This window comes from Lepidochelys kempii, chromosome 2 (assembly GCF_965140265.1).
Source record: "Lepidochelys kempii isolate rLepKem1 chromosome 2, rLepKem1.hap2, whole genome shotgun sequence".
Classification (NCBI taxonomy): Eukaryota; Metazoa; Chordata; order Testudines; family Cheloniidae; genus Lepidochelys; species Lepidochelys kempii.
Window position 1 is genome coordinate 216236533 of NC_133257.1, and position 72089 is coordinate 216308621.

The window sequence follows — 72089 nt, forward strand, 5'->3', positions numbered from 1 at the left end:
ACCTAGCTCCTATAATGATCACAGGCCAAATCCACAGCTGGTATATATCGGAGTAGCTTCAATAACTTTCAATGACCCCATATTTTGGTCAGGTAATGCTTTGAATTTTGGGTTGTTAATAGGTCCATGTGTGAAGGTTCTATCATTTTACTTTAAGTTACACTTATCAATTATATTGATGGGATGCAAAAAACTTTCCTCCTGGAAATAACAACATATATTAACATTTGATAATCTCTAATTATATAAAGGCAGAAGACTATTTTTATGTGTGCTTAAAATTTTAATGGGGATGGTGTTATGATGCAAGTTTCCTGAATGTGTCAAAGCTTGAGCTGGCTGCCTGCTTCAGGAAGGACAGATCACAACAATGACTTTTGTTTAATTCTTTGCTTTAGAATCAAGCTTGAAATTGCAAAGGAAATTAAATTAAGGCCATTTTTAAAATGCATATTTCACAAAAGAATAAGAACAGCTCAGCATGGTTGTTTTGTGTGACTAGGAAAAACAGCAAGGAGAAGAAGTTAAATAAGGAAATATCTAATGTCTTGGTAGTCAAATGGGCACTTTGTTTTCAAAGGAGACCTACAGAACCTATTTAAGAAGGAATAGTTGTTAGATTTACTATTTAAATTATACAATGTACCTTATGCAACCTCTAGAGGTCAGCTAGTAATTATTTAAAACAACTGTTAATCATCTGCTAATACCCTGAAGAACATTTCAATTGTTAGGAATTCTAGGGATGTAAAGATTACCATTGAGCTGAATTATTAACAGGCTGTATCAAAGCATGAGCTTAAGTTGCTTTGGTCTTGTGTAAAAATTCCTCTGATCTTTGGCAATCATAATTTATTTACAGCTTCCATACGTTCTCCCTTTTGCAAAGAAACAGGGGATTCTTAACTATGGCCAGGAGGCACTGAATTTTTATACTGTAGTACTGTCTCTTGGTTAGAAAGACAGGAAAGAACTGCTGGCTTGAAGGTTGAGGAGCCAGCTTTTCTGTGTGAAAGGCAGGTTATCTAAACATTTTCTTCCCCTGAGAGAGATATTCTTAATATTTATTCTAAAATACAAATATTAGGGCTCTTTGCTCCATGTGAATTATCCTGAGGTATAGTAAATAGAGTTCAGGTTAAAATAAAATCAGGGCATAGTAACAGCTGATGTTTACATTTATGTGAAGATTACAGAGGGAAAATGTTCCGGAATTAAATAAAAGTCCTCCTTTCAGCTGGATGAAGAGCATTTTAGCATTTGGATTTGAACCTAACTTGGCTGTAACCACATATTGTGGCTTACACAGAAAAGGTCTATGTTTAATGTGGATGTCTTCCCAAAAATTGGGATTGGTTCCATTTGCAGAAGACAGATTAATACCAAATGTCCTGATTTATAAATTGCACAGAAGAGGATCTTTTATTCAGCTTAGATCTATCAACTCGTGCCTTGACAATCTTTAAAGATCAGGAAGAGAGAGGATCACACATTTATCCAGTATTACTTGATTGTGTGCAAAAGGCCTTTTTAGTTAGACACATAATTATTTGAAACAATTGGTCAGGCACAGTGGAAAGTGAATAGTGAAACAAAGGAGGACATACTTGAGACATCTAACACCATAGGTCATATTTAAAGATGCAACATACTTTAAATGGGGCATGAGCAGTGTTTCCCCCAGGAATTGAAATTAGGGAGGATGTTTGAATTTACCGGGGGGGGGGGGGAGCGGCGGACAGGGACGATGAGGGTGAAGGTGGGATGTATGGCACCCTATTAAAACTGAAAAAATGTTTCATGACCATTTTATTAGCTATAACTCATGTTTTAAAATCATCACACAAATTAAAATTGGCTACTCAAGCCTTCTATGAAGTGCTACATCTACATCCTTCTTGGTTTCATAGAATCATAGAAGATCACGGTTGGAAGAAACCTCAGGAGGTCATCTAGTCCAACCCCCACTCAAAGCAGGACCAATCCCCAACTAAATCATCCCAGCCAGGGCTTTGTCAAGCCTGACCTTAAGGAACCTCTAAGGAAGGAGATTCCACCACCTATCTAGGTAACCCATTCCAGTGTTTCACTACCCTCCTAGTGAAAAAGTTTTTCCTAATATCCAACCTAAACCTCCCCCACTGCAACTTAAGATCATTACTCCTTGTGCTGTCATCTGCTACCACTGAGAACACTTTAGATCCATCCTCTTTGGAACCCCCTTTCAGGCAGATGAAAGCAGCTATCAAATCCCCCCTTCTTCTCTTTTGCAGACTAAATAATCCCAGTTCCCTCAGCCTCTCCTCATAAGTCATGTGCTCCTGCCCCCTAATAATTTTTGTTACCCTCCCCTGGACTCTTTCCAATTTTTCCACATGCTTCTTGTAGTATGGGGCCCAAAACTGGACACAGTACTCCAGATGAGGCCTCACCAATACCGAATAGAGGGGAATGATCACGTCCCTCAATCTGCTGGCAACACCCCTACTTTTACAGCCCAAAATGCCGTTAGCCTTCTTGACAACAAGAGCACACTGTTGACTCATATCCAGCTTCTCGTCCACTGTAACCTCTAGGTCATTTTCTGCAGAACTGCTGCCTCGCCATTCTGTCCCTAGTCTGTAGCAGTGGATGGGATTCTTCCGTCCTTTAAGTGCAGGACTCTGCACTTATCCTTGTTGAACCTCATCAGATTTCTTTTGGCCCAATCCTCTAATTTTTCTAGGTCCCTCTGTATCCTATCCCTACCCTCCAGCGTACCTACCACTCCTCCCAGTTTAGTGTTATCTGCAGACTTGCTGAGGGTGCAGTCCATGCCATCTTTCAGATCAGTAATGAAGATGAATGAAGAAGAAGAAGTAATGAAGAACAAAACCGGCCCGAGGACTGACCCTTGGGGCCCTCCGCTTGATACCGGCTGCCAACTAGACCTGGAGCCATTGATTGCTACCCTTTGAGCCCAATGATCTAGCCAACTTTCTATCCACCTTATAGTCCATTCATCCAGCCCATACTTGCTGACAAGAATACTGTGGGAGACCATATCAAAAGCTTTGCTAAAGTCAAGGAATAACACATCCACTGCTTTCCCCTCATCCACAGAGCCAGTTATCTCATCATAGAAAGCAATTAGGTTAGTCAGGCATGACTTGCCCTTGGTGAATCCATGCTGACTGTGCCTGATTACTTTCCTTTAAGTGCTTCAGAACTGATTCCTTGAGAACCTGCTCCATGATTTTTCCAGGGACTGAGGTGAAGCTGACTGGCATGTAGTTCCCTGGATCCTCCTCATTCCCTTTTTTAAAGATGGGCACTACATTAGCCTTTTTCCAGTCATCTGGGACCTCCCCTGGTCACCATGTGTTTTCAAAGATAATGGCCAATGGCTCTGCAATCACATCCGCCAACTCCTTTAGCACCCTTGGATGCAGTGCATCTGGCCCCGTGGACTTGTGCTCGTCCAGCTTTTCTAAATAGTCCCGAACCACTTCTTTCTCCACAGAAAGCTGGTGACCTCCTCCCCATACTGTACTGCTCAGTGCAGTAGTCTGGGAGCTGACTTTGTTCATGAAGACAGAGGCAAAAAAAGCACTGAGTACATTAGCTTTTTCCACATCCTCTGTCACTAGGTTGCCTCTCCCATTCAGTAAGGGGCCCACACTTTTCTTGACCTTCTTCTTGTTGCTAACATACCTGAAGAAACCTTTCTTGTTACTCTTAACATCCCTTGCTAGCTGCTACTCCAAGTGTGATTTGGCCTTCCTGATTTCTCTCCTGCGTGCCTGAGCAATATTTTTATACTCCTCCCTGGTCATTTGCCCAATCTTCCACTTCTTGTAAGATTCTTTTTTGTATTTAAGATCAGCAAGGATTTCACTGTTAAGCCAAACTGGTCACCTGACGTATTTGCTATTCTTTCTACACATTGGGATGGTTTGTTCCTGCAACCTCAATAAGGATTGTTTAATACAGCCAGCTCTCCTGGACTTCTTTCCCCCTCAAGTTATTCTCCCAGGGGATCCTGCCCATCAATTCTCCAAGGGAGTCAAAATCTGCTTTTCTGAAGTCCAGAGTCTGCTATTCTGCTGCTCTCCTTTCTTCCTTGTGTCAGGATCCTGAACTCGACCATCTCATGGTCACTGCCTCCCAGGTTCCCATCCACTTTTGCTTCCCCTACTAATTCTTTCCTGTTTGTGAGCAGCAGGTCAAGAAAAGCTCTGCCCCTAGTTGGTTCCTCCAGCACTTGCACCAGGAAATTGTCTACTACACTTACCAAAAACTTCCTGCATTGTCTGTGCACTGCTGTATTGCTCTCCCAACAGATATTGGGGTAATTGAAGTCCTCCCATGAGAACCTGGGCCTGTGATGTAGTAACTTCTGTTAGTTGCCTGAAGAAAGCCTTGTCCACCTCATTCCTCTGGTCTGGTGGTCTATAGCAGACTCCCACCATGACATCACCCTTGTTGCTCACACTTCTAAACTTAATTCAGAGACTCTCAGGTTTTTCTGCAGTTTCATACTGGAGCTCTGAGCACTCAAACTGTTCTCTTACATACAATGCAACTCCCCCACCTTTTCTGCCCTGCCTATCTTTCCTGAACAGTTTATATCCATCCATGACAGTACTCCAGTCATGTGAGTTATCCCACCAAGTCTCTGTTATTACAATCACATCATAATTCCTCGACTGTGCCAGGACTTCCAGTTTCTTGTTATAATTTTGCACAACTCTGTTAATGAACTTCTTGAATGAAATGGGTTCATCTTTGGTGGCTTCTTGTGTGTCTAGTACTTCCATTCCTTCAACTGATATGCTCATTAGTTCATTCACATGATCAGACAGAAGGCAACTTCTTTCAGAACACAAAATTTTATTCAATGATGAAAAAGAATGCTCAACTGTAGCTGTTGTGACTGGGAGTAGCAAGAGACGAATTCCTACTTCTTTCATCCTAGGAAACATAGCATGAAGATCGGGTCAAGCCACTAGTGATAATAAAAAAAGAAGTTGAAGTCAAATCTTCATTCATTCGTCATATGCTATTCTACTCTGTGTTCAAATTCTCTATTCTGTCCTGAGCACATGGCAGCCCTATTGCTGGTAGTGCCTCACTCCACTCAACTGTCGGTGTTTCATAGGACAGGGATCTGCAAAAGCTACATAGAGGTTGAGTAGAATCTAGAAGTCACTGTTGTAGACTTTTAAGAATCAAGTCTGTGTACTTTTTCAGTTGTCTTAACAAACACTTCTTGTCCTCTTCACTTAAGGATTCAATATAAATGCCTTCATTAGTCAACTACTGGACTGAAGTCTTTGCTTCTTCCAATACTTTTTCAGTGGATAGCTCTCTGATTGATCCAAATGTAGCTTCTATTTCTGGACAAAGATCTACTACTGTTGTAGCAGATGCCTGGATGGCATTGTTTAATGACCCAAGTGGTTTCAACAGTAGACTTACAAAAGAGAGAGAATGGCAAGAATCTTCTCTGAACAAAATAGCAAATGTAATCCAACAGCCTCACTACTTAGATCCATCCCATCTTGGTAGATACTTTCCAAAGCCAGTAATAACGGCTGGAGTAATTTTAAGACAACAGCCAAGGATCGCTCATGAACAAGCCAGAGGGTTTACCCAGGTTGGACTAATTTGAACTTCAGTCCCAGTGTATCTTCTATATTTTCCAAGATATTCAGTCTTTTTGTACTCTTGCTGAAAAAAGAATATAATGAAGACATTAAATTTATAGCTTTTTAATGTCTTTTGAAGAGTCTGCAGCTTGTACTAGCGCTAGTTGGAGTAGATGGCCTCTGCAGTGTGTATAGGAGAGATTAAGGTTACACTTTTCTCTGAGCAAAGCTTGTACTCCACCATGTCTTCTCGAGAAGTTTGCAGCTCCATCAAATGCACAAGCAGCCATCTGTTTGGGGTCCAGTTGACAAGCATTTAACTCTTCTAAGATGTGGGTTGTCACAGATGCAGCCGATGTGTCTTCTATAACGTGACCATCTAGAAATGCATCTACTGGCCTACCACTGACATCAAGATAACGTACACAATGACTTAATACTTGATGCCCATTTGCATTGGTGCGTTCATCAGCAAATTTTTTGACTGTGGTGAGAGAGCGCTTCACTTTTTCAACTGTTGAGCCTTTCACTGTTGCACCACATGCGTCTAGCCAGTCAGTCGAGTTTCTTGCAGAAAGACAGTGAGCGTCTGCTGGTCTTGTTCAGAACCAGTGTTCAGCTTCAGGATGAACCAGTGACAATGCACTTAATGTTGGCCTCCAGTTTGTAGCGTGTGGTATTTCTTGCTTAAATAGAAAGTAGGATGCCACAATGATGTTTGTTCACATGAACTATTGTGTCTCCAGCATTCTTAACAGCCTCGTTACTACTGACTGGTGTTGTTTTTGGTCAGTGGAGACTCAGAGTTCAGAGGTGCTTTCACATGAGTTCACCTCCCAGGTTGGGGGCAAGAAGGCATCTTGCTTGTTCCTCCAGCTGCTCACTGTTCACTCTGGCCACTGCTGTTCATTGTGCCACCGTTCACTCCATTGTTCTGTGGCCAATGGCCCCGCGCCATCACCTTCTGCTGCCGCCTGCCACTGTGACCTCTGCTCGTTGGTCTCTTGAGGTTCCACCCAGCTCTCAGTGTTTTCAGCTGAGCTCTCAGGGGGGGACCCTCGCTGCTAGTGCAGGCCGGGCCGTCTCTTCCTCAGAAACACGGTCCCCACAGCAGGTCTAAGCACTTAGACCTGATTATCAGTGATTTCAGCTGTAGTGGTCACTTAACAAAACAAAATACTCTCTATGGAGCCTAATCCGCTCTGTCTTTAAACAGTGGAGAGGGGCAGGTCAGATAGTACTTGTGACTCAGGCAGGCCATCAAGCAAAACACCTGTCCCCACCCTCTCGCTTGATGCCCTCTGTCAGCACAGGCTAAGTACAGTTCTATTGCCCTTTACTCATACAATAACAACATTTCATTCCCCCACTCCCCACCCGTGCATTCAAGTGATCTGTAACCCAACCCCAGCCAAAATCTATCACTTGGGCAACACAGCTCTGTTTGCTGGATACCTAGGTAGATTAGGTGTGAATGTAAATACAATCTGGTCCTGAAGTCTTTCCCCCCAGCTCATCACTAGCTTTCAGGGAGAGTTCATTTAGACTTTGCTTACAAATCATAATTTGAAATTATTAGGTTGGCCAACATCACCGAAATGAATGCACTGAAATTGTCATAAAAAACAACAGCTGTATAAGGAAGCTAATCTATGTTCATACTTTTCAAATCTATTATACTTTTTCAGATACATGTATTTTATCATACACTTTATATGCTTTTAAAGTGTGTATTAATGTTTCAATTTTAATTCGAATCTCCAAATAATCACTAAACTGGCAACACTGCATGCAATTAGTTCACAAAACTGGGTGGGGGGGAGGGAGGGCGGGAGGGCTGTTGGGGAAATTCAGAGTGGGTGTACACTCCCCATAAGGGGGGTGTAGGGAAATCTCTGGGCATGAGGATGCTTTACAAACATTAGTTAAATTAGTTAAAAAGAAACAAAAGCTGTATTTTAATGTAAAAATAATCAACTATATAGTCAATCAGAACTGATGTCCCTTTGTTGACAATCTGTTTAAATTCTCTTCACAAGTAGTATATTTCAAATATATTTCACAGCCACAGCAAGATGCTGATCTCAGATCCTCACTGCAGGTCTCAACACTGATATTCTTAGTTTATGCTATTTATACATTAGGGAATAAAAGCATTGCTATTTTTCTTAATTTTATTACCACCTAGTTGTGTTTTGTGCTCTCTTCTACACAACAAATGCAACTGGAAGGATCCACGTGTGCACAGTGGGGCCCAACTGCCTGTGTTTACTTACAAAACACAAGGCCTAACTACATAACTGCTGCTCTGACAGGGTTCTGGTAGCTTCTGAAATGGAGAGGAGAGAGAGGTCCACTAGAGGGCTCACAAACTATTTAAAAGAATACTACCAAGTTCCTGGACACTACTGTAGTCCCTGAAGATAACATCAGATCATTTATTTCTGACTCTCTGGCCAAAATGCTTTTGACTGTTAGCCTGTACCTTGGCTTTCACTCCTCTCATTGGTTGATTTTCCACCCAATTCCTACAACAGTAAATATATGGTAGGTACGTGTGCCTCTATATACCAGTATTGCAATGTCCCTGACCAGCTAACTCATGCTTCACCAAATTCTTTGAGTGGAAGTACAAAGAACCTGTGCGCACAAACTTATTCATATTCAACTCAATCTCTGTCTCAAACAACCTCTCTGACAATAGGTCAGCAATGACTGACCTCTCTAGATATCTGTCCACTCCACTTGACCAGCAACTCCTGCCACATGAACATGGAAGGACACACATCACAAATAGAGGTGGAGGGCAGTGTAGTACTGGGTACATCTTAGAGCCCAGAATGAAGACCATCATCTCCTGTGGATCCTTTGCCATAGCCCAGGTTCACCTTCAGTACATTTTTCACTGCACAGCAAAGCTGGCAACAGACATACATGTAGCACAGTCCTCCTTAACGTGCACTTTACAGGCAGGTATTTCTGAAAGTGGCTCAGCAGTGGCCTAGCCTTGCTCTAATTGGCAAAACTCCCATAGACTTCAATGGCAGCAGAGTCAGGACAACACTGCACACATTTGAAAAATCTTCGTGTGACATAGAGGCCCATTGGTGGTTCACTACTCTGTGTCAGCAACTCTTGTCAGGCATGGCGTACTCATTATACCTTAAACACTGTTCTCATGACATATACCCAAAAGGTGCCATGAAATATAGACTAATAACTCACTGATCATGTACAAAGAGTTATAAATATGTGCTAGAATTATGTTCTTAAAATGTGTTTGCCATGCAATGCATAAGCCCAGTCTGCCTTAGACAAAGGAATGTGTATTTGCTTGTCTGACCAGCCTGGTCGTCAGGCAGAGACAACGAAGGAACATTTACATAAAAGGTATACAAAGACATCTAACTAGCAAGTGGGGGAGGTAGCCTCTTAACTATAAAGACAAGAGAACCTCAAATGATAAGTAATTGAATCTATTGATTGTATACAATATTACTGTATTATAAAAGTGTATCAAGTAAAGTCTTTTATGAAAGCCTGTGACACATTGGTGATTCATAGCATTGTGAAATATTTTATTAACACTGTACAAGGAATTATAGATATTCACTGATATTTTGCTGTAAAGTCAGTGACCAAACATAAGAAGAAACAGATTTTTCCCAGACATGAAGGAAGGCAGCTATCTACCTCTCCCCAGTGTAAATTAAGCAGTGTGAAATCAAAATAATGGAAGCCCCATTTACATCAGCAGAAGGATGGAGACTGCACCTCCTGAAAGCCTTCCTGCCTCTTGAAGCAGGGTTGATGAACTTTGAGAAGACAGCATGATGTCTACCCACGAGCAGAAGAGTCAAGACTGATCTGGACCTATTTTTCGAAGAATACAGTTCAAAGGTTTACTGGACAAAGAAGAAAAGGTGGAGAACCCCATAGTTATCCATCACTTGGTGGGTTCTAGGGTTCAGAGCTCTTGAAATCATAGAACATTGGATCCTTCAGCCAAGGGGGTTGAAGTCTCTGGGAACTGAATATAGGTGAGAAATCTGCTTAGGAAAAGATTGTAACTTGCTGAATTTAAGTTTTAGTTGTAGAAGCATCACTAAGTAGTATAACTGATTGTGTGTGCAATCAGGTAGCAAGCTATTCAGGTGCTAACATTCAGGCTCACAATTCAAGTTGCCAGCACAAAAAAAATGGACATGATTTTGTGTGTGAGAGATAACTGGGGTGAAAATTTGGACCAAAGAGTGCCCTAGTGTGTACAGGCAAAGATTTTATTATTTGTATTTGCTGTTATCTATTAGGAACTGATAAGATTCATGTCACTGTAGTGCTTTCATGCATACAAAAATATTAATAATCCTAAAATTATCTTCTTTCTCAGCCTGTAGGAGAAATAGCTTGATGTTTTTGTTTATTCTCTTATTTATGTTTGTGCTTGTGTCTGGATACCACATAGGTCTGTGTGAAAATTATTAGTCTCACAGTCATTCTTAACTCTTGTGGGAATGAGCTGTATAAGCTGCATAGTCTGAAAGTTCTGTCTCTAGCACTTGCTAGCCTCCCCTACCCCTTACTGGTAGCATGACCATATGTCCCATTTTGGCTGGGACAGTCCCTTTTTTAGCCCTGTCCTGGCCATCCCGACTTTTTTTCCAAAAGGAGGCATTTGTCCCATTTGCTCTTGCTGACTTGATCAGTTGGCAAGAGCAAACAGGACAAATGGTCTCTTCTGGCCTTCAAATCTATGAATAAGGGTCTGGATACCAAGTGGTAGTTTACAAGAGCTTCTGGGTCCATTAGTGGTTTATTGGGAATGAGTTGTGATTTGGGGTAGGCAGTAGGTCTCCCACTTCAAAGGATGTGCTGACAATCTCTGTCAACAGAGGCCTTGAGGATCCAGAGTATCTCTTAGTTAACCTCAGAGGGTCTCAGTCATATGTGTTAACTATGATACATGGCAACTCTGGCATCTTGCTCTGTGAATGAGCCAAATTTTGGCAAAACTGGAGTGTGTCTGTCTATTGTATCTTGGACTCAGTATATGGTTGTTACTATCCAAAGAAAGCAAGCGATCTGCTCAAAGAAGTATATTGTCAGTTCTGCACTTTATGCAGAGCTAGTGTCTGGGATGCTGTGGAGGCAGTCTGGGTTGACAAAGTGATTCATGGTCTGGAATGTACTCTAAGGTGAGTCTTAGCTGCAGTGGCACAAAAAAATCAAACCACCACCACCACAACAAACCCCTCACATTCTTTACAATTGCTATAGTGCAAGGTTTTAGTAATACTTCTGTTGGATTTTGTCTGCATCAGATTATGTTTTCTGCCCACACCACTTGAGTTTCCTTTCTTAGCTTGTGCAGGTCATCGGAAAACTATGGTAAATGGTAAAGAGGATGGAAATTTTAAGCTTTGCTTTTCTACTGTCTTTCTCCAGTTATTAGTCTGGCTTTCTTGTCCCAAAGAGTGGTTAGCCTTTTAATTTTGGATGGTAGAGACATATGTGGCAGTTCACACCTCTCAGAACTATTGTTTCGGGCCTCCTACAGACTCAGGCAGAAGTCACTGACTGAAGTAAATTTGGGTCACACTTTCAAAGCTTTCTTTGCAACTCTAATGGCTAGAAACTACCTTTTAAACAGGAAGAAAGCTGAGATTCTGATGCAAGCAGATGACTCCGGGCACAGGGGCCCCTAAGCACAAGCTTATGCCTTACTCCTGTCATGAGTAAAGTAAGGCATGTTAACAGGAAATGCACGCACGTTTCCTCCTGGAAGTTTTCTAATTTCTATAATGTCATTGTGTTATTGTAAAAAGCTGGGATCTTGTGATGGTTCTTGAAGAAGCAGAAGCCACTAGAATTTTATTTTTAGGTTTAATTTCTGGTTAACAAGGGAGGAAACCTCTCATAGAAGCCACCCATAGGAACTCAAAAGCATCCCGTTCTCTACTGCATTACTTCCTGGGAATTCCTGAAGGGCAGAAATGCCTTCAGAACTATGAATAGAATCTTGCTTACTATAAAGACAATAAAGCAGAGGTTTGATTTTTAAGTTAGATGCTGAGAGAACAAATGCTCTAACTTAAAGACACATTTGGAACAAAGAGATGGTGGACTTCTCGCCATGAATACATAATGTGAACATATTAAATCTGAACTTTATAGTGTTCATTCTCCCCCTTGGAGAAAGTGCTGTTGTACAGTGAAAAGTAGAGATGGTGAAAAATCTGTTATTGTTGTTGGAGTTTCCCATCATGGTCGATGTGCAAAAGACAGTTTGTTTCGGTGCATCTTCTTGTGTGACTGTAAGCCAATAGGCGATCTGCAGATGCATCCACACATCAGACAGACATGGCCGCATGTTTTTGCCACAGCCTGGTTTCTTCACTCACACTTCTCTTTGGCTTTTTCTGTTCTGCTATTCTCAATGCCTTTAACTGCAGAACAACATGTCTGCTGCCATTCTGATCCAGCGGCAGAAGCAACAGCTTTCAATGTGTTCAGGTCAATTTAACCAGCTTTTAGGTGAGATTTGAGAGTTTCCTTATATCGTTGTCATTGCTGTCCCAGTGTACATGCTCCTGTTTTCAACTGTCCAGAAAAATATGGCTTTGGGGAGTCATGTTTCATCCATATTGACAAGGTGACCAGCCCAGCAAAGTTGCTCCTGTATGTTTAGGGATTCAAATGCTAGTCATGCAACACTGGTCCAGGTCTTCAATGTTTGGTATCCTGTCTGACCACTTGATGGTACAGATGAGTTGCAGACAGTGCATGTGAAAATGTTCTAGTTGCTTCGAGTGTCTGCTACAGTGCCCATGTTCCAGAGCTAGACAGAGGAGTGCTTAACATAATTTCATGATATATACTAATCTGGGTCTGAGGTCGAATGCCTCTCACATTCACAGGTGATGACAAAGTCAAGCATAGGCAGAAGTGGCTTCAGAAATGCACTGTGTGATTTCATCGTTGATTGTGGCATTATTAGATAAAGTGCTGCTAAGATAGCAAAACATTTCTACTGAATTATTTCATAATTTCAGGGGTAGAATATATTTTTCCTGGTGCAGGCTGGTAAAGCACTTTGTTTTTGATGAAAAATCCACAGACAAGTAGAGATCTTAGCATTTTCAGGGATTTAGCAGGATAATAATAAAATCTGAATTGGAAACGGGGATTCGACAGATGATTCACCATCTGAAAGTAGGGCCCAAACTGTGAATGTTTTACTCATGCATGTTATTCTACTGCCTGCAGTAGACTGTGCTGAAAGCAAAATTAGATGCAACTTTGAACCCCATTACAAGAAGATAAAACTTTTTGTATTCTGAGGAAATAATCATGGGCTCACCCCCTTTAATATTTAAATCAATGTAATTTATATAAATATTTTGCTATTCATATTTGCAAGCGTGTTTGTCAAAGCTGCTAGTATATTTAAATAATTGTCACAAATTCCGGAATTAAGACTTGGTAAGCTGTTACAACACATACTAGAGTGGCAACAGTACCCTCAGTGAGAATATAAACCTTGACTGTCCAATATAAATTGTAAATGTGAGAGAAGGGTGACAAATTTAAGCTTGTGCCTGAAAGACATATGCCAAAGCATCCATTCAAGCTGAAAAACAAAGAACACGCCATGACGAGAGGAAAATAAATGTGTTTCCCCAGTTCCCCAGAGGCTGTAAATCAGTGTAGCTCCACTGGAATCAATGGAAGGTCTGACTTTCTTAGTAGCACTGGTGAATAATTGTAACTAATTATTTATTTACTTAGTTTCCCCTCTTTTTCTGTTCATGAATTATGTAATCAGATTGTCTTAATTTATGTATTATTCAAAATTATTTTACGGTACAGCTTGTAAAAAAATAAGGAGTATGTTTCATGGAAAGTTTCCATTTCATTCAAAATGTTCATCAAAAATAAAACAATTTAGAAACATCTTTCTAAATTTTTTTAGTTAGAAAAAAAAACTTCTCTTTGCAACTTCCTTCAACCTTTTCCCTCCCCGAAAGAAAAAAGAACAGGGAAAGTAAAAACATGCAAGAAAGTGAAAGGAAGAAAGATTTTTCCAACCAAACTGAAAAAATTCAATTTTTTTGTTCTTTTTGGAAAACCAAAAAAATTGATAAAAAACTAAATTCTGGAAAAAATTTCCATTTTGTTAAAAAACTATTTTTCATTAAAAGAAAATTTTGACCAGTTCTATTTAACAGTAAACTTATTTGCTAGAATATGAAGAAAGCAAACAAAGAGGAGGCAATAACCGACAAAAATGTGAATGTATATTTGTCAACTTTCTTTTGCAATATTTGTTTATTACATGGAATATTTTTGGCCACTATGATTAGTTTTCTTTCACATGCCAGGTTGCTGAGTTGTCATGAAGTAGGCTGGCTGGCTCTTTTTGATTGACTTTTAATGTTTTGGACGGTGATTTTTATTGCACAGTGCTTAATTGCTTTGTGATGAGGGTACTCTATAAATGGTTCCTATCAGAACCATATTTAAAAAACTTCTGGGGGTATGCGTCCATAGGGCACGGTAGCAAAAGGAATACAGAAATAGCGCACCAGAGGTTGATCTCCATATAATCTAAAGGCAACCTGCAGCCTGAGACTTACCATAAAAGTAAGTCTTAAGCCTGGAATTTACTTCAGTATAGCTACATCTCTCAGGGGTGTGAAAAAAAATCACACAAGCTATACTGACCTAACCACTGGAGTAGACAGCACTAGGTTGATGGAAGAAACTAACGTAGTTACCACCTCTTGGAAAGGTGGATTACTTATGCCAATGGGAGAAGTTTCCCATAGGCGTAGGTAGTGTCTACACTGAAGTGGTGCAGCTACGCCACTGTAGTGTTGTAAATGTAGACATACCCTTATTCACTGATGCTAGTTTATTTCCCTGCCCTCTAGGGAATTAGGTGCCTGCTGCCAATTAATCGTTTCTTAACATTTCCTCATGAAGCTCTTGCTAATCTACCAGTCCTCCTTAGTGAACTATAGAGATGTTTGTGATGAGGAGAGGAGGGAAGGAGGTAGCTTCTTCTCTGCTAGATCCCATGTAGGGTCCATTCACCATAATCACAGAAATACCGAAAAAATCATAACCACTATATAGTACCTGGCATACCCTTGTGAATAGGTCTAGCAAAGGGCAGAAGGGAAGAATCCACAGGCAAAAAGATCACTATTAGGTGGCATATTTCATCACCTTCCAATATGTGGTAGGAGCCCATCATTTTAAATATATGTTCATAATACATTTTGCTTTTAGGTAAGTAAAAAGACAAATACATTTTTGGTGTGAAGGTTACTTGGAAAGGACTATTCACTTACAATAATTAGCTTGACTAATGAGATTTTAATCATTTCATTTCTAACATAAATATTTGGCTAATATATATGAAAGGTATTTATTTTCTCTACAGTTGGCTTTCCTTCCCAGGATTAGTATAACATGACAGATGGCTGATGTCATCTTTGCTTGGAAGAACTCAGCTGGCAATAATAGCATAGTACATTTCTGGGGATTTGCAGTACTGTATGTCATGAAGCAGTTTTCAACCAAAAAAAGCCCAAAAGGGAATTCCCCAAAGTAAATATCTGCCTATGATAGCCTACCGTGTCTTGTCGATGCATCACAAACAGAAGCAAGCATAGAGTCTATGTAAAACTCCATAAATATTTACAACAGTGTTGAAAATACATTGAAATGCTACAGATTGCAAATGGTATGGGCCCCCTTGGCTCTGCATCTTTAATTTTGCTGTCGCGTGAGAACAACAAAAACTGTATGTACCAAAATCTGTTATGCATATATCTGAAGATGAGTGATTTTTGTCATATTTGACATTTGTGTATAATAGAGTGAATGCATTAACACTATTAAAATATAGATATCCTGGTTGATGGTTTTAGATTTTGCTCAGGAGTACTGTAAACACTGGAATAATATCAGGGTCTGTGGGATACAGTTAATGAGGGTATTCCATGTTGCCACCGATTAGTTATGGATGGAGTTTTCAATAGCAAGAGGATTGGATTCAATCCTTAAAATCAGTAGATTTTTGTTTTGTTTTTTTTAATATTCTCCAGTTGGCCATCTATCCATTCCATCCAAGGGATCTCTAAAGCTTCTGTAACCTTGGCATCTAAGAGTGGACCAAAATTTCAATAAAGTCCACAGAAGAGATGTTATTTCTTTCTCTTCCTTCATATGCAATGGTTTGTGAATTGAAGTGTGTTTTATAGATGGGCAGATGCACACTCTCTCTCTCTCTCTCTCTCTCTGAGAATGCCACCATGTGTGTTTTACAGTAATTATTGTTGGGGGGGAAAGTTTTCTCAAAATGGCCTATATAATATTTAGGTGAAATCCTGGGCCCATTCAACCAAGTCACAACTCCTATTGACTTGAATGGACCCACGATTTCAAGCATGGGCTAAGTCTTACCTCTTCCAGAAGGGAGTTCCACAGCTGGAGTCTGATCACTGAGAATAATGACCCTCTGTGAACGATACACTTAGAAGTAACTATTATGATATCCATTGTAAAGACATTGTTGAAACAAAAGGAGTTTAATTGACTGGCCTAAGGTAACATAGCAAGTCAGTAGCAGAGCCAAATATAAAATTCTGGAATCTAGAAGTTCGAGAAGGATTCCTTGGAACTGATCTGACTTACATTGGTTTAAACTGGCAGTAACTTCACTGAAGTCAGTGTAATTCCGCTCAGGCAAAATCGATATAAGTATGAAATCAGACCCAGTGCTTCCTGGTAGAATGGTAGGTCTCATGGTTTAGTTTTGAATTTCACGGACATCTGCCATAAGAGAGTTACATGTGGCTGCTTCCAAAGGGGCAATGGAAAATAAAGGCCTGATTCTACTCCCACTAACACCAGACAAGGCCCCAGTTCAGCAGCGCTCTTTAGGCACATGCTTAAGATCTCTGTTCAGCAACTACTTAGACATGAATTGACCTGGGGTATAAGGAATAACTCTGCTGACGTCAGTGGAGCTCTAACCATTCTCAAACTAATATAAGTGAAAGAACAAACAGGCCCATTGTCTAAAACAAAACACCACCAATATTTTCTGATTTTCTGAGGATTTCCCAGCACTTCATCACCCACCAAAACAGTATGAAAAGCTAAACAAGAAATATTGAAAAGATGCCTCTAAAAAATAAAAACCTTCTAGAGTATCATCTTGATAAAATAAGATTATAATTGTTTTTAAAATCCATATCTCACGGCATTTAAAAATGTTCAAAATATAGGTTTTGTAGCAAAGGATCTTAAATTAGAGTGATGAATATGGCAGGCACAATACAAGAGAGACTAATGCCGTAAGACAAATGTCTTTGCCTGTCATATTAAGCTCTCTTTATATACCTGAGAAATGCACAAATAAAATATGACCATGACATTTATAAGACAATGTTTTTATTCCTTTTCCATTTTTTATTAGGGAATAAAATTAAATAGCGACACGTACCCTCATTAAGAAAAGTTTCATCTTGAGCCATCATCTGAAAAACATTATAGCCAATGAATGATAATTGACCCTTGATACCTATTAGTTCCAATGTAGGCTTTGCCTATTACACCAGCAAATTTGAAACAGGTCAGCCTTATAACACATAGCATAAAGCTGTCATGTTCTACTGTAGATACATTCATGGTGCCCTGAAGACACTGTTATGCACAGCGATATAGAAAGTAGTAGGCTGATAGAAAAAAAAACCTTAAAAATCCTTTAGTGGCACTGTGTATTTTTTCCTAAATATGATTAAATAATCATAACAACTCCTCTAAGGATTAATCTGCGTTATTTTCCAGATTTTCACCTTGGGGACATATTGTCCCTTGTCTCTGAAACCTTAGGGACAGAAGGGTACGCCACAGGGTAGCACAGCAGGAAGCTGAGATACTGATGAAACAGTGTTCAGTTAATGAAGGCATGGCCCATGGCCTCCGCTGGTATGCCATATGTTTGAAGAAATGCTAATGACTACAATTCAAATACCTTTTTCATCTTAACTATATGTAAATGTGTTTATAAATGCTCTCTTATAAATATACTATCACATTTTAAAAAGCTAAGTGCTAATGTTGCTTTCAACATCTATAATACACAATAATTAAAACTTTAGCAATTCTGCTTAATTATACCTTATGGGAAACTGTACAGTAATTTATAGAAATTAAGCAGAAAAACAAAGATCAACAGAAATAAAGCATCAGTGGAAGAACTGAATAATAAGTCACTTAGATCATTCATTTACAAAACCAAAATAATTGTAGAAGGAAGACTTATGGGGCCCAATTCTCAAACAGCTGAGATCTGCAAGGGGAAGATCACTTTCAAGAACTCCTTTATAAACTCCTCCAGCAGCTTGAACTTGTTCCCAGTTCAGCCGTGTGACTTTCTGAATTGCCAGAGTAAAAAGTGTACACACACCCACACACACACCTACTTCTATCGCTGAAAGTCAAACAACAAAACAGATTTAAAGTTGAAAACATTGAGGATTTTAATTCCAGCATGGAACTTCTTTCTCTCTTCCCTTATTTATTTATTTATTAACACTAACACTGCAGGTGATCATTAGCCACAAATGCTACTTTGCAGTGAATCATCTCCTACAGAATTGGCCAGAACATCATCTCCATTGCAGCAGCACAAGTGTTGTTCAGGAATAGCAGCTGGTGACCAGTTTGGAATACCTGGCACACTACTATTTTTTTGATGTGAGACAAGGCACCCTGTAGCAGTCATAACTATCCCAAAAGCCCACTCAAGCTGTAATTTAATGTATAGCATTGCAAGGTCTTTGAGTTTAAAAATGTCGTACATTATGTTTTTAAGAAACGGCTGAAAGCTCCGGCTCACACAAAAATTGCTGCTTACTAGTGCCTACCTTATAACTTACTGAATATTAGACAGAGAAGGACCAACTATATTAAAACACACTTTACACTGCCAGCATGGTGTAATGGGGCCTCCATGTAAATGAAAATCTGGCCCACAGAATGTTTATTATGGGCCAGATTCTCCGCCATGTAAAACTTCTAATCGGAGCAAAAAAGACAGGATTTGTCAAGTAGACGGACACAGCTCCCCATCTGCTCTGGTAAAAGCAATCTTGGGACTAAGCTAAATCATACCAGCTGACTATGGTCCCAATAGCACTCCCACAGAGATTAGGGAAGCACATCCTTCTCTGCCTGACTTCCTATTCAGAAGACAACTATTAATCCCAGTTTCTAAAAGTTCTGTTAAAACTTTGTTTCGCGCCACCCCCTTTGGAATCCAGTCAGGATTTTTGTTCAACTTTAATGCGTGATTTGACTTTTATATAATGAAAGTTGGCAGCTGTCTTAGAGTCAAGACATTAATGCAGGCTGAAGGCATTCAGCACCTGAAAGTGTAATTGGAGTTACTCAATACCTTACCAGACCAATTTTCAGAGTAACAGCCGTGTTAGTCTGTATTCGCAAAAAGAAAAGGAGGACTTGTGGCACCTTAGAGACAAACCAATTTATTTGCGCATAAGCTTCCGTGAGCTACAGCTCACTTCATTAGATGCATTGAGCCACATTTTCCCATATGGGCAGCTGTCACATGCTGGGGTGCAATCCAGACCAGTGGATTATTTTGTGTCACCACCTGCCCTGAACTCTTGGGTGCCATTGAATGCTTTGCTGTTGTAGCTCCCAACCTGGGTTGCTCACAACCAGCGAATCAGCATGCTAGTCCCTTCCTGAGTGTCCTACGTATAGCAGCAGCTCCGGCCCAACAGATCTGACCCCAGTTGCCTGTCAGAAACACACCAGTCACATGCTGGCTTCCACCAGTACTGGGTACTACTTGCAGGGTGACCCCAACACACTTCCAGTCCCGAATTTCCCCCAGAATGTGTGTTCGGCACTGTCCAGCCCTTTCCTGGGCAGTTCAGTTATTAAGATCTGTTACCCCCGTAAGGAGTCAACATTCAACAGTGTGTGCTTCTTTAACTGAAGTTACCAAACAGTTCAGTTGAAACACAGCACTGGGTTGGTTTAGATCAAAATATAAAACAAGTTTATTAACACAAGAAGATAGAATTTTAAGTGTATTCAAATGTTAGATGTGGTTACCAACAAATAAAAGTGAAAACACGCATCTAAAAGTCTAAAATTTAATCTAGCAAGTTTTGGCTCAAGGCTTTGTTTAACATGGCCTTTCTCATCCCCAGTCTTCCAGCAAGATGGTGGCTGATCCTTTCCTCGGTCAGGATCTCTCCCAGAGACCCAAAGGTGCTGCTGTCTTTGTCTTCTCATGTGAAAGGGAGAGAACTTGGGGCTCTTTGCCCCTTTCTTTTATAGTCCAGTGAACCTTTGAAATGGATTCTTCTGAGAGTTATGCCTCAAAGTAAAGTTTATTCAAGGAGTAAAGAAGGCAACATGGAGTCTAATGGTGAAGGAGGATCCATGGTCTTTCTCCTCCTCCTGCATTTGCTGAAATGTACTTTTGCTTTGTCTCTGCCATCTCCTCCCCCTACTGTCTTGAGGACCCTGTTTACTACTCATATGTAAATTGAGGTAAATGTGTGTTTACCTTTGTTTAGGATAGACCTGTTTAACAACTTTTGCCCAGTCAGGGCTGTGTGGATTTGACCATAAGCGAACAACCTCATACAGGAGGATTTCACATATAATGTTGCTATATACATTTCACCATGATATTATTGACCAGTGAGTTAGTAGTTTTCAAATGATATCCCACAAGGCATATTTTATACAAAGATTACAACAATATTGTGTAAGGTGTGAATACAGAGGTGCTTTTGGTCACAGCAGCCAGCGGCCCACAACTCTGCCATCTCTATCAGTGGAATAAACCATCAGCTGCCTCATTAGGGAAGCTTTCTCTCTGCTTTGCTCTGCCTCACTAATGCAAAGCTGGCAGAGTTAGGGTTAAGAACCTGGCCGTACATGTTTGACATGTAGGCTCAGAATGTCACATATTCTAAATGTTAACACTGTGCATTCTGTTAGGTTGATATTCTGTCCCAGGAGGTTAGGGAGGCAGTCTTCATACTGGCTCGATGCACAGGGGTGAATTTCACCCTGTATTTTCATGTAAATACAAATAGGAAGGACTGGATGGTAATGGATTATAGAGCGTTTAGTTTAGTAGTTCAGTTCCAGACCAGGCCAATACTGAGCAAAACAATTGCATCGTTCCATAGCTGCTTCTTCGCCTATGTGAAATGGGTTTGCTGATCTCAGATCAGCTGACATTGGATACATCACCAAAGTCTCACCACTCTAACCAGCACCCTTGTTGGCAGTCTCAATAGAGAGGTCAAGTTTTGAATAGACATGGAGATTGAACAACCATCTTGGCCTTGGAGTGCCCTCTGAGTTTTAGGCATATTCGCAGTGCACTGTGCTGAAGCTTTCACTGCTATTCCTTGTTCTGGGAAATACTCTATTTAAGGTTCTTACATGGCCCAGGGACCATACTGTCTGAGCACCTCATGATCTTTTAATATCTTCATCGTCACAACTCCCCTGTGAGGTAGGGAAGTTCTATTATACACATTTTCCCCAATAGGGAACTGAAGCACAGAGAGACTAAGTGATTTGTCCAAAGTCACGCAGCAATTCTGAGGCAGAACAGGGAATTGAACCCAAGTCCCAGGCAGTGTTCTAACCACTGGACAATCCCATCTTTCCTTAACAGAAGATTCAGCTTCAGAGCTGTCAATTCAGCACCTTTAACAAGGAGTGAACCCCCTCCTTTTTTTTTTAAGTCAAAGAGGTGAGTTATTACTGAAAAAATTCCTATCCCTTCCCATCTATCTATCTTTTCCAATTATTGCTGTGTTCAGACTGAATTCTAGAGAAACCAAGAGTATGCAAGACCAGAAAGATGCAGCTGTAAAACCATGATATATGTCTTGGACTCCCTTTCTCTTTTTTAAATGCTTGTCAGTTAAGTATAACGTTTCTTCTTGAGCATTCTATTTTTTAATACACAGGAGGGGACTGAAAAAACTGTTCGTCTTCAATACATCAGTGTTAACATTATGGGGGGAAAACAACATTCCGTACAATGAAAATCTAATCAAAGAGCAACCCAACTGCTGTGCATGAAAAAACAGTGGGCCATATTAGGCCACTGAGAATTAAACAGAGCTCCCTATTGATTTCAGTGGGAGGTCTGCTTAAAATCTGAGGTCACAATATGGCTCAAAGCAAGGTACATTTTTTAAAAACCAGCGTATTTAAAAATTCATAGGCCACGTCTACACTACCCGCCAGATTGGCGGGTAGTGATCGATCTATCGGGGATCGTGTAGACACGATAAATCCCCGATCGCTCTGCTGTCGACTCCGGAACTCCACCACGGTGAGAGGCGGAAGCGGAGTCGATGGGGGAGCAGCGGCCGTTGATCCCAGGCCACGAGGACGTGAAGTAAGTGATTCTAAGTCAATCTAAGATACATCAACTTCAACTACACTATTCTCGTAGCTGAAGTTGCGTATCTTAGATTGATTCCCTCCCCCCCCTCCCCCCAGTGTAGATCAGGCCATAGATTCCAAGGCCAGAAAGGGATATTGTGGTCATCTAGTCTGATGTCCTGTATAACCCAGGCCATAGAACTTCCCCAAAATAATTTCGGTCTGACCTATAACATAACTTTTTAGAAAAACATTCAATCTTGATTTAAAAATTGCCAGTGATGGAGAATCCACCATAATCTTTGTTCCTATTATTGATTACCCCCACTGTTAAAAGAATATGTCTTATTTCCAGGCTTGTTCCACCATCCAACCATTGGATCTTGTTATATGTTTATCTGCTAGACTGAAGAGCCCATTATCAAATATTTGTTCCCCATGTAGGTACTTACAGATTCTGATCAACTCACCCCTTAACCTTCTCTTTATTAAGCTAAATAGATCAAGCTCTTTGATCAAGCTCTTTATTAAGCTAAATAGATCAAGCTCACTATAAGGTAGGTTTGCTAATCCTTTAATCCTTCTCATGACTCTTCTCTGGAGCCTCTCCAATTTATCAATATCCTTCTTGAATTGTGGACACCAGAACTGGATACAGTATTGTAGCAGAATTCACATGAGGCACTAATCAATGTTGCATTCACATTTGCACTTCTATATACCTATTTCTTTGGGTGTACTCAATATGTATATATAATATTTGTCTTATATTTATTATGAGTCTTACTCTTTCAATGTTACTAGCTTCATTACCCTTTCCTTCATCTCCAACAAATGCCTCTGTGCCTTTGACGTACTTTGTGTTTTCAACACTCGCTCAAACCTGTCCATAAAGTTGCTTCCCTCATCACTGAAATTATTTCTAAAAACTCTTTCAGCCATCTCATTTACAAGAAATAATGGATATAAAAGCTAATTAACTAAAGTTTAACTGAACCAGGTGCCTTACATTGGATGTGCATGAGCTTATTATTGACCTTGCCATCCTGTGAAAGAGAGTGGCACTTTGCACGGCCCTGATCCAAAGCTACAGCCTGACCAACGAGAGTCCTTCCTTTGACATAAACAGGCTTCGAATGAGGATGCACATGACTAAAGATATTCATGCCCTTAAGTCTTTGCCAGGTCAGCTCCCATCAATCCAATTGTACAAGATTTTGTAACAGAGAAAGTCTATAGAGCTGATCAAAACTTGGAATGTCTGTTCTGCAGGAAATTCTAACATTCTGAATTGGAATGAAAACAAAAGCTTTTGAAATTTTGTGTAAAAATGAAATTTCGGAAGTAATTCCACTTTGTGTCAATAGAAACATTTAAGCAGTTAGCACAGAAAGATCAGTGTGCAGAGTACAGGTGAGGCTGCCAAAGGTACATGACATTTGCAATGAATATAGCATGCAAGAGTGTCTTAGGCAAGGCCATGTGAAAGGCATAAAAGGTAAATATATTTCTTTTTCATTTCTACATCTCATTTTAGGTCTCTTTCACTTTGCTTTTTTAAATTTATTTAGCTTGCCTCACTGCCACTTGTGCATGTTTGGAGTTCGAAGTCTTAGGGGTTTTTTATACCTTGCTTATTTATTTAATTTGGATGGAAGGGAGAGGGAGAGCGCATCTCCCTGTATGAAATAGGTAACAAACATCACATAGCTCTTTATCTCAAAGAGTGTATTACACTATCGTTGATAATGATTATGATAGCTAGTGGGCAGCAAGACAACTTAACTACAGTCACATACAGAATGGCCTTCAAAAATCTTCAGCGGGGACTTTGCATAGATCACAAGTCAGACCAGAGTGCACAAGATGCATTTACAACAGGAGTTATATTTTGAAGGGAAACTAGTATACAGAGGAAATAGCAAACCTAAAATAAAATAATGATGATAATGATAATAATAATAATAATAATAGCACTTCAATCTGACCAGAAACCGAAAGCACAAAGACCATGCTTGGATTTCCCAAAGAGTCACAAATCCAGACACTAAAGCAGTGGGGTATTTCTTTTCTTTTTTTTAAATGTGCCTCCTTTTGGCTGCTGCGTATCCTTTCTACAGACTGATTATTCCATTGTGATGCTTTTCGTCTGTCCACTTAGATCACATCAACTTGATATATAAACTCTAAAGAGGCTGTGAGAGTTGACTCCAGTGAGAGAAGCCCAGTGTTGACTGGGCACCTATTATATACAGTTGCGGAACAGCTAGAAGTGAAAAGACCATTAGACAAAAATGGAAAGAGAAAATTGTGAGGCAAAGAGGAACTGGATAACAAGCAATAAATAAATGTGCTATCTGTTCGGAGCTGCCTGTTAAGTAGCATTATGCTTGCGAGACTGTACCAGAAAGACAATAATGGGCATGATAAGGCACAGATAGCTATTTGATTTTTTTTTTTAAACGTAGGAGTCACTTGATCTCTGCTTTAAAGGCACTTCCTTGCCACTGTTCCTTGGAGTCACAGAACATACAATGCTTACCATTGCTGAGCCATAGTTCATTTCACTAGAGGTACACAGTGAGCTAATTATCTCCTGAGAACTTGCTATAATTTTAAGGGTTATGCACAAGATGTTAACTAATCACACAGCTCCCAGATATTTGTAACATGCAGTGTGACTGTGAGGTTGCATTTAAATGAGAGACAGGCATGACTACTGATGTGTTGTTTGTTAGTGCTGCACAGCAAGCAAAATGTTACATTACACAGTGCCAAATTCACAATACTTGATAGTTTATGCTTCAGAGATAAAACAAAGCATACAACACTTAATCAGTGTTCGGTGTTCCATGGGCTATATTAAATAATAATAACAAACTAAGAAGTACTTGGGTGGGGGTGGGGGGAAGACTACAAACTTAATTAAAAATTGCAAATATGATGCAAATCAATGCAAACCAGGGAGGCTACATATGCATGTTTTTGTACAAAATATGGGTCTGATTCAGAAAACCCTTACTCACATGAGTATTGAGAATCTGCTGGTTCAGACCATAAAAAGTACAACAGTTCTACACTTTAAAAACTCGCAATAGACCAGATATTAAATGGGGAACTTGTGCTTACTGGTCTTTTTCATTATTTTAGACTTTGAAAATTTTTTTCATTGGCAAAGTGACAGGACACATTTTCAGACAGCTCAGAATTGGCACATTTTTATTACAGAATTCTCCTTGCACACGGAAATTCTCCAGTTAAATCAAGACTGCTGCTGACAAGTAACTTAGGACTTTCCACTTTTTTCAGAAACAGAACTACACAAAGGGAATATGCATGTCTGGATTTGTAAGCAACGACAATGGCTTCTTTTGTAACTAGCAACAGCACTGAGTGATTTATTTTCAGTCAGGTGTACTTAAAAGCAGCCAGTCACATTTAAATTTTTTTTGTAAAAATTCTCCACATTGTTTTCAAGTTGTAATCGAATGCAACCATTCAGCTGTCAATAAAGTTTTGTCTTTATAATGTGCTTTCGTATGAAATTAAGATAAGATAACCATGGAGAATTAGACAAGGAAAATATTTAAACACTGTCCTTACAGTAGTTTAGGATAACATTAATTATACCTAATTTGGACAAGATTATGGAATTATGAGACAATGCATAAATATAACTTTACTCTTTTGATATACAAAAAAAAGGTTACAATTCTTCTCTATTTTGAAACTTAGAATTAAATGGGAAGAATGTCAATGTTATAACTCTGTAGTATTTCAATAGGTCCATCTTTCTAAACATATAGAAGTAACTCTACCAGACTAAACTACAGATCAAACAATTCATACTACTCTACTTTCACAAATCACATTATTACGTGGAATCATTACATTTCATGTCATGTGTTTAGGTAACTATTACAATTAAATTTTATGACACCTTTTGCAATATTCATAGAATATCAGGGTTGGCAGGGACCTCAGGAGGTCATCTAGTTCAACCCCCTGCTCAAAGCAGGACCAATCCCCAACTAAATCATCCCAGCCAGGGCTGTGTCAAGTCTGACTTTAAAAACCTCAAAGGAAGGAGATTCCACCACCTCCCTACGTAACGCATTCCAGTGCTTCACCACCCTCCTTGTGAAAAAGTTTTTCCTAATATCCAACCTAAACCTCCCCCACTGCAACTTGAGACCATTACTCCTTGTTCTGTCATCTGCTACCATTGAGAACAGTCTAGATCCATCCTCTTTGGAACCCCCTTTCAGTAAAAAGAAAAGGAGTACTTGTGGCACCTTAGAGACTAACCAATTTATTTGAACATAAGCTTTTGTGAGCTACAGCTCATTTCATCGGATGCATAAAGTGGAAAGTACAGTGAGGAGATTTTATATATACACACAGACCATGAAAAAATATACATTGTAAGGAGAGTGATCACTTAAGATGAGCTATTACCAGCAGGATAGTGGGGTGGGGGGAGAGAAAACCTTTTGAAGTGATAATCAAGGTGGGCCATTTCCAGCACATTTCCAGGAGTTAACAAGAATGTCTGAGGAACGGGGGGGGGGGGGGGAGGGGAAGAAATAAACAAGGGGAAATAGTTTCACTTAGTATAATGACTCAACCACTCCCAGTCTCTATTCGAGCCTACGTTAATTGTATCCAATCTGCAAATTAATTTCAATTCAGCAGTCTCTCGTTGGAGTCTGTTTTTGAAATTTTTTTTGTTGAAGGATAGTCACTTTGAGATCAGAAATCGAGTGTCCAGAGAGATTGAAGTGTTCTCCGACTGGTTTTTGAATGTTATAATTCTTGACATCTGATTTGTGTCCATTTATTCTTTTACATAGAGACTGTCCAGTTTGACCAATGTACATGGCAGAGGGGCATTGCTGGCACTTGATGGCATATATCACATTGGTAGATGTGCAGGTGAACGAGCCTCTGATAGTGTGGCTGATGTGATTAGGCCCTGTGATGGTGTCCCCTGAATAGATATGTGGGCACAGTTGGCAACGGGCTTTGTCAAAAGGATAGGTTCCTGGGTTAGTGGTTCTGGTGTGTGGTTGCTGGTGAGTATTTGCTTCAGGTTGGGGGGCTGTCTGTAGGCAAGGACTGGCGTGTCTCCCAAGATTTGTGAGAGTGATGGGTCGTCCTTCAGGATAGGTTGTAGATCCTTAATAATGCTTTGGAGAGGTTTTAGTTGGGGGCTGAAGGTGACGGCTAGTGGCGTTCTGTTATTTTCTTTGTTGGGCCTGTCCTGTAGTAGGTGACTTCTCGGTACTCTTCTGGCTCTGTCAATCTGTTTCTTTACTTCAGCAGGTGGGTATTGTAGTTGTAAGAATGCTTGATAGAGATCTTGTAGGTCTTTGTGTCTGTCTGAGGGATTTGAGCAAATGCAGTTGTATCGTAGAGCTTGGCTGTAGACAATGGATCATGTGGTGTGGTCTGGGTGAAAGCTGGAGGCATGTAGGTAGGAATAGCGGTCAGTAGGTTTCCGGTATAGGGTGGTGTTGTTCAGGTAGTTGAAAGCAGCTATCAAATCCCCCCTCATTCTACTCTTCCGCAAACTAAACAATCCCCGTTCTCTCAGACTCTCCTCATAAGTCATGTGTTCCAGCCCCCTAATCATTTTTGTTGCCCTCCGCTGGATGCTTTTCCATTTTTTCACATCATTCTTGTAGTGTGGGGCCCAACACTGGACACAGTACTCCAGTTGAGGCCTCACCAATGTCGAATAGAGGGGAACAATCACATCCCTCGATCTGCTGGCAATGCCCCTACTTATACAGCCCAAAATGCCATTGGCCTTCTTGGCAACAAGGGCACACTGTTGACTCATATCCAGCTTCTCATCCACTGTAAACTCTAGGTCGTTTTCTGCAGAACTGCTGCCTAGCCATTCGGTCTGTAGTACTGTTCAAGTACTTCAGAGATAATCAGAACAAGAGATAGAATAGCCTAAACTAATATTACCACTAGAAACACAGTATTGCTGTGCTAGATCAGCTCATCGGTCCAATATTTTGCAGCTACCAGTGACCAATACCTGATATAGATGATCCTCCATCCCATATAGCGCTCCTTGTCAATTCTGCAGTACTTTTTATTCGAGTAAGAATTCCTTCCTGACTTTCAAATGCAATCAGTAAAGCTGGTCAGGAAATTATTTTTTATTCTATGAAAAGCTTTGATGCAATTTTTTTCAAATGATTGTCAAAAGTTTTCTTTAACCTTCTTGGGGATTTTGTCAAAAACAATTGCAAAAAAGTGAAAATCATCAGTTTTCAGGTTTTTAGTATAAAACCAAAAACTTTCAGACAAAAACTATCTTTTTCACAAAAACTTCAGGTTTGTTCAAAAGCCATTTTCCACAGAAAATGTTTCAATAGAAATTTTTTTTATCAGCTCCAGCAATCAGTTTAGCCCCTGAAAAATCAGATTTAATCAGCTTTCTTTTAGCTCGCTCTAAGTTCAAGCTAAGTTTAGCTCAAATTCTCTGCAGGAGTAACTTTATTGATTTCAGAGAATCTGCAAAATTGCAGCTGCAAACAGCTGCAAGTATGGTTAAGGCAGGGGTAAAAATTAGCCTCCAAAACTATCATCAGAATTTCTCATTACAGACCTTTCCCTTTGGTTCTTCCTCTTCTAAACTGATTCAAGACCCTGATTCAATAAAGTATCCCTATTTAGGACACTTGAGGGTCCAACCCTATTCAGGACAACACTTAAGTGTTGCTAAATTGCATTGAAATCAATGGGATTCAAGCAAGCACATGCTTATAATTAAGCATGTGCTTACTTGCTTTCCTGAATCAAGGTCTGTATATTCAAGGCTCTTGTTGTACAGCATTAATTGCAGTTGGGTCCACAATGTATTTTCAAGTGTTTACATGAGAGAGATCACCAAGCCCTGTGGGGGAATACGTCAATATCTGTTCACTTCACTTTCCTAACTTCCCTTTATGTCATCCTATGCTTCTTCATCCCATCCCCTTTGCCCTCCCTTTGGTTAGAAGCTTATTCTGGATCTCTCTTGCACAATATACCATGTCAGTATCTTCATTACGGAATTACTATACGGTACGTTTTATTTTACTTGAAATCATTTTGGTTCCTGATTTGCTCAGTGCTAGATTATACCATCTTATTTGTATATTTCATTTGATCTTTTCAACTCACTGTCCCATACTTACAAAAATAGAGGGCGATGTGGAGAATTACAAGGATTTGAGTGATGTAAAATTAGCAGATAAGGTGGAAGTGAGGTGAAGGGTTTAAAAAATGTGAATGCTGAGAGCGGAGCCTGACAAGGCTTGCAAATGCAGTTCATAGAATCATAGAATATCAGGGTTGGAAGGCACCTCAGGAGGTCATCTATTCCAACCCCCTACTCAAAGCAGGACCAATCCCCAACTAAATCATCCCAGCCCAGTTCAGAAAGTATAAACACCCCAAGGACTTTGGATGCTTATTCAGGCCTTATTCAAAAGGCAAAATTTTCGAAAGGCCTAAGACTTGTCTTCAACAGGGACTTAGGTCTGGATTTATGAATTGGTATTTAGGTTCCCAAATATGCAGATAGACACTTGTAAATCCCACTACACACCTATGTGAATCAGGCATACAACTCCTATTGACTTTCAATAGGATCTAGGCACCTAAACCCCTTAGGCATCTAGTAGGCTTTTCAAAGCTGCATATTTGCATCTTTGAGCACCTCAATACCTTTGTCAATCTGGCCATTAGGCACTTGAGAGTCCAAGTGCCATTCACTTTTAATGGACTTTGGCTCCTACGTGCCTAAATCACTCTTATAAATGAGACTCTGGGGGAAATTTGGAGATGTGTCTGAGTCTCTGACATCTGTAATATTGAACTGAAAATCTCACCAGATTCTTTTTCATGAGATTTCATAGGAACATAGGATTTGCCATAATGGATAATACCTGCAGTCCATCTACTCCAGGATTTGTTTTCAGTAGTAGCCAGCACCCTATGCTTCAGAGGAAACATGCATCATGGAGGTATATTATCTAGTGCTCATCAGGAAATTTCCACCAAAATGGTTTTCCGGCAGAAATGATTTTCTGGCATTTTTGCAAAATCAAAATTTTCTGTGGGAAATTCAATTTTGCTGGAAAATTTTGATTTTCTTATGAATGATCAAAATGAAAGGTCTCTAGCTGCCCACCTGGACAACTCATCATTTTCACATTCTGCCTGTAGGAAAAAAGTGAAATAGACAAGAGCCTTCCATGGCAAAGTGAGAAGCAGACAATGGAGACTTACCTTTGCCCTTATAAAAAGAAAAGGGGTACTTGTGGCACCTTAGAGACTAACACATTTATTTGGTGCCACAAGTCCTCCTTTTCTTTTTGCGGGTACAGACTAACACAGCTGCTACTCTGAAACTTTGCCCTTATGTCAGCTTTCATAATCCCAGAAGGCCCAGGGTCAGAACAGAACAGGATTGGTGGCAGCTGAAGATGAGGTAGAGTCGATATGGTAGGTATGAGAATAGGGCTGACTGAGGACATCTCTTGGGCAGCCTTTCCCAGTGGGGTTCCTATGGTGCCTCAGCTGGAATTTGAAGGTGTCCCACTGGCATAGACTGTCAGTGGTACTGCTGCCTGCTCTCTGATGGGGTTGAGAGCTTTCAGGCAGAAAGCTGGAGCACGACAGCACAAATTCTGGGTGGTTCAAACACAGAGTAACAAAGTTGATTAACTGGAAAATTCAAAATGCCTTCAGTAACCTTTACAGGAATCCTAACACACATGGAAAATTTCCTGCAAGGAACCAAGAACAAGCTGTAAGTACAGAACATTAAACTCAGCTTGGTTTAAGATGGTGTTGTGGGTAAGGCAGAGGGGCTGGGAGCCAGGAGCTCTGTGTTCCATTCCCACCTATGCCCCAGATTGTATGTGTGGGCTCAATCCTGAAAAATGATAGGCATAACAACCCTCATTGGTCTTAATGGGACCATCACCAGGCATTGCTTAGCGCCTTACAGGATCAGACCCTAAATGAGCCCCTCGCTGCCTCATTTCCCCTGATCTGTAAACTGCCTCGCAGAGATGCTGTAAGGCTTAGTCAGATAGGGTCGTAATGTGAATCCCTTACTCACACTGGTGAGCAGTTACCCACTGCCATATTCAGGTAAGTAAATGGTTCACAATCCAGCCTCATTGTTTGGAAACACTTTTTCGGCTTCAGTGTATCTATGTTTAAATTGTATAAATAGACAGACAGAAAGCATTAAGAGTATTATTAGATCTTTGGTGGTGAAAAGAGCAACACAAGGTAAAATAATTGGAGAAGGAAAGAGAGAACAGAGAGATGGAAAGCACAGTATTAGTGAGAAGCAGCAGGATCTACAATTTGTTCAGAAGGACTGCGAGAGCTGTGAAAAGAAAGAGAAGCAAGTTTAGAAGGATAATTAGAGAGGATCAAAAAGAGATACTAACTGTCAAACCTTCAAAGGATATTTTAAACTAATGATAACAGATTCTTCAAATATTATTCAGAATAGACAAAGGGAGGAGGGAGAAGAGAACCCTGATCCACTAGCAAACAATAAAGAGAACTGGAGACAGGACATATAAGAATATGCTGATTTGTTAAGTAGTTCTTTTGTGATGTATTTACAGAAGAGGAAGAAGGTGGAAAAGTTGTGAGGGGAATCTAGATAGTATGCAGATAAAAGCTTAATTATTTAAACATATCTGGATTGCTTTGGTCTAGAAATCAGACTCATTAGTTGGATCAGCATTATAATGGGAATAATTTTTCTTGTGGTATTTCATTATTTCCTCCTCTGGTCCCAGTATTTCCCAGCTGAATCCAAGGTGTTCAGAGAAACTGAGACCAAGTACAATATCAGTACTGTAACAACCAGGGCCTTTATGGTTCCCTTCTGCATCAAAATGATCAGAAAGGAAAAAAAAATACAAGATCAATGCTTCAACTTCTGAAGTTATGTGCCATCTGGTTCTCTTAGCATATAACCAGAAGGCATGTGACCTGTTTAACGGTAGATGTGAGGCAACCCACATGCAGCCCAAGCCAGACACACACAATAGTTAACTATGTGCACCTCTGAGATCCCAGCTCCAAGCTGGTTCTTTTGCCATCCTGCCATCGACTCACTCTCTCTCTGGTGAGGGAAGGGGTTTGTCAGATAGCGTTTGAGGACAGTTAATGCTGCTCAGAGCAACATTTACTGACACTGTGACATTCTGAATGTCCATAGTGTGCAGCATAGCAAACAACGGCAAACTTCCTAGGGAGCCCCACTGATTTGTTACACTGTTAAGTTTAGGATCTCTCTAGAGCCCTTTTTAGAGATAAATAATGTTGACAAACTAAACTGTGGTACCTGGCAGATTTTCAAAGGCCTTGGTTCCGATTTGTGTGCTCGACCCTGCAATCATGTAAGACTGGGTGTAGTGTTCAAGACTTACTTGGTGTGGTAAGCACTACACCTAGTAGAAGTGCTAAGACTAAATATTGCAAAATCAGGGCCGCAAGAATAAATGGGGGAAAAATTACATATGCACGCTTGGCCCAGGTCTGAGCAAATTAAAAAATAAAAATACAACAGATGTGATTCATTTTTCAGGGTGAAACACTTGTTTATGATGTCTAGTGTAATTAGTATTGTGAAAACTTAAAGATCTTTTATACACTTTACACATTTTTGACTAATCAGAACTGTTTCTGTAGGGGCTGTTTTATGTAGATATGGCACAGCAGTTCCTTTTTGTACCTTTTTTTCCCCTTCAGCAACTACTGAAGTCTTCATTTACACTGCACAAATTATCCTTAGCAGCAGGTAGGAAGCAATCAGCAAGGTGTAGCTGGCAATAGGTCTATTTTCATTACAGGATGGAGAGAGCCAGGGGACATGACATTTGTCCAGCATAGTAAGGAGGACTCTATTAGGAAAGCTGACTGGAGAATTGTGTTCTTGCCGAGGAAACACTGAAAAATGGAAATGTGCAAAAGCATGCATAGTAGATTGTAAAGTAAGGTAAATATTTTCTTTGTTATTGCTCATAATGATAATGGAGCAACCTGAGATATTTTAAAAGCCTCCCCATTATATCCATCCCCCCTCCAAAAAACCCCCACACCTTATGCCATTCTTATTCCTCTATCTAGAGACTCACAAAGCAGCTCAGGATTCATTTATCTGTGAGAAATGGGACTGCATAGTGCCCTAAAGGGGTGAATTCATTAGCAAAAAGGCAGGGGGAGGGAAATTTTTCTAGAATGTGAAGATTTGATGGTGCTAGGAGGCAAACCAATTAATAGAATGACTGCAAATTAGATCAAGTCATCAAGAACTAGTGGCACATACACACTGAGGCTTACTATTGGCTGTATCGGTTCTCTTGTGAGCGATCATACCACATACACATCGTAGGCTGTATCGGTTCTCTTGTGAGCAATGGGAGTAGGGCATGTTGCACACTTGAAAGTGTTTACCTAAGTGATTTATGAGGAAGATGTTTTACTAATCTGTAGATGAAAATAAAAAGACCACCTTTCAAGCAACTAAATTTCCAACAGCCAAGATTTTTCCTTCTGATGTATATGCTTGGCTTCTATTTGTCTTCTTTGTAGCTAAATTTCTACACTTACCATGAGGTTGGAACCAAACTATCTTCAAAATTATCAGCAAAAGGTGCAAATCTTGCATTCTTAGTCAGGCAAGACTTCTATTATAATTAAAAGGTATTTAGCTTAAGTATAGGCTACAGAGTAAGACCATAAAGGGACTCTAAAATGCTACACCTCTAATTGATACACCTCTAATTGATGAGCACCTCATAATCACCTCATAACCCCATGAAGTAGGGAAGTGCTATTAGCTATTAACCCCATTTCACAGCTGAGGCATTGAAGCACAAGGGAGGTGAAGTGACTTGCTGAAGGTCACACAAGAAGTCTTTGGCAGAGCAAAGGATTGAACCCCAAACTCCTGAGTTCCAGGCTACTGCCCTAATCCCTAGACCATCCATCTGTCTTTGCATGGGAAACAGATCTCCATCTTTAATTACACTGCTACCTGGAAGTATAAAGAAAATGCTAATACGAAAGCTCTCCATGCACAGCCCTTCTCTCTTTGAGTTAAATATTATTTCGCTATTCTGAGTTACTGCAAACATCACAATGAAATTCAGTTTTGGAGCCCTCGAGAGGGTATGGTCTGCCCCTCTCCAGACTCAGCCCAGGGACTATGTTCTTCAACAGAATTTGTATAAAGTACTGCTACATATCCAGAATGTTCTAGCACAGGTATTGCCAGAAGATGAGCTTCATTTGGTAAGTGTGCCATAGAATCATAGGGTCAGAAGAGACCGCAAGGGTCATCTAGTCTAACCCATGCCAGAAGCTGGGAATGGGCGACAGGGAAGGGATCACTTGATGATTATCTGTTCTGTTCATTCCCTCTGGGGCACCTGGCATTGGCCACTGTCAGAAGACAGGATACTGGGCTAGACGGACCTTTGGTCTGACCCACTATGGCTGTTCTTATGTTCTTAAGATGCGGGATTTGTTGTGTCTAAACCACCAAGACAAATGGCTGTCCAGTATCCTTTTGAAAACTTTCAGTGAAGGAGTTTCCATGACTTCCCAAGGTTATTATTTCAGGGTCCAAACCCCAGGAAGAGTCCTGGTTAGTCCTTTAGTGGAATCGCTAAAAGTAATATTAAAATAGAGCTTTAAATACTCACATTTAGTCCCTAATATTGTTTCGAACTTTATGTCGAAGTCTGAATGCTCTGAGCTGATACTGTGATGAATATAGATTGTTGGGGGAAGTGAAAAATTAAGGTTGCCAACCATCCTCATTGTTATGGGACAATCTCTAAATTGGGCAGATTGTCCTGCACTGTTGTACAGGCATGCTGGTGCACTCTTATTTTTAGAAAAAGAGAGCACTCATCATCCAAATCTACGTACCTTTTTAGTTTGGGGGAACATGGTCTGGCTTGGAAGCCAGGAGAACTCAAGTTCCATTTTCACCTTTTCTATTGACTACTGTTATTTTTTCTGTGCTCTTCACAACCATCCTTACTGCTCAAGGCCTCACATGCTTACAAAGCAACTACCATTCTCCCATTTTACAAATAAGGCAGTTGAGAAGTTGCACCAGGTTAAATCTTGCAGAGCTGGGAGTAGAATCACAGACCCCTGATCCTCAACCTGCTCAGCTTTCTGAACTATACCAGCTGCTAATGGCCCCAGTGGGGTACCCCAGCACCCGTTAATTGCCAGTTATATAGATGCCTCCTAGATATGCCCCTTGAATCAGGGATCCTGATGAAAGTGGTGTAGGAGCCACTACAGCAGCTTTACACCACTCTAGAAATCCCCTACACAGGGGAAATCTTCCAGTAGCCAGATCCACCTGCTTTTGTGTGGCCCTACCAAGCTAGAGATTATAGTCAAAAGGCTTTAAAAATAATTACAGATGGTCATCATGAAACAAGGTGCTCACGGAAGTGAAACACTAATAGCACTGGCTGAAGATAGGGATAACACATTGGGGTATTCTACAGGTTTGCTCACTCAGGTCTGCTAAAGCATCTCAGTCCAATCTTATATGATCCTCTATTATTTGGAGTATGTATTTGTCCCTCAGCTGTGTTGCACTCAAGGAAGCAAAAAGGAGTCGGAACAATCTGCAGAAGTGGGGTGGTGGAAGCAATGCAACATACTCCACCACCAAACATGTGAGGCCACAGAAGCCATTTGGTACCTAGCTCACATGGTCAAATTTTCGCTAGGTTTTTCCAAGGTATTGAGCACCCACTGAATTCAACTTCCCATTTGAGCTGAAGAGTCAGTCAATACAAGCACTCAACCTAATGACTTTTGTAATACTGGATTATCACTGGGTATATATCCATAATAACTCCAGTGAAGTGACCCCAGGGTGGAACACAGAACCAGAAGCAAACCTGAGAGCACTATTTTCCATGATCTCTCTTTTAATTCTCAAGTGAAAGGGATTTATTCTGAACGTTATTTTAGAGATCTTGGATTAAATTCACTTTCTCTCTAGGTTTACATAAATCCAAGTGAGTCTAGCTCTTTTGGAATATCTCGCTTTTTTGTATTTATTGTTGTCTCTTTTGTTCTTAGTAGGGACAGGTTCATTCTTGGAGTAACTCCATGGAAGACCAGGAAATTACTGAATGGTGTTAGTGGACTGTGATATATAGCAGGTCAGTCTAAATGATCTGGTGGCCCCTTTGGGTCTTAAATTCTATGACTGTATAACATCAGGGCTGAAACTCTTCTTATGAATCCTTACAGAAATTAAGTGGTGTTTGAAGAAAAAGAAAGCAGCAAATATATCCACCTCTCTGATATGATTTTCCTGAAACTTTCTCAAGTTCTTGGTGGCAGGAGAAAAATGTAATTAGAACAATCCACTAAGTGCTTTATTTGCCACCTGTCATTCTCTGAATGCCTGCTGATAAAAGTGAGGTGTTTTACTTGCAGATTTGTCTTGATAGTCTGGAATTATGAAAGGTAGTGAGTGCTGTAAAGTGAGTGCTCCAGCAGCCACATGGGGATAAAGATAGATTCAATCAAATCAAAGTTTGGCAATAGAGAAGTAAAAATTAAATTGTACTTCATGTATCCCAAGGATATTTTTTTAAATGGAAACTGTCATTCATGAATTCAGTTTGCCGGAAGACCTAAAAACCTAAATACAATAGGTTTTCCTGTTTAAGTTGTTTACCAACTGTAGCAGTCTTCTACTAGCTATAGTGTGATTTTGTGCAAAACTTATCATGACTTTGGAATGGTTTCTATCATAGGGTCAACATTATTCCTTTTTATCATAATTTTTAATTTCAAATCTGATTCTTCAACAATCAAATTAAGTTCCGGATTTGAACTAGAAGTGGACGTGTGCTGAGTTCAGAACTGGAGAGGATCCACCAAAACAGGGTCACATGAACATCTGATTAGCTGCTACACTGCTTATCAATATTCTTACATTATGGTGATTAGTGTAATTGGAACTATCACTGCACCAAGTGCAGTACAGTGTATAATTGTGTAGTAAAGGGCCAGATCTCAGCTGTTGTGAATCAGCATATGTTCGTTCAACATGTACATTCAAAGCATCTATCTAATTTACACCAGCTGCAGATCTGGCCCTTACATTTCGGCAATAGAAATTATGATTCATTGGCTCAAATTCAGAAGTCAGGCAAATGTTGGCATGAATTGCACATGGTCAACTGGTCATTAATTAGTGTAAATTAATTAACCGGTCATTAATTAGTGTAAATTACATGCTATGGTGGCATAAAAACTGGATTATGAAATGAAATGCAACTACAATGAGTTGTGTAAGAAGGAGAAAAGTAAGTAGTGCTGTATCCTACACATTATTTGCTACAGGACAGAAAAAAGTGTTAACATTATCTATACTATAATTATAGTGCATGAAACAAAAGATGTGGTCACAAAATATAAGATCTATTCTTTGCTCTTGTTTGTATGCACATGATTCCAAATCATGTTTAGGGCATTAAACACACATGAAGCATGTAGAAAACAGCACATCCCTCAGCCATGTAAATTGTTGAATGACGACTTTAAGGTTCACATAGGAGACTTGGATTTTAAAAGGCACTAAGAGCCTGAAATCCAGTGAGCACAATGGCAACAATAGCTCAGCACCTTTGAAAATCAGGTGTTTGTGTTTTTCACAAAAAATCAGGATAACAAAATGATTTTTAAATACAAGAAGTTATTTTCGCTATAAGTATCTGTATGAGCAACTTGAACGTCACCAACTCAATTTATAATGTCAGTAGTTTGTAACAGTGATAAAAATAAGGCTTTTTTACTGTACGACTGGGGGTAGTTTTAGCTCTATAAATCAAGCAGATGGAACCTTTTTATTTCAACCAGTTGCATAAGGAAGTGTCTACACAATGGCACGTTAGTGAGGAATGCCCATATGTCTCTCACTAAGGGGGGCATCTACACTAGGAAGTAAGTGGGAGGTTTTTTTACTCCAATTTAGCTAATGTGATGTGCCAACTAACATGGTAAAATCCCAGTAAAGACAAAGACAGTTGTAAAGCCTTTCTGTGAACCTGCTAACACGTGTTTAAAAAAACACCTGCCTTGTATTCATTAGGGTATTACCACATGCTGGCTAATGCCTGGTTTTGAGCGAAGACAAAGCCTAAAAATGTGGTAGTTTCAAGTGGAACTGAAGAAACAAAAGTACTATATTGCTTGCCCACAAGTAAAGGTGTTATAGTGGCAGGGTTACTGCCATCCAATCCAGCAAGGTGCTAATTGTCTTTTCTGTAGAGAGAATGTACAAAAGTATCAATAGAAGAGAATAAGCGGTGTAATAAATATTTCAGTGGGTGTTTTTACAAGTGCCAGGAGTTTCTTTTAAACTAAAAACCCAAAACTATATAAAAAGTTTTTTTGCACTAATGAAATGAGCTCTTTACATATAAATTATATTGTAATAGCAGAGCTCCCTGGTGGAAAAGAGTTCCTTCTCCTGCTGGCAAAAATTAAAATAATCACAGATGGCTAATGATCAAAAATACTGACTGACAGCTCTGAAGTACAAGGCACAGATAATATTCTCAGAGCTGCAATTTATTTACACTCAGAGCTGGCATTAGGCACCCACAAAATCTGTGTGTGTGGTATACCACTATAATGGGGATCCTTTAGCCACTATTGCATTTTCTTGTGTTACTGTGTTTCCATAATGATTAAACCAGAGTACCCTATTATTGGTTAGATGTGCCAGTTATCTGAAACCATTGTTATAATTAAAACAAGGGGATGCAAAGTGTTAGTGAATGCTTTGACACTGTATTATATTGATCGCAGCATGCTTAAATATACACTTTATTAAAATGTTTACCTTTACTAAAATGCAAAGCAGACATACTTCAGAATTCAATAAGCATGAAGAAAGTACTATGATACTTGAAGTATATGGCCCTGAATTATAGTGTAAAAAGGCATCCTACGTCTTCATAAGTGTTCAAACAGATAGTTCTCACTGACATCGTAAGGAATCGATTAATTGATTTCCATGGAAGTTGGATCAGGCCATAAACTAGTTCGATTAACATGGTCTTGTATTATAAATAAATATTTTATAGTCACCAAAGTTAGTACTAAGCCCTTTGTCAAAAAGGAGCCACTGTCCTTGCCCGAAAGACTTTACAGCATATATTCGCAGTGTGACACAGTGAAGGGGGATGACAAATATCAGGGAGGAGATGGGACGAGAAGCGACCCTGTTACTCAGTGTAGATGTGTACAACTCAGTGTTTCCTGCTTTTATAATTTTATACTGAATCTTGTGATATTTCACGTTTTTCTTAAACTTCCAGTTTCAGGAGTCATGAGATTATGTGAGAATCTTGACTTCCATTAAAAAAAACAAACTAGCCTCCACTGACCCAGAAAAAAAGCTAGAAAACAAGCCCTCAGTGTATCCTAGAGGCTCAGAAACCAAATTAAAACAACTTTCAATTTATTATTGGTAGGTTTTTTTTAAAGACTCTTTAGATTTTTAAACCAATTACATGATTTTCTGGGGCCTAAACTAATGAATTTTGAGCACTTGAGGTTGGCAATACTGCCATCCTGGTGCATAAATAATCATGCAGTTGAAGTGATACCTGTGGACGTTTTCTCCCTGCAGACAATACTTGCATAAAATTATTCTGCTTCACCTCAAAACCAGGAGTGCTTTCAGCAACTAGGTGACATTCCACTCTCTGTACACTTTAACTGAGTTTCAGGCAATACACAAATGTCAATGACTTCCCAGTGTTGCAAGAGCATCATGAAGCTTCAGTGTCCTGGACAACCGCACAGTTAATTCTTATGGAGAAGCTTCTGTACTATTTTTCTATATGCAACAGCAAACGAAAGAACCAGAAAAAAACTGGCAGCTGATTAGGAGGGTGTTGAGAGCTATGAGTCCCTCACAAAACAACACTTTTAAAGAGTGTATATTCATTCTAACCTTTTGTTTTTTTAATGCAGTCACAGATAAGTGAACCGTCGCAAGTAAACTGAACTGAACAACAATAAACTAAAATGAGTAAAAGTATTACAAGCATGCTGCTGGCAACCCAAACTTTGGTGTTAATTTCCATTTCTTTCAAGTGCATTTGATGAATGATGTGACAAAAGAATTCTAATTAAAGTCAAAACGCTGAATACTAAATAAATTAGAAGTGCCACTACATTCAAATTCCACAATGATACTTCCACTTCTGCTTCTCCTTTGTGCCCCTTTTCATACGCGTTTGGCACTGAAACTTGGCAAAGGGCTCTGCCAGCTCCCATGAGGGAATGGAGATACTTCCCACAAATAAAAGAGAAAGTGGAAGAGGATAACGCTACCATGTGTCCCCTACCCCCTGTCCATTTCCTATTACACATGTTAAGTTTGGAGCCTTTGATGGATTCTGTCTATTGTTCTTCCCATTTATCTAGTTCATTCCTTTACTTTTATTAAAAAAATAACACTGTTCTCTATGCACACTAGTAGTACTCTAGTAAGTTGCAGTGTTCATGACTATGAATGTGGAATAGTATGGTATTATTTATTATTATACTGTGGGATTATTAAGGGCACAGATAATTGTTGTGATACATAAACATAACCATAATCGGCTAGTTTGTAACTTTACTGGATGAAATTATATGGCCAGCATTCTGCAGGAGATCAGACTAGATGATCATAATGGTCTCTTCCGGCCTTAAAATCTATTAGTTTTTCCCAAGGACCAGTCTGTAGCTGTCCCATCCCACAAGTTGGCCAGAGAACTAATGATAATGGCAAGAGTTACCATCCTTCCCCTCCTCCCCCATTGTTTTAGGGTATATTGTATATGGCCTCCCTAAAATAATAAAACACGACAATGACATAAATACACAATAGCTATTTTCTTTAGTCTTCTACCACCAATCCTCATTTTTGTTTCTCTTTCTATAAAACAATCTTTTACTGTTTTCACAGGTGATAGAGCCAGATTATAACAATACATATCTGTATTTCCTTTGCCCTCTTCCTATGAGATTTTTAACTGCTTTTCACATTTGCCCTCTGAAATCCACTGTGAACTCTACTCCTTTCAGAGAAGGACAGGTACTGATCTTAGACAGAAAAAATATAGAGGATTGGCTTGTATTGGTCTGTATATTTTAAGGGGCTGATTCAATTTAGCTGCCAAAGAAGTTCAGTTGGAAGACCATTAGAGTGAAGATAAATTCAATCCTGGGCATTAGCAGCCCTCTAAACTTCTAGCAGATTCCATGCTCAGTACTCTGAGGGACCTCAACATGCCTGGTTTCTCTCACTCCCTCTTCACCCCCCCCCCCAACAGCCTGTGCATTAATGTATGGCTGGAAGTTGAAGCTAGACCAATTCAAACTGGAAATAAAAGCACAGTTTAAGTGAAGGTAAATAACCACTGGAACAATTTACTAAGGTGTGTTTTCCATCACTGGCAATTTTAAAATCAATTTGGATGGTTTTCAAAAAGATCTGTTCTAGGATTATTTTTTGGCGGGTGGAGGGGAGGGTAGAAGTTCTATGGCCTGTGCTACACAAGAGGTCAGACTAGATTATCAGAATGGTCCCTTCTGATCTTGGAATCTGTGACTATCGTAATATAGTTAATGAAATAATGATGGGCTCCATTTTCAGAGAAGTACAAGTAGAGAAGTGATCTGTATACCGTTTCCACAACGAACATTTCCGAGCACACGTTTAAAAAATCAGTTTTCTATTTCAGTTAAATAATTTTTAATCCCAAATGTGAGTGGCAGAACAAGCATTGTTATTCCCATATCTTGGATCAAGACAAAGGCCAAAATTTTCAATCTTGCGTGCCTAAAACTTGGCACCTAACTCCATATTGGGACACCAAATAAAAATAATCAGGTGGTCAGAAATGCCGAGCTGCTGCCAATTTTATGAAAATAAAACCACTTTTATTTAGGTGCCTAAATATGGAGTTGGGTGCCTAACTTGAAGCAACTAAATTTGAAAATTTGGGCCTAAATGATACAAGCTGAATTTTACTTTTCACCTTCCACCCTCAGCAGTGAGATACTCAGCTTCCAATTTCACTTGGCAAAAAGCAGTTTTTCACAAATGTTTGTAATTGGCATGTGAGCTGTTTTCCTTAACGTTAAACATATTTCTCACAGTTTGTGAGCTAAAGATCAGGCTCCCTTTTGCTGTCATTTGAATAACTGCATACACATTCAGCTTGGAATGGAAACTAAAAGACCATGACAGCAAGTAAACTTTGAAAAAGGGCCATCTGCATGTCAGAGTCAAAGAAACAAGGTGGGTGAGGTAATATCTTTTATTAGATCATCTTCTATTGGTGAGAGAGACAAGCTTTTGAGCTTACAAAGAGTTCTTCTTCAGGTCACTGTGTAAGCTCAAAAGCTTGTCTCTCTCACCAATAGAAGATGGTCTTCACTCACCTTGTCTCTCTAATATCCTGGGACCAACATGACTACAACAATGCTGCAAATAAGAGCTTAAGTCTTTTGGACATCCCTTCTGTATTCAGAATGAAGCTTTATTCAATCACACATAAAGCTTAGAGGCAAGCAAGTACTAAAATTAATACACAAGTAAGAGACATTAGGGCAAAGAAACTATGTGTAACTCACCTCTTCCATGCTGTGATTCACATTACGAGACAACAGAAAGTTTCAGAACCCCTCTCCCATCTAGCCATGAGGAAAAGGAGAGTGGTCATGACCCACTGAAACCTATTCATGACCACCTAGATTGAGAACCCAAGTACTATAGTAATTGGAGTTCTTGCATTTAGAACAGATTTTTCAGTTCACTGGCAATTTTGTAAAGTTGCAAGAAATAGTTTTGGGCTGGCTAGAAAATGAAATTTTTTTGAAGTGTTCAGTCTATCAAAAGGTCAAAAAAATTAGTCTTATGTCTTAGTTTTGAGCCAAATGAAACACTTTATTTTGACAAAACTGAAACTTCAGATTTTGATAATTTTTAAATAATTTTAGTTTTTTAAAAAACAAAAGTAATGGAAATTTTGAAACAAAATATTATTTCAAACAAATATTTGAAATGTTTCAAATTTTTCTTTTTTTGGGGGAGGGAGGCTAGTTGGCAAAATCAACTCAAAATTTGAAAAACATTTTGGTGTTGAGGAATCTCCATTTTTCACCAAAAAATTGGCCAAAAATTTCATCCAGCTCTATTTGAAATCTCTCACTTCTTAGGGTTAGCCCACAACTTGAATTTTGGTCTTAATTACCTTAACTTTATTATCACTGAGGTTGGCCTCTGCTGCCATTGTCTGCTCTGACCCGTGCAGATAAAGCATCCACTGGTTATAGATTTCTATATATGTGTATGAGTTGCCATCTGTGTGTTCTTAATAGATTTCAAAGTCACTTTTACACAATCCACACTGTTCTGTTTTGATTTTGGCAGAAGTGCCCTTCCTTATTTCAATGTTCAGATATTCTTTTGGGGGGGATACAAGCATAAATAGACAAAACTGTCAGTAGTGACCCAGTTGGCAGTACTCACATCTCTGGGCCAGAAAGTCAAAGAGAGTGCTAATCTTTTCCAAGTGTAATATAATATTGATGTTTCTTTTGTGCCTATGACAACACTCTCCCACAGTCAGTGGAAAATGGCATGAGGCATGGCCCTTACAGGAAAATAGAGGGTGGAATTTTCAAAAGCGATGGTCTTCTAATGAACATGGAACAGATACACTTATAATTGGATTTTTAAAAATGCTCAGCATTTTCCTAACTCTGCTCCCACTGAAATAAATGTGACAAACTTCCTTGTCTTCACTAGGATTTTACCTCCAATTAGTTAACTCCAGATGGCTCTCTCCAACAAAGAACACACCATTCTTTCCCAGTGAAGACAAACCTTATATGAAGCTAGTTTTCTTTCATGATATATAGGGTTAGGGCTTGTCTACACTACAAATTTAGGTGGACTTAATTTAGGTCGATTTACAGCCACCACAGTAATTCAATCGGCTGTTGGTGTCCACACTACCCTCCATCTGCTGGTGGAGCGTGTCCTCACCGGGAGCACTTGCACCCACTGAAGTTGAGCATTGTGAGGCACTGACAGCCATATGGGGTTCACAGTTGGAACCCACCATCCGCCCCTGGGTGACAGCCTCAGCTGTGAGCCCCACCCTGGCTCAATTTCACAGCATAGAGCCTACCAGCAGTGAAATTGACTTTCTTGTCAATTTCATGCTGCTATTGTCTCCAGTCAAAGCAGCGGCACTCTGACACACCTGGGAGTTTCCTGCGGGACTGGGAACCTGGGCTTTCCAAGCCAGGCTTGGAATGGGGATCATGGGCAGCAGCCCTCTGCTACTTCACAATGATTCAGCAAAATCCCACCCGGATACAGTGTAGCCCATAGAAGTCTATGGGACAGGGGAGGAGCTTTCTGTACAGGTAACTAATTAGCACATGATAAGTAGCATTAACACATGCTAATCTCTGGAAGCCGATTGCCTGAGCTTGAATGTCGTGTCAGTACGTGCGATATAAATTAGCATATGTAAATCCTTGAAAGCTGATTGGTTGAATTGCAATGATAAATTAATAGCTAATGAGCTGAAATCATATATAAAGGCAGGAGCCAGCAGGCTAAAGCTCTGCAGGAGACAGGGACCAGCCAGAGAGGAATGCTGAAAGGAAGAAGACGCCTGCAGAACAGCAAGAGCAGCTCCCGCGGAACCCAGCGAAAGAGCGGCTGCCTGGAGGATAGCTATCCTAGCAGCAGCCCACCGTGGCAGCCAGTCAGCAGGAGGCCTCTGCAGCAGCCCAGCAGCAGCGACCAATGGGCTTCCGGCTCTCTCACCTGAGGAGACACTTTGCCCCGGTGTCGGCAGACAGCCGCCCCGTGCAGCGCGGCCCGCTCGCCACAGCCGCCGACGCCCCTCGGGCCATCGCGCGCCAGCAGCAGACGGAGCAGAAGGGCCTTGGCTGGACGGTTCAGAGGGATTGTTAAAAAGCCTCCGCAAGTCAAAATCTTTTCTATGTCACATCCTGGAGCAGGGGTTCTCAAACTGGGGGTCGGGACAAGGTTATTACATGGGGGGGGGCGCGTTGCGAGCTGTCAGCCTCCACCCCAAACCCCGCTTTGCCTCCAGCATTTATAATGGTGTTAAATATACAAACCAGTGTTTTTAATTCATAAGGGGGCGGGGGGTGGGGGTCGCACTCAGAGGCTTGCTGTGTGAAAGGGGTCACCAGTACAAACGTCTGAGACCCACTGTCCTGGAGTGTCTGGGTTTCAAGTATAAAGAAAGCTGAATGCCTGTGGTTTGAGGGAGATCTCCCTCCCCATTCAGTGACCAGAAGGCCAACGCTCACTGGATGTTAGTATTAAGTATTTAACATTGAATGTTAATTGACATGTTATATGTGTTTAATTTGTAACAGATATTGGTATAAGGTGTAGAGCATTAAGTAAATGATTATATTGTTCTAAATTGTGATTGTAGTACTGTGTCTTTATTTCTCCCGCCGCTTCCTTTACACTGTATCTGTAACGGTTACTGTTTTATTATTTTTATTTTTACCTCTCTCTCTCTCTCTCTCTCTCTCCTCTTTTATTGTAACTTTTTACTTCTAAATAAATATGGTTTTTGTTTTAGAAAAATTTGCGGCTTGCTGCCTGTTCTTGATCGGAGGGCTGTATCCGTGTCCTTCAAGGGGAAAGTTAGCTGGCCTTGGTTAGTGGCTTTTCTCTGGAGAAATCTGTAGGGTGGGCCACAACCTTTAATATTGAAATAGATAAATTGAGAATAAAGGTTTTTAAATTAAAAAGACAGTTTAGTTTAAATTTTGTGGTAACTACACCCCCTCCCACGCTGGGGCTGCCCCCGCTCGCCGCGGCCCTCCTCTCCTGCGAGACCCCTGCCGCTAGCCGTATCCCTCCTCTCCTCCACCTGTTCCCCCTGCAAGACTCCCCCTGCCTGCTGCATCCCTCCTATCCTCCACCCCTGTAAGCCCCCCCCACACCTGCCACTCATCACATACCTCCTTCACCTGCCCACCCCTGTGGAGGGGACGCGGTGAGGAGGGGCATGGTGAGAGGTGGACGGGGGGATCTTACTGGGGAGGGGGATGGAGGAGAGAGGGACACAGCAAGCGGAGCTGTCTCATAGGTGAGAAGGGATGTGGCGGGAGGGGGGTCTTGCAAGGAAGGGGGGTGGAGGAAAGAAGGGACATTGGAGACCTCCGGAGGGGGGGGTGTGGAGTGGAGGAGAGGAGAGGAGGGACTCACCAGGCAGCATCGTGTGGTGGGGGCATTGGGGAAGGGGCAGAGCAGGGAGGGGAAGAGGTGGAGCACAGGCACGGCCACCATGGCCCAGGCATCTGAAGGCAACTGCGCCAGGGGAGGCTTAACCTCCCCAGGCCTATTATACCCACCGCCCAAGGATTAGCTATCTGATATTTCACTTGCTCTAAGACTGGATTTTGCAGAGGTAAGTGGTTTACAAGGGTAGCCCAGTAGCCTCAAAGACATTTGCTGCTAGATAGACTGCTCTGTAGCTATGGCATGGCACACTGCCCACACTATGGCTGATCTTTGTTATGGGGGATGCCCAGGATGCAAATCTTTAGGGGTTTTTTTTTGGCTCAGCCATTCAGGGTCTGGGGTAGGGCACCAAAACCTTTTTCTGTCTTGGGTGACAAAACATTTAGGGCTACAGCATGGGGCTATGACTTACAGATACTACAACTACACAACCCACACTGCTTTTGTTCTTTAATATTTCCCCCCACACCCACCATCGTCTTTAAAACTACAGAGATAAGTTTGGATCCTTTATCAATTAGTTCAACAAAGCAATCCATTTAAATAATGTGTCTGCAGTTTTATTCTATGGAGATAATCAGTAGCTTATTAACCTTAATCATAACAACACATTATCACTATTTGGTTTCATGTTGACTAATTTGCAAAACAATGGTGAAGAGCACACTCAACACATAAGACTACATTCTCGAGTTATTGGCACTGCATAAATACAGTGACCCTCACTTGAAATGTCAGAGACTTAAGAAGCTATATCACATAATAAAGGAAGAGAGTCAAGGAAAAGGGAGAGGGAGAAACAATCATGTAATCAGAGAGTTGGTTAAAAAGTAAACACTTGTTAAACCTTGGGACAAAGTGAGAACATTATCAGATAGATACCTAGATCACAGAATAAGGGTCAGTTATCTTGTGTAGCTTCAATTAAAGTAACAAGCAGCAGCAAAGATTCAGGTCAGAGTTAAACTCTTTAAGATTGATAAATGAGCTGTGTATTTAATGCTTCCATTTGGACAAAATGGCCATATTGGAACTCTGATCTGCAAGAAAAGGACATCAGCTCTGCACATAGCAAATTCCTTCCTCTCTTGAAGTTGCACATTCATTCATTTCATAGGGTAGCAGAGAAGCTTCCTGCATATATCAAGCAACCAGATTCAGATCAGTGATAGGTAAATGTCAACAAGTTGGAAGGCTCATTTTAATTTTGATGACCATCCAAACAATTGGCTAAAGCATGCCCAAGTTCACCTGAACATCTGTGGTCTGAGAATGAGATAGAAACTTCTCTTATAAGATTTTCCACATACTGCCAGGCTTAACTCAGCTCACAAATAGCCACACTCATAGCATTTTGGTACGTCTGTTCTCAGTCCTGATGTAAACAAAAAATAGATGAAAATTTCCTGTCATTTGCCAACAAGTATAATTTTATCTTAACAAAATTACTGAGCAATTGTAATCTGGGGAAATGTTAGATGAAGTAAATACTGACACTCTCCTACACTGCCCATGAAAATACCTTTATTGAGGTGTGTTAAAACAACAATTCAGTTTTTGGAACAGACACTCCCCTAAAATTTCCACATGCAGAGTTAAAACTAGTCCAACTGTGATGGTTGCACTGAATGAAATTAAAATGAAATAGAAAAAGGAAAAGACTCTCTGAACCTTGGTGTTTGGATTTGTTTTCAGTTTAGGGCATATACTCAAGTTGAACAACTTTCAGTTTGGTTCCTTTTCAATACAAAATATGATTAGAGCTTCAAATCCAGCAAAAGACTTAAGCACATACTTAACTTTAAGGATGTGAGTAGGCCCATTTAGAGCTATTCAGGAAGCAGAATTTCCATCCCACAAGAAATTTTGAATTTCCAAAATTATTTTCATTCCAAATCCAGGAGCCAGAAATCCTGCCCAGTGGCGTGGCAGACCTTCATTGAAACTTGATTTGAAAACATTTGATGAGCTCTACTCCCACTAATTTCAATTAGTGCTGAGAGAATTTTGGAATTTCTATCCCACGGGAAATTCTGACATTTCAATATTTGTTTGAAATTTCAAAATTTTCAGTGGAACAGAAATTCTAAGAAGTTTTGATTCAGAAATGCCAAAATGTTATGTTTCAACATTTTTGGGGAAAAAAATGATTTCCCAAAATTGAAATGTATCATTTTAGTTTATTGAAATGACCCAAAATGCTTTGCTATGAAGCACTAAATTGGATTTTCCCCATAACTGTGTATTGCCTCACGGGAGTTGTAATTTGGGAGCCTGATGAGCCCATTCTTCCCTTTGGACCAGGCTCCCTGACCAGACTATATCTCCCATAATCCACCCAGAGTTGTGTGACTTCCATGATACACCACACAGCTCAATGGGAGGGAAATGAGCACATTACCTTATGGGAGATTTAATTCTCCAGGAAACCTGGCTTATAAAAGAAAATTGGGGCTGGAACTACAACTCCCACAAGGCAATGTACCACAACAGGGAAATGCACTTTAATATTTTATTGAACTGATTCAAAACAAAACATTGAAATATTCTGATTTGGGTCAAGCCAACATAAAATGATATTTCATTTTGATTTTCCTAACAAAAATATAAGGAGTACTTGTGGCACCTTAACCAATCTCTGAGGTGCCACAAGTACTCCTTTTCTTTTTGCGAATACAGACTAACACGACTGCTACTCTGAAACCAAACAAAAATATGTAACTTGACAAAACCTAAATTTTCCCAGAGGAGAATTCTTGACTAAACTTCCATATTTTTCAAGTGGCTTCAGTGAGACTACTTATGTGCTTGAGGGTTCAGTATACACTGAAGGTGACAGCACCTCAGACTCCATAAAAAGAGAGTTCTGCTACTGAAGTCTGCGGCAATCCCAACTACCTAAACTACATGACGCTTCCTTTCATGGACTCGGTTTTATCAGAAAATAAGGCAATCTGGTGCACATCTTAAATATGTTGTAGTTAATTGGCCACTGGGTCACAAGGTAGTAACTGTTCTGTGTGATTTCACACCTTTCAGAAAGATATGCAACTGCATCTGCAACTAACTAGTGTGTTTATAGAATAAAATGACCATGCTACAGGGAAATCTTTCCCTGAGGCTTGGCTACAGCTATTTCTGTGAGTGTCAGACAGAATGATAATGGGATGCATTCATGCTGTGATAAGATAGCTCAGAAAGACAGCTAACAACTGAAAGGCAAAACTAAGATAGACAAGAGTTTCCAAGTATGTAGCAAAACAGTTTTCAAGCTACTAGACTCACAAGGGAATAGAACATTTTCTCTGCATTTGGAAATGACCTAATTTGAGAAAGTCAACAAAGAGTGAAAGTAGACCATAGTACCACCAATAATATTGATGTTAATCTAGAGCACTGTAGAGTGGGCCTATTTCCATTTATCCACAGACTAGGTACAGCCATGACCTATAGCAATGCGGGCTTCTCCAGCAAAGGTCAAGGCCTCTGAACATGATCCAGATGGGAAAATCTCTGTTCATTCATGTTAATTGTCCAAATCAATCCTTGGCCTCATTATTAAGACTGCCAACAACGACATCATAAAGTGTGATAGCGGTTAGAGTGATGGGGACTTTGTCCACTAAGAAAAGGACCGAGATGACCAACATTTTACACATGTCACTAAACAGCCAAACACTGATGTTGTCGGCCAAATCCAAACCAATGAGCCAGTCCCTGATCTTGTAATGAACTCCAGATGAGCAGATCCTTCAGTCCCCAAAGAGCAGGATGGAAGATCTTAGCCCCAGAAACAAAAGTCTTGATATCCTATTTTCAGCCCTTTATCCACTTAATGCCTGATTAACAGAGGATCAGAGAGGTTCAGCACATCTAGAATTGCATTTCCCACATTTCAAGGCACTGACGGAATTTGGAACTACAGCCCTTCAAACTGAGTTTTATTCTAACCAAATTTGCTGTAAAAAGATTCCAATGTAAATATGTCAGTCTGTTCTGAAATAAAGTAGGGAAAATTTATCAGATGTTGTGTTGATTAGACAAGGTGTTGTCCAATTGAGACTTGCATCTAAGTGGTAAGTAGAAAATACAAACATTAGAATTAGCTTTCTTGAGTACGATTTTGCAGCTAATGTTTAACACACTCATGAAAACGTTCAAGCATGGAAAATAAAAGCTGATTGCACCTTTTTTGCCAACCTGTTGCCCATCTCATATTCCTTATCATGCCTTTTGCTGATACACTTGAATAATATTCGTTTATGATGACATTGCAACATGTCTTCGCTTAATAAAGAAATTATGTTTTTATTCAGTGTTTATGTTGATATCTTAAGTATCACGCACATTGCTGTGTAGTGACAAGACCAAATGCACTTTGGCGCAGTTTCAATATAAAAATTAGAAGGTGTTGATTTTATTACCACTCTGGCAATACATTTGAAAGAGTGTTAATGACTATTAATGGCCTCATGCTCAGCCAAAAGAATTCCTGAAGTCAGAGAGGCATTTTATCTGCTTTTCAACGTGAGTAACAAGGAGGTTTTTTCCCCCATCATAAACAAAACACAAATCATAATTAAATGAGCCTTAATTTAATGTTTAATTGGATCCTATGGAAAAGTACACCTACTGCACACACAAATCTTATGTTTTATTCTGGTAAATATTTTGCTGGGGTCACCCAGCAGTTGATGATGAATGAAAATAGAATCATTCAAATGAAGATGTCTGATTCCTGTTTTTATGTTAACCACCTTTTAAACAAAAGAAAGGATTTCCGGAGTGTTGTTTTGAATTGTTTTCAGAGATCCCAACTAGTCCAGACAATAATTGGATGAAAGTTGCTTAGAATCTTTTCACATTTCCAAAGAGAAAATGTTCTCAATATTTTTCCTTTTAAAAGTTTTTCAATCCCTCAAGGACCCTAAATCAACAAGGAATTAAATGAGAAATGGAAACGTCTGTTTCAGATAGACAACAGAAAACAGATGCCAATTATTTGCCAATGGCTGCTGAAGAACAAAACATTTTATGACATTTACTTTGCCTTAGCAGAGCTGCAGTTGATGTCAGAGAAACATAAACTATTAAAATTACTAGTCAGCAGGCTCTGAAAGGAGACTTAGTATGGCCTGGAATCTGAGACCCTCTCTTACACTCAGATGAAGGGAGGATGACACATTCCTGCCAATTCATAAACAGTATGGACAAGTATGTTACACCAGTGTAAATCCAGAGTAACACAATCTTAGTCAACCCAGTCACACTGGATTTACACTAGTATAAACGAGAACGGAATTTGGTCCCGTACATTTTCTGACCGTCCTGATTAAATACTATGGTAACTCTATGTGCTAGCTTATGACTTGTCATGATTTTGTCATCTTTTAAAATAGTTCTAGAATCACAAGTCTGACACCTATTTTTATTTCATATAGCAAAGTTTTTCAATATAAACATTTGGTCCTCTGCTGCATGCAACTGAATTATTTGTTACAATAGAATAATATAGTTTATTTATAATAGTTAATATAGTACATATAGTGATTATATAATCAATGAAGATTTGTCAAACATTCTACAGTGAAAAATAATGCCTTCATAACCCATGTCAGATCTGAGTTACATGTACCTCTCTATTCCCTCTCCACAAAGGAGGAGAGTCAATTGCAGCCCCCAGCTACATAGCCTGGCTTTTTAGTTCAAACTTTTCAAACTTATGTTCTTAAGTCAATCTCCGGTACATTGACCAAGACAATGGCCATCATGCAGTCTTTCATTTTACTTGCAGTCAGATCTGCCTCCCCCCACCCCCAGCCAAAAGCTGAAGTTCTTCACCAACACATTTACATCAGTTGCCTCACTCTTTCATAATTCATCTACGTCTTAGACAGAACATCAGGGAGGGTTGTGAACCTTTGAGATGTGCTGTGAGTGGTGAATCAGTGCATCTTTAATGTTCAGGACTCATTCAAATACCACTTGCCCACAACAGAAAGCTAGGAGAAAATCCACACTGTCAATTACATTTACCCATCCATCTCCTAGTCATGGATCGGCCACCCTCACATCTCCTTCTTGCTACATGCCAAGAGCCTTCAAGCTACCCAAATCCTGCCTTCTTCACTGTGCAATGGAACTGCAATAGTTTTGCTGCAACCAGAGTATTCCATACACATGAAGGAGGAGCAGGAGTTGACCTATGATGAAAACTTTTAAGATTGCCCATCGATGACATTTTTTAGGTATATAGATTAGATTGGAGATGTGCCACAGAGCCTTTCACTATAAATCCCAGTTGACATACACTCTAGCTTGGTAATGACTGTGTTTTATTAACTTTTTTTTGTAATTGTAAATTAAGTCTAGTCAAATTGCCATTAGACAGAAATGGTGAAAAAATGGGGAAATAATTCCATTACAAATTTTGAAATTAAGAAGATGCAGGGTTTGAAATGGACCCATTTTCTTCTTATGTCAAGTTGTCATTTTTTCCAATATTTTTAATGAATTTATCAAAATAACTTGTAACATTTTTAATGTACTGAAAACTTGGTTTTTAATAAAAATGTTGCTAATGATTTTGATAGAAATTTATATTAAAATTTAATTAAATTATATTTTGGCAGATGTTGGGAAGCAGAAAAGTCAATGACATTGGAAAGTTTTGCAAAACATTGTTTTTTTTAAAAAAGTAATTTTTTTGGTGCACCCACCCTCCCACCGACCTGTTTGGTGCAAACTAAGTCATCCTGCTCTGCTACTAGACAAGTATTCAGATGACAAAGAGTCATTCTCCCAGTTGGTACCTTCTTATAAATCTTAAAGGAGAGGTTAAGATGACTGAACTTACTCCTCGCTAATGATAACCTAAAACGTGAGGGGACAAAATAGATTTAATGAAGCCAAAGGGGAGCACTGCATTGCTGGGGCCCAGTCTTGCAGTCCTTACTCCTGTAAATAGTTCCACTGATTTCACATCACTAATGGCTGCAAGACTGAGCTCCTGCTGATTAATAAACATTTTAAAATCAACTCATTGTTCTGAATTTAGCCACAAAGACTGGACAGTTTCCACCTAACCTAATAATCAATATCATAACTTGCTCATTAGTTGAAAAACTCTGATCCCCTTATTAGGCCCATGTTCACTTCCAAGAACAATATACTGGAAATAGCTGCTGCTCTGCACCAGATAAACATTGTGCCATTAGAGGAATGACTGCTAAAAGATTTTGAATGCAGTCTATCATGCGCCTTTTAAAGAGCCCCTTCTTAAATGAGAGAGTGCCTGATTGACTGTGGTGTCAAGGATCAGTTGTTGGAGAGGTTTGCACTTCCCAGGCCATGAACTACATGGGCTCCCAGATGGATTTATCAGGGAGTTTGTGTTGTTTTCCTACAACGGGATTTAGGCTTATTGATTCAGTCATTCTTGAGATGCATGGGGATTTTGCCCAAATAAGAAATTTGCAATTTGGACCAATAGTCAGAATATGTAGCTCTCACATAGGCAAGGTTAAATTTGTTTACAGTTTTATTTCTTGGAGTGTCAGTACAAGTTCACAAGACAAGGGCACTTTAATCATAGACGTCAACAAGTAACTTTGTTTTTCGCCATGAAAACATGAACAGATATTAAATGGGACTTGGTAATAGTAGGAACCCTGCATTACATTGAAGGCATGTAAACTACTGTTGATGCTGCAGTCCAATAAGATTTAATTTTGTGATTTTAGCCCATCGCCTTTTTCTTTGGCAAGCAACAGAGCTTGTCAAGTTATACAGCAGTGTCCCAAAGGGTAAATGGAGGAAGAGGGAAGGATACATATACTATAACATGAGGTATTTATTTGTGAAAAAAACAACTCATGCAGGAAAAAAAACCCACACTAGACGGATGAGACTGTGGATATTTCTATGGCAAATTATGGTGAATACTGACCACTGGTTTGAATTAGTATGGAACTAAAGTACACTATTTTGTGATTAAATTGATTTATAAGTGGATACCTGTCATCTCCTGTCAGCATGAGAAATGTTCAACTCAAATAGGGTGCAGATTTAAGCCAAAAAGCATGTTTCTTTTTAATACAAGTTTATTCAGCTTCATAGCCACGAAGAGCTGGATGGCTCCAGGAATTGGTTATGGGCTATCAAAACTCTCACCTCTAGAGGAACAGTTTGACTCTGCCCTGTGTTTGTGGCAATCTGATGGTTTGCTTGGCTCAGGCAAAATATGCTGGTAGTTTCCACATCCGTGAAAAAAAAAAAATACCATCACAATTACAACTCATTGGCAGTCTCGATAGAGAATTAGTTACTCTCTTACCATCAGAGGCAGTTCTTCCAGACCATGGTTATGGCACATTGAAGGGGAAGTTTTCATTTATCTATCATTCATCAGACTCTAATAACCCTGGAGACCTCTGAGAGTTCATAATCTGGCATCTGTCACAAGCAATAAAACTGTATTTAACGAAATATGAAAATCCATACAACTGGATCAACAACTGAATAAAAACAGTTTAATATAAACAGACACACAAAATCCAGCTAATCAAGCAACCTTGTTTGAAAAGGAGTGCAAAGTATCATCGCTTAACTCTGTTCCTGCTAATACTTGGTTTTCTCCACAGTCTCCTTTGAGAATGTCAGTGAAGCTTTCTGTCATCAGGGAGAAGCTGTCAATTTACAAGGCAGAGCTGACATAGGATGAATGTCACAGAAAGCTGACCTGGGAGAATCAAGCTGTAACAACCCTTTTCCAGATACACCTTACTTTCCCATCCTGCCAGTACATTGCACATCCACCTGCATGGGCAGGGAAGCAGCAGTCTGGCAGCAGTTGCTTTCCCCACAGCATATGGGCTGGCAGTGCTTGCAGGAACTGATGGAAGCGTTTTTTGCCCCTTTACTGCAGGTGCATTAGGCTGTTTACAGTTCAGACCCAAAATTGTAAGACCTCCTCATTGGGTCATAAATAGGGCTGTCTGGAAAATAACAAATCTGTTTCACAAAAATTTGAGATTCCAAAATTAGTTTTTATTCTGCATCAGAACAAAAATGAGACCTTTTGAAAGTTTTCATGAAAAACTGTGAGAAAGTCACTTCAGAATAGCCAATAGCCTAGTGACTAGGACCCTCACCTCAAATGTAGGAGACCCAGGATCAAGACCCTCCTCTGAATCAGGCAGAGCATAGACTTGTACTTGTGCCTGCCAGATCCCAAGTAAATTCCCTAACCACTGGCTAGGGAGTAAGTTGTTTGTTTGTTTTTCTTAAAAAAATAAATAAATCTGGAGTCTGGAAATTATGTTTCTACTCAGGATTATACAGTGCTTTCACTATTTATAAAAAACATGAAGAGACATTGGACAAGTTTCCTGTATTCATCCATCTTGCTGTAGCATTAAAAGAAAGTGTCCTTTACACAGGAATGTCATGATTGATCAAGAAAAACTCATCTTTTGTTCAGCATAGATGATAGCGCCATACCCTCTTGTTTTGTCCTTATCACACAAAGCCCTTTCCCAAAGGATGTTCTTTGGCTGTTCTCGAACATCAACCTTCCCCATTTTCATTGACATTTGGCATTAGAGGATCTGAGATTACCTTTCCTCCATTCTCCTTCCAGGTCCCTAAAATGATCCTTGCTCTGGTGAATCTCCGTTCATTGAGTTCTCTTATGTTTTTGGCTGCTATGTGGATTATGATAAGTAGAAACTGTTCTGACTTCTTTAAGATGCTCTTTTCTTAAAAGTAAGAGCTAGAAAATATGCTACTACCTCAGATTTGCCCACCTAGCCCATGTTTTCCTCTTTCCTTTTTTTTAAATAAGTAAAAAGTCTCCCCCACTCTAGTTTGCATTTTCCATGCATCCCGTGAATTATACTTTACCAGACAGTAGATAATTAATTATAACCATGGGCCAAACCCACCTCTTCATTCCAAGCCTTGCTCGTCTTCTCTAATTTACAATACCTCATACCTCATTCATAGAGCTTACTCTCTGGCTGAAATATGCAACCTTTTCCAAAACTCCTATTAATACTGTTTCAGTGACATCAATCTGGCACCTTTCACCAGCTCTGAATTCACTTTGAAGGAACACGAGAAAGAGGCCCTAACTGATAGGAATCATTAGGAGTGGTGCAGTTGGCAACCGCTTTCTTTGGACACAAGCACATCTCTTTGGGAGCAGGAATACAAAATTCACCCCCAAATTTATGCACTATGGCACTGAATGACCTTTTCTTTTCTTTAAGAAATTGGTATGAAAAATTACTTTTGGCACTTTCCCTCTCTACCACTGTTTTATTTATAGTTCTCTTCAAGGCCACTATTTTATTTATGTTATAAAATACACAAATATATTATAATGCAGAAAAAAGGCTATTATGTTATTGCAGAATGAGTAGCTATTCTCTCCAAGATCCCTGTTTATGAACAAGGGTCACATCTCCTCACCCATGCAGTATCTATGCACTCACCTAAACCCCTAGCAGACTTTGATATTCAGCCACATACAGAAGTGTATCCTTTCATTTTTCTTTTTAAATCTTCTATTTCATCTGCATCCCCCATGGGTGCATCAAACATAGGTTGTGTTTTTGGGTTTTTTTAAAGGCACACACATGAATCAGATTTTTTCATTTAGAAAGGAAAGTGTTCAATTTTTTTCGGTCAGGCCCCTGACTTTCTTTGCGGCCTGAAAGTACATTAGTCTTAAACAGAGCATTTATCCCACAAGTTATTATGTAACAGTTGTAAATAATACATAAATACTTCAGCTTTATCTTAGCTTAGCACTGCTTTTAGTACTGGACGCAATTTATTAACACTTTTTATTAGAACTGTTAGTAAATCAATCCCAGATTTTCTCAATAAAGCAATCAGCTCCTCCTAGTGGCTGCTTTCAGCCTGCCATCAAAACACTGCTCCAATATTGTACTCATGTTGTAGGGTGAAGATTAGTAATAAATGCAAGGGAAACAATAACTTTTTTTCAAATATACAAAGGGGAAGGAAAAAACTCTCTGCTCAACCAGGGTTAATGGAAAATAGAAATTAAGCTGTGCCTAAAGTTACAGCTTAAGGTTCTTGCCCTTTTAGATTTTATGGCTTATCTACACTATAAAGTTAGGTCAGCTTAACTATATTGCTCAGGGCTGGGGAAAATTGCATGCCCTGTGCAATATAGTTAAGCTGACCTAAGCCCTGATGCAGACACTGGTAAATCAATGGAAGAATTCTTCTGTTGACCTAGCTGCCACCTCTCAGAGAGGTGGATTTACTGCAGCGACAGAACCCCCTTTTCCATCATTGTACTAAGTGTCTACACTACAGCTGCAGCATTTCTAGTGTAGACATACACTTAGAATCACAGATGTGAGAGATGGGAAGGACCTATTAGATCATTCAGTCCATATCTTTGCCATTCCAGGATTGTTCCCTACAACAGTGGTTTTCAACCTTTTTTCATTTGCAGACCCCTAAAAAAATTCAAATGAAGGCATGGATCCCTTTGGAAATCTTAGACATAGTCTGTGGACCCCCTGGGGTCCACCCACCATAGCTTGAAAACCACTGTTCCATGGTAACAACAACCTTTCACAGACCCCTTAGCCATAGTCTGCGGACCCCCAGGGGTCTGTGGACCACAGATTGAAAACCACCACCCTACAACCCATTTTGGAGTATTTTGTGAAGTCTAGTTTTAAAGATGGGGTTTCAACTAATTCACTAGGGAGATCATTCTATAATCTAAGGGTGTGGTCTTGCAAACACTTTAGCACAGCAGTTACTTTCCTTTTGTACACAGTTCCCTTGATTTCTATGGAACTACTCAAATCAGTAGAGTTACTCATAGATTTCAAGGCCAGACAGGACCATTGTGATCATCTAGTCTGACCTCTTGTGTAACAAAGACCATAGAACTTCCCCAAAATAATATACGAAGGTGTTTGCAGAATTGGACCTTTATGTTTCTCACAGACAGGATCCTGGCATTCTGCTTAAGTTGTTCCTTTCTTGATCTCACTGCTTTACTCCCATGAAGTTTCTGCTGAAATACCCCTATGGGGATTTTGAACAGCCAAACTGCAATTGTTTCCTCATAGTTTTGTGGCATTTTTTCTCTTTTCCAACATCTCAAAGCTTCACAGAAAATAATAGCCTAGAAAAGAATATGTTTTGGTAACACTTAAGAAAAATCCAAATAAAACATTGTTGATGTATGATGTAAGTATTGCAAAGAATAGACAACATGGAAAAGAGGACTATATATAGCAGTGTTCACAGCCTGCATGGGACTAATGGCAAAAATCAAGTGTATCTAAAGGGCAAACACACATTTACAGACAGAGCAACATAATTACACACTGATGGGAAAGAATATGAGTTCATTTGTCTGCGATAAAATGTGCAGGTTAACAAAATACTAACTCTATAATTAGATACATTGAGCCCAATTCTACAAGATGCCAAGCACTTGCAACCACTGCTGAAGTCACTGAGGATTGCACTCTCAGATCTGGCCGTTATATTTAATCCATTACTCACCCAACAAGGCATGACACAATATTTTTCAAGATTAAAACGCTAAAAAGAGCCAAGATTTTCAAGAGCGAGTAGTGACTGTGCGTATCCAAACCTGAGATACAACAAAATGGCCTGAATTGACAGAAGTGGGTGCTCAATGCTTTCTGAAAATTAGGACCTTTTAAGGTGTCTCTTGCTGGTCACCCTCCTACATGAAGACATTCAAACTCTCTAGTTAGAATCTTGACTGAGAGTTTTAGAACCCAAACTGCACAATAATCTCATAGGACAACATTAATTTGTGATACAGTGTGTGACCTTATATATTCTCAACAAAATTATGTCCCCTAGGCTGCAGTGATGTATTGGAAAGAGAGAAGAGGCATGCTTCTCAGGCAGTGATGACTGGAAGCATTACATCTTCCAGGATCATTTTAAATAGTTTACTCATAAAAGCAAAATATTGAAAGGCACAACTTTGGAGTTATCAGAACAGGTAAAGCAAAAATAAACAAATTTCTCAGTCTCCAGTCACTGGGAGAAAAATCAGTGGGAGGAGCCACCATTGATATTAACAGAAGAACAAACTGATGTAAAAGTTCCTGGGAGCCCCCTCCCCCTGCCCAAATAATTACGGTTGTGGGAAAATCTGGGAATCACGCTATGTCCTGAGGCACAATCTCTCCCAGAACTTTGTGTTGGTGTGATTTCACACTGTCCCCTGCACAAGACTGAATATAACCACAAACTATCCATTTACTATTGTTTAAAATTCCAATACTAAAAATTGTACACTTGGGCTCTACATGTTAATGCATCATTTGAAAAGTTATCCCAAAAAATCCTTTTGTCGTTGAATGCTAAGCACTCACATATGAAACAAAAGTAACACATACCATAAAGTCCTCCTACACTGGCTTGTAGCCACCTTTGCGGACTGGAACCTTAAAATACTTTCTGGATACTTTTGGAATAGCTTTGATCAGTACTGAAAAGTTATTAGGGTTGTTGGTTTTTTGTTTTGTTTTTTTAACAGTAGTATCTAGGCTCTAGTTGAGATCTGGGCCCCATTGTGCCAGCCACCATACATACAAATAGTAAGAGACACTCCCTGCACAGATTAGTTTACAACATAAATAGACAAGACAGGTAAAGGAGAGAAAGGAAGTGTCATATCTTCACTTCACAGATTGGGAACTGAGGCACAGGTGAAGAATTGAACTGGCACCTCTTACACTAATGTCATAACCACAAGACTATTCTCACTCATTAAAAAATATTTATTAACCACAATATGCACTTTGCATAGAACAAGAGCTGTTCGGGAACAGGAATTTTTTTTCCACAGGAAATTCCAAAGTTTTGGTATTTTTCATCTGAGTCAGAATGTAGGAATTTCCAATGAAATGAAAAATCTGAAAAGTTTCAATTTGGAGCTATTGAAAAGTTGTGTTTTGGTATTGTTGAAATGCTTCATCTTGATAGAGTTAGTTTGATTCATTTTGTTTTTACCTTTATATTATATTAAAATATTAAACAGACATATTATGCAGAAATAGAATACATTCACATGAATATTTTAACATAATATTGAATTTGATGTTGACATTGTTGAAATGAAACATTTGGACTTTTTTCACTCCCAATCAAAAAATTGTTGAAATAAATATGCTCCCATAAAACTCCCATTTCAACAAAACTGATCTACTGAAAGTTTTTTGACCAACTCTGCAAAGAACCTTTCATTTGAGAATTTAAAATGCCTTACAAAGATGGGTGTGTATTATTTTCACTTTACATATGGAGAAACTGAGCCAAAACCACCAAAAGTTGTTAGTAGGGGTTTTTTTTGTGTGGGTTTTTTTTTAAACAGGAATAAGCCAAGCTGATGGACAGAATTTTGAGGTTATTGTGAAACCCCGCAATACTTTGCACTCAGTCTTAAAAGTCATGATACTTTTAAAGCAACAGCACTGTAAATGTCTCAAGACCTGATCCAAAGCCTATTGAAGTCAATAGAAAGATTCCCATTGAGTCTAATATGTTTTGGATGAGGCACTCAAACATTAAATTAACTTACAAAGAAAAAAATATCTATCACCTTTCACTTTCAGTGGATCACAGAGTTAGGTTTGACTTATTAGTGAAGTAGTAAACAATGATGGAGACAAGTCAGTCTGACAAGGATCACTTGGAAAGGTGGGCTCACAATTGAACCACACAAGTTTTAACACAGCCATGCAAGATCTTACATGTAGGAACAAAGAATGTAGGTCACAGTTGTAAGATAAGGGACTGTATCCTGGAAAGCAGTGACTCTGTAAAGAACTCAGGTTATGCCTACACTGTAGCTGGGATCGTGCTTCTCAGCTTGAGTAATCAGACGAGCCAGCTCTGCTTGAGCTAGTGCACTAAAAATAGCAGTGTAGATGAGGGTAGCATGGGTGGCAGCTCAGGCTACCTGCCTGAGTACAAACCCAGATCCACTGGGTATGTACGAGGTGGCTAGCCTGAGCCACCACCCATGTAACCCTCATCTACACTGCTATTTTTAGTGCACTAGCTCAAGCAGAGCTAGTGCATCCATCTACTTACTCTGGGAAGCATGCTCCCAGATGCAATGTATAGGGGTGAAGGCAGATAACTGGCTGAACATGAACTCCCAGGATGATGCTGTAGCTAAGAGGGTGAATGTGATCCTTAAGACATTTATAAGCAGGAGACTATCAGGTAGGTATAAGGAAATACAGCATCAGTGAAACTGTTATTGGAATACTGTGTGCAGTTCTAGTGTCTACACTTCAAAAAGCATATTGAAAAATTGGAAAAGTCTCTGAAAAGATCTCCCGGAATGATCTGATGTCTGGCAAACATGCCTTACAGTGAGAGATTAAAGAAGTCTCTGAAAAGATCTCCCGGAATGATCTGATGTCTGGCAAACATGCCTTACAGTGAGAGATTAAAGAAGCCAAATCTATTTGGGTTATCCAAGAGAAGGTTTTGAGGTGACTAAGTAACTACATGGAAGAAAGTTTTCTGATCATAGGTGACTCTTTAGTCCAGCAGAAGAAGGCATAATAAGATTCACTGGTTAGAAGCTGAAGCTAGACAAATTCGGACTAGAAATAAAGCACAATTTTTTAACAGAGAAGGTAATTAACCATTAGAACAACTTGTTTAGGGATATGGTGGATTCTCCATCACTTTATTTAAGTCAAGTCTGGATATACCTCAGTTCAATTGGAAGCTATTGGCTTGATGTAGACATTAATGGGTGAAGCTCTTTGGTCTGTGTTATGCAAGAGCTCAGACTAGCTGACCATAATGGTTCCTTCTGGTCTTAAAATCCATGTCTTAGCCAGATCAGAAAGGAGAGTACCTGAGTGTCTTATTCAACTGTTGTGTTCTACTTTACTAATTATTTTCAGAATGGCATAGGTTAGACGCTCATGAACAAACAACACACTAAAGCCACCAAACACAAACAAAAAAAGTAAAGAGCACTTAACTGAATAAAACTCTGACTTGCTGTTTCAACTTTTAATACACTCCATCATAATTAATTTTGATGATCTTAAGCTAAATTAAAAGCAATGGGTAGCACTGCATGGAAGAAAAAGTATAAGGGCACCTTAATGGAGCCACCCAACATAGTGCCCCGTAGGCAACCCTAACTTAATTTAAAAGCACACTTCATGTGCAGCAATATACCCAAGTAAAATGGCAGGTGATCCTCAAAACAGAATGAGAAGTAGCTGTTGTATCCATGCTTAGCCCACAGTAAATTTGTGTGAATGTGGTGCTTTTCATTAGGCAATCAATAATATCTTTTATTAGTTCCAGAACACTGCACACAACCCACTAGAAGTAATCTCACTCCACTGTTTTGAGTGTGAATGCTGCAATTAACCCAAGAAAAAAATAAATTAGTTTTTCTGAAATCTGGAGGTTTTCAAGTTGTAAAAGTCCAATTACAAATTAGCAAGCTGTGAATAATCAGATAAAATAAATCAGTCTCAATGCTGCATGTGCTTCACTTGTAAAATCCCCAAAGATTTATGAAGTTGAAGTTTAAACAGTAATTGATGGCAAATGGGATCACCACTGATGGCTAACAGAATCATTATTTTTCACCTCTAATTTCAGAAGTCAGACCTTATCTTCTCTGAACTCTCCAATTTTTCTAGCACAGGGATGACAGCGACATGGACAGTACAAGTATGTGGCTAGATAGATTATCTGACGCTCCAGAATATTTGATCAAATAAGGCTGGATTTTCAAAATAGTTCATTCAGGCACCTAAATGCTATGGGACAGATTTTTAAATGTGCTCAGCACCCTGTAGCTCCCATTGAGAGGAGTAGGAGCTGCTGAGCACCTTTGAAAATCTGGCCAATTCATTTCAGTGCCTAAATGGGAGATCAGCTTTTCTGAAAAATCTGTCCCCAGATGCAGTTCCCCAGAATTTTTGAAAATCTGCCCCATATTGTATTAGCAAATTAGCATCAACTGTTGCGTATCAAGGACTTGTTTCTCAAGCATTTGATCTAGGTGCAGCTCTTCATCACATTCGTAATTCAATAATATTGTGGCATATTTATTATGTGTTCCATCATGTTTTAAATCTTGAGTAACAAAGTGGTTTTATACAATTATATTGGCTTCCTGTTAGCACGTGAGAATTTAAAACCAACTGTGTTGGGCTTTTATTCAGCTGCAAAATTGGCACTGAAAAGGTGGATGACTGGGCGCCTTTTTAAAAGTTAAGATGTCTGGTCTCTCAGAATAAAAGGTTTGGTGTATTTCCATTTGGGGCCCACTTTGATTTAGGAGTATGGAAACTAGTGAGAGTTATGGACAAGTCACTACTTGGGAATATAGGACTAGAAGGGATTTCCAGGGTCACTGAGTCTACTCTCCTGCTATCCCAAGCAACCCTGTCATCTAATTCCACTCATAAACTTGACAATGAGATTGGAATGGAGAGGGAGGTAAGTGGTGCATGGATATATTGTACTCCTATCCTTGCCTGTGAGTAGTTGTATGTAATATAATCTATGCATTTCAAATATTCCCATTAGTACAAAAGAATAGCCTATTTTTTGCCTACAAATAGCTACAAATGATAATTCCTAATACATTAAGTTCTCTTTTGCTAACAGACTGGTATTAATGTAAACTCAATGACTGGAGAAAAACAAGGAGCCAGACATGTCATTTTTGAATGTTGCTTATCAAGGGCCTGATTTCAGAGCTATTGAGCACCTACAGCTCCTATTGACATTAACTGAAATGGTGGGTAATTAAGCACTAAGTGTTGACAATGCATGCAGAACTGTACAAGACAGAGAAATAAAAGAGTATATGCCCCAAGCGTTTACAATCCACGGATCCAAGCCTGTGAATGCTGTCAAATACTGCAATCTTGCATGAGCACTGAATTCAGTGGGACAATTCATGGTTTTAAGAACTACTTTCAGTAATAGGTTTGCAGGATTTGGCCTGAAAGGGCCCACAGAAGAGATATGCTGCACTGAGAGACTGAGAATAGACTTGGTGAGCGGGTTTGCTTTTTATTATTAACAACATTGCATAATGAGCTCATTGCCACCACAGGAGAAAGCAGGATGGTCAGTGATTAGGACACTAGCCTAGGACCTTGGGATACCTGGGGTACCTTACTCCATTGTAGGCTTCTTGTGTGACTTTGGACAAATCACTTGGGGCTCATCTACATCTAAGCCAGTACACTGGCATCGCTGTAGCACTTTAGTGAAGATGCTACCTACGTTGATGGAAGGTATTCTCCCATCAGCATAGGTAACGATCTCCCCAAGAGGTGGTAGCTAGGTCAATGAGAGAATTTCTCTTGTCAACCTAGCTGTCTACACTAGCAGATAGGTTAGTTTAGCTGCGTTGCTCAGGGATGTGGATTTTTCACACCCCTGAGCAATACAGTCATACCAACCTAATTTCCTAGTGTATGCTAGGCCTAACTCTCTGTGCCTGGGTTCTTTACATATAAAATGGGGATAATAGCACTTCCCTACCTTACAGGAAGATAAATAAATCAAAGATTGTGAGGTACTCTGATATTATGGGGGTGGGGGCCATGTGTACCACAGGTAGAGTGAGATTTTAGGGGAGATCGAAGGATTGTTTAATCACTTTGGGGTAATCCCTCAGTCCCTGGCTATTATGCCTGTGCTTACTATATGCTATGTAATAAGTAATGGATGTGTTGTATTTTTTTTAAAATGGCTGCTCATATTTGTATGAAGTAGCAGATAAACGAGACACATGCAAATCTCAGATTCTACTCTTCAGAGTGCTGACTATCTCCTTCAAGACACTGAACATCCTACTCTTGCATTGATACCGGTCCCCGATACTGCAGTGTAACATAGGCAGGCAGACTCCTGCAGCCAAACAGCACACCTGTAAGCAGGACCAGGGCCTTAGTTTGCAGTTCATGTCATTCTCATGCTTGTGTACTCCATTTTCCTAGAAGAAAGTGATGATACCCCTCACATTTTAGTTCTCAGCCTTTCACCTGAGAGTGCCTTCTGATATAAATTCAGGTTGAATCAATCCTTTCATGAGCTGCTCTGACTTCCCTTTGAGCTATGGGCCAACTCACAGAAAGGCTGGGCGACTCCCATTTGCTCATTACCGCAGGTGTTCAGAACCTCCCTGGAGCTGGTCCTGACAAAGATTTGCCTAAATGGATGCCTGAAGGCAGGCTCTTAAATTCAATACTTACATCATGAATTTTAGCAAAAGTACTGAGCACCTAGCAGCTCCCATTGACCCCAGTCAGAGCTCCGGGTGTTCAGCACTTCTGAAAATCAGGTCACTTAATGTAGGAGCCAGAATTTAGGTACCCAGTTTTTAAAGTCTTGAACCCTGTACTTTAGTATCCACATTGTGATTAGGGGGAAAATTGGGATCTAAGCTTTTATCTCTACTCAAAAAGTTGTACTGTATTCCCTCCCCACTTCCTCCCCCCGATCAGCGTGTGGATGCAGTGATACAGGTAAGCTCTTCCCATAGGGGAAGTGCAATACATTATACCAGTATAAGACACCTTATAAAGTTATAACAGTATCAATACTAGGGGTTACTATTTTGGTTAAAATTTGCACACCTATTCTACATAGATATACCAGTATGAAATCTGTGTGTATGCCTTATAGACATACATGAATATGAGTAAATGACTGTTATTGGCTTTCATTGCAAATCTCACTGATATAGAAAACAAAATTGAACACAGAACCCATGCAATGCAAATTATAACAGGATCTCTCTGTACCCTTTATTTCAGAGATATCACAAGTTTAAAATTGAGTTCATTTGTGTGTATAAATAGGATAAAATAAACAAAGGATTTCAGACAACAACTCAACATGGGGATTGAAAAATACCTTCAATCTACACTAGCTACCATCGAATCACATTATGTTTCATTTGAATGACTATATCAACCACATAACAAAAAAGTTCTACATTTAGAAGCCATAATTTGACTTGCTTCAGTTGCAAAGCCTTCTGATTACTACTATTAAAAAACCCACCATGATTCATGCCTATTTCTAAGGAAAAGAGCCAGCTGGAAAATAGTAAGTATGTTTTTCATTAAAAAGATTTTTTTAAAAAACTCATTTTTAATGATTCTTTTGGTTTTCAAAATAAAATAATTATTTGATTCTTTTCTCCTCTCCACTCCCCCTTTTAGTTCCCCTTTCTTTTCTCCCCTTCCACTCAATTTGTTTCCATTTGCCAGTGCAATGGGGAGAGGAAGAGGGGAATTGGAGAAACAAAAAACAAAGCAAATGGAAAAGATTTTGATTTTTGTTGACAAATTGTAAGGGTTTTTTGTTTTTTGTTTTTTAAAAAAAGGTAAAAAAGCTTTAAATGAAAAATTCTGACCAGCTCGTCAGAGGAATAAGGTGAAACTGTGGACTGTGAAACTTATTAAAATCAGGTGATTGATAATTCAAGGTACCTTTTAAACTTTCCTTTCAAAACATTTTTGATGGAAATTTTCTGACTAGGTCTAGCTAGTGTGTCTGCAGTGAAAGGGGCAGATTGTCAGGTGAAATGTGGCTGATTTGTGCTACACCCTTGTTGGAATTCAGCCACAGTGCTGGCTTAACAAGCCTCAGGAGGATTATTCTCATGCAGGCTGGATACCATGATGTGATAGAACCAAATCTTTCCCTGAGTCCTGTGTCACAGGAGAAAGGGGACCCAGCTAGAGGAAAAGAAGTGAGGCCACCCTGAGCCCAGCTATGGTTTGGGTTTCTTTGGGCCATTTGCGGCTGCTGTAAAATACAGTAGCCTTAAGTCTTTGCTCCTGTCATCAGGATCGGGCCCTATTAGCTATCTACAACTGGAGTTGCTGTTGGTATCCAAAGACATCATCGTGTCCTAGTGTATACAGGAATAACTTAATTCCCTCTGAAATGTGGCCATCTCTGGGAAGGGGGAATGTGTCAGCCATTTAACACAGTATAGCAATGCTGCACAACAGACAACAGTTAAGAAAGGAACTGATTCAGCCTTGTGACTTATAATTCCCTGTCTGAGAGGCGTAAATGATATGACCTATAACTGACATTTTCTTATTAATTTTAAGATCCATAATGATCTTTTTTAAAGGTATATTTTAAAAAACTGGACTGTTCTTTATGGAGGGGTTCAGATGGATGATGCTGTTAATTTTCAAGGTTTTGACTAGTCTACTTTACTGTGCATGACTGGGGATATGGAAAATTATAATGAGTTATGCTCAGTGGGTTTTATGGTGGGGTTGCACTTGAACATTCTTCTCCTATTGTTATACTTCTTGGTATTTTTTTTATTATTATTATTTCCAACCCAGTTTATAGTCTGTTTTAAGATGAAAGATTAATGGTGAGAAGTCCTGTAGTTGTCATCAGTCAGATAGTTAACACATGTGTTAACATTAATTTACTTACATATTGCCAACTTGGCAGCCTTCATTAAAACCCCAAACTTACGTTGTAGAGAGCAAAGCACGGATTGGATTCCTTGGAACTATGAAGAGTTCAGGAAATGAAAAGTGCCCTCAATCTTTTATATATGTATTAAATATATAAATTAGGGTATTGTTAGTGCTGAATCCATGTATCAAACTGAGTGACCCATTTACTGGGTATTCTTTCATAGTTTTAAAGGCATTATGAATTAGAGCTGTGCAGTCTGAATCACATCAGATATGTGAAACAAAACCCTTGTGCCTCAGTTAACCTTAAACAAGTTTCTAGAATAGAGACAGATTTAATGGATATGATGTCATTCCACTATATCATACATGCCAGAAAGAATATAATAGAAAACCAGGCAACATAGGAAAGCCATTTGTTAGCTATTTAAAAGCTTTAGAAAATGGAGCCAACCCTGTAAGGATGAAGCTGGAGTGCATTTAGTAATGCATCCTAAAGCATCAGGTACTACAGATTTTTACCCTTCTTTTAAACGTCTCCACTCCTGTTCCAGTGGAAAAGTATCTTTTTGACTTTTACCTGGGGTCTGATCCAATACCACTGAATTCAGTGGTAAAAGTCTTATTGACTTCAACAAGCTTTGGATCAGATCTTCAGTTGGACCAAATATTTGTAACCTTACTTGCTTGCAACATCAGAAAGCCAGAAAAAGGTTATGAAAATCCATTCTGCTTTTTTGCTGTTTTGGAAGATCCACTGTGCCAGCTGTAACACTAAAAGTATATGGAGTACAGGAATAATTATGTGCTATAAAAGGGGTTTATCCAGGTTCCTTAAAGCCAGTGGGAATCTTATCATTTATTTCTATGAGAGCTGGATCAGGTCCAAAGAGTTTCTATATTAGGGGATCCTCTGGGTCTCATAGTGCTTTAATCAGACATCTTTTTATCCCATAGACCAGTTAGTCTCTATCCATAAAAAAGGAGCAAGACATCCCCATTTTCACTCTTCAGCATCAGACAACACATTTTGGGGCATCAGGTATCAGGAGTCAAGAACAGGGCAACAGGAGGATGTTACCTGATAATGAAGTCTAAATGTTATGAGCTTGTAATTTATTTACATTCTTCACACAACCCAGACAGGTTGGTAGAACATTCTGAAGAAATAAGATAATAAAACCTGAAAGCTGAAGAGACTGGCTAGCTTTTAAACTGAGCACCTAGCAAGAGGCCTGATGTCTTCTGGGAACATGAGAAGGAACTCAAAAGAGAATGAGGAAGAGGTTTCTGTTGAGCGCTCACCTAATGTCACTGACAGGAATGCTGAGCCCACTTTAGCTTTCACTGTCATTTCCATTTGTGAATGATCCCTCTTCTGAAAAGGGATAACGTGTTATTGATTCAAATGATGGCAGCATACATGCGATTATCTAGGTATGGGATAAAAAAGAAAGCCCATTGCATTAATATTGCTGTACACTGCCATTGTATAAGACTGCATCCCCCTTTGCATTGTGTGTAGGTAAATATATTGCCTCATTAACACAGTATGTGAGCATCTCGGAAACATTTATATATTTATCCTCACAACCACTTTATGAGATATCCATTTTACAGGTGGGGAGCTCAGGCACAAAGAGACTGAGGGACATGTTCTAGATCACAATGGAAGTTCAGAGCAGAACCGGGAAGTGAACTCGTCTCCTGAGGCACAGACTAGTGCCTTCAACACAATACCATCCGGCCTCTATGTGCTATGGCTAACTTGAGTTTAAATACAGTTTGTCTCTCACTAAAAAGTATTTATTTTATCCCAGTAGTACCAGAAACCCTGAGCAGGAATCATGCCCTAATATGGTAGGCACTGAAAAAAACACTGAACAAAACAATCCCTGCCTTAACCTTCTAAACATCTCATCTGTAAAAGGCAGCAGCAAGTGTGTACACAAAAATCAGTGAAAGGAACTGAGGAGAGAGAGAACAAAGTTAACATGACAGAAAATGTAATTTTAGAGATCATCTTTTAGGTGTCCTGTGGAGCTAAGGAGCAGGAAAGAGCTACAGGAGGCCTAGCAGTCAGTGCCATGGCACAGCGTACATAGCCCTGGCCTCTGAGAAATTCCTCAAAGATCTAAGTGATCTTAGCAGATCATACTGTTTGGTGACTGTACTTCCTTCTTCCAGAGAAGCAAGTCTTCTGCTCCATGCCCAAACTAAAGGAAAACTTCAGAGGAAACTGAAGGAAACTTTGTTTTCCCTCTTTGAATCACCTTCCACAGGTTTCACTGTGGAAGGGCAACACCTGGCCTTCACCAAGGGGCTAACACAGGACTCCTCAACTTCAGTGGGGAATGCAGGTTCTCAGCACCTCCCAAAATTTAGCCCTCAGCCTGAAAAAGACACCTAATTCAGCTGAACAAGGATCCACTGACTTCTGTGGCACTGTGCTGATCTACACCAGGTGTGGATCTGGCCCAACGTATTCAGATTTTTGCATTATACCATAAGAATCCCTCTAAAGTAAAATGATCAAATCTGTTGTTCAAAAGTTTCTTTATAAAATCATAGAAGTTAAACATTTTTATTGCTGTAGATCATATTTCTAGTCCACATCCCAAGTCCATGCAATTTGTGTGGTGTGGAAGCACACAAAAAATCTCGGAAAATGTCAACGGGTGATTTTTTTTCTTATTTTTTAATAATTCAAAAAACAAATTTTTTTTTATGAAACCTTCCATGAAAATGCACTTCTGAACACTGGCTGAAGAACGAGCAGGAGAAATTTTCAGCCTCCAAAAAATAATACTGAGAAAGTTTGAGTATTTAGAAAATATGATGAAACCGTAATCTCACCTTTACCCTACAGCATCAATAATGAGGATTGATTATATGACAGTAGGTGTGCACACACATATATATAACACACACACAAATTCCATGTGTATACCATGAGATCAAATATAAAACATTACAACATTTCCTTCATCATTCTCAACCCCCTGAGGCATAGCAACATTTGGTACATTTACTTTTCCTTTTAAGAGATGATTTTTTAATTCTTTGAAGCAGGTGGAGGAAATATTCAGCAGAATGTTTATGACAACTTTACGGTGGAAGAATGGGGAACCTGTGTGCACAGAAAGACAGAACTCGCTTTTCTCATGCAGAGCCCAGTTTTCAAACATGGGTAGTGAAAATGAAATCTTAGCTTCAAGCCAGCGACAACGCTCTCATTGACTTTCAAAGGGCCAGGATTTCACTCCTAGAACGTTGAATTCAATTGGAGTTTTGGCATTAACCTCAATCAGAGCAGAACACAGCCCCTAATCCCGATATGGATGCTTAAATGAATACCTGGGCATCTAAAATGTATATGCAGTTACCTACGAACACATTTAAATACCTAAATTTAAAGTCTGGACTTTGAAAGCGTACACTAATTCTTGTTTTGGCTCTTGCGCTAGTGATCAACAGCGCTTGGAAATACTTGAAAAAGAAGAAAGGTAACAGAGCTACATGAGAAACGTAGCATTTACGTAAAAAATTATTCAAATGACATCTCAAATTTACTCCACTGTTGTAATTTTCAGTTCATTTTCTGTGCACTGAGGTCCAGTTTTTAAACAGTATCTGTTGTTGAAAAAGGGAGAAGTGAAGATATTGGGATTTTTTGCTCTCAGCAGTTGGGGATCCTGCCTTTTAGTGATGTTACATATTGATAATATGGGCCCTGATTCTGCAATTCATTGCACATGAGCACAGCAGTCTGTTCACATGCAACAAATTAGAGGATCAAGTAAAAAGGGATAATCATTATGGGGTTTTAATGATGGAAAATCTTGGGTTTGATTTTAAGTGAAAACATTTGAGATTTTGGGGAGGAAGCTCAGAAAAAAAAACTTACCCCATCTTTACCTGCCAAAGTTTAAGGCTGGAGCCTTCTAGGAAGCATGAGTCACAGCTTGATGAAACCCACAAAGGCACAAAAATCATCTATCCCTTTGGAATTAATATATGTGCCCATGTGTGGGATAGTGTCGTGTG

At 39.6% G+C, this 72089-nt stretch overlaps 1 long non-coding RNA gene across 1 annotated transcript; it reads left to right on the forward strand.

Moving 5' to 3' along the window:
• Nucleotides 1-15289: 15289 nt before the first annotated feature.
• On the forward strand, nucleotides 15290-45411 carry LOC140906052 (uncharacterized). Its single transcript, XR_012157030.1, has 3 exons — nucleotides 15290-15441; nucleotides 36270-36352; nucleotides 44829-45411. It is a non-coding gene; the product is annotated as an uncharacterized lncRNA (long non-coding RNA).
• The last annotated feature ends 26678 nt before the right edge of the window (nucleotides 45412-72089 follow it).